The following is a 71,228-nucleotide window of genomic DNA, read 5'->3' as shown; positions in this document are numbered from 1 at the left end:
TTGCTGACTTTTTGGCACCCCTTAAACTTTGCACCAAGGTGAGTGCCTCACTTGCTTCACCCTGGTCCATCCCTGTCAGTCACATTAGTCCAAAAATGTAAATATCCTCTCCCCAGGGGTTAAAATAAATGAACTAAAAATGTTCCCTTTCCTACTGTCTCCATATTGCCAGTGGCTCCCCCTGGAGAAGTAACCGTACTCCAGCTCATGATAAATAGACCCTGAGCTCAGAGAACTACCCTCTCCCTTGCAGATGCCATTACCCAAGGTCAGAGGAATACAGCCAGCTGCTACAATTTTCTGATAGGCCTCTCGAATTAGGCGGCAGCTGTCCTGAAGGTTGTAAAGATTGACATTCACATCGCCTAGGTCTGCAACCATGAGGGACTGGAAGGGGAGGGCTCCTGTGCTAGGGTTGGCTGTCCGAAGCAGCACTGATTCTTCGCGGATCCGTCGGGGTCCAAATCTGGAGGAGAAAGAATCAGCCTGTGAGTCATCCCTAAAGGTTTAGAGGCTCTGCCTAGGCCAGGGCTTCCCAGGCTCTGTGCTGGGGCTGGCTGAATCTTTGCTGCAGGGGGTAGGGGTCATCCTATACATTGCAGGATGTTTAGCAGCAATGCTGGTCTTTACCCACTAGATGCCAGTAGCAGCCCTTCCCCCACGTTGTGATAACCAAAAATGCCTCCAGACTCTGCCAAATGTCCCCTGGGGGGAAAATGTCACACACACGTTGAGGACCACTGATCTAGCCTATATAGTGAAGAGATTAAAGGTACAGACTTAGAAGCCCACCAATCACCAATTTACTAAATGGCATTAGATTATTTCTTAATCTCCCTGAGCCTCAGTTTCCTAAACTGTTGCTGCGGAATCGTAAATAGCTGATGTTCAATAATTAGAAAGATCGATTTTACTTCCTCTAACTTGATCTTAGGAAAACTGCCTTATTCTGGGGACTTCCCTGGCGGTTTAGTTGTTACGACTCCGCATCTCCACTGCAGGGGGCATGCGGTGATCCCTGGCGGGGGGAACTAAGATCCCGCAGGCTGCGCGACCAAAAAAAGAAGAAAAAATTGCCTTATTTGGAGCAAATTCTTGAGTCACGTGACATCTAGAGGTTTGGGGAAGGGCAACCAGCTTCTGTTCTCAAACTTAATGTCCCCTGCTTCTGTAAACCGGGGTACCCACAGCCACCATCCAGCTAGGCCAGGGAACGGGGCAGGGAGAAGGCTCAGTCCTTAAACCCCCTTTCTTTACCAATGGATGACACGGCTGAGCCCTCAGGGTTGCTTGAGGGAAACCAGCTGTCTCTCAAAGGATTGGGGGCACTTTGGAGCCAGGCACTGGCTTCCAACTCAACCCTGGGTGAGGGAAAGCGCCTCTCCATGAGTTTTGTGTGCGCAGTGGCCGCCAGGCTGTCCCAACACGTGTCCCCGAGTCCTTCGGGGCTTACCTCGCCCCGGGCCGGTTGGAGGTCCCAATGTCCAGCGGCACCCCGATGAAGGCGGCATCCAGCCCCTCGGGGGAGGCCTGCACGGGCAGCCGCATCATGGAGCAGATGCCCACCGACCGGGCCACGAACTCGGAGCTGGGAGGTTGGTTCCGGGGGGCGTCGGAGGCCTGGCGGCTCTGGCTGCTGCCGGGATCGCAGAGCCCAGCCGCAGGACGCACGCGACCCCCGAGAACCAGCCCCAGCGCGCCCCCGCCGCCCCCCGGGCCCCGGGCGCAGCCGGACGCCAGCAGCCGCAGCATCCCGCCCGCCCCGCTAGTCCCCGCTGGTCCCCGCAGCGGCCGGGGCGAGTGTGCCAGCGCCCGAGACGCCCCGGGCTCAAAGGGCAGGGGCGCCTGGAGATCACGGGCGGGGGAGGGGCCCAGGGATCGGGCGGCTCTCTCCCTGCACACCTTCCTGGACTTCGGCCTCTAGTTCCTTTCATAACTAGAGCCAGGCCCGGGACTCCCTACCGACGTCCACCGCACTGGCCCAGGTCGGTCCCTCCGCACCGAAATCAGGCCCTTGGCAGCTTCTTCTCCCAGAGTAACACCTAATGCAACTTCCCTGGCAGTCCAGTGGTTAAGACTTTAGGATTCCACTGCAGGGGACACGTGTTCGATCCATGGTTGGGGAACTAAGATCCCACAAAAACCTGAAAGATTTGAAGAGGAAAGACCTTTCTCTAAGCGAGAGAAATTGGAGCATTTTTTAAAAAATAATGTACCAAGAAATATCTGGGTGGGAGTCTCAGGAAGCAGAGTCTTTCTAAATTAACCTTTTTAAAAAAGGACTTAGAAGCGAGCCCACATGTGCAGTCCTCTTTATCCCTAAGGTGGGGGGGGTAAGAAGTGATCTGTAATGCAGTTATGGGAGCCATTTTGTGGTATTATATATTTTTTAATCTCTAGAACTTGAGATTGAATGGGAAAGGCCCGAGTTTGCATTAAATTTGTCCCTTTATATAAAATCACACATTAACTCACACCACCCTGCTGGGTGAGGCAAAGTCTCCTAAAGATCAATAACAGGTATTCAGTGTGGCCATAGGCTGCCGAGCAGGTCCCTGCCATTTTCTGGAGCAAATGCAAGAATCTCTTGGTTATTCCCTTAACACCTTTTTAGTTTTTAGTTAATTTTTATTGGAGTCTAGTTAATGTACAACGTTGTGTTAGTTTCAGGTGTACAGCAAAGTGAATCAGTTATACATATACATAGATCCACTCTTTTTTATCTTCTTTTCCCATATAGATCATTACAGACGAGTGGGTAGAGTTTTCTGTGTTATACAGTAGGTCCTTACTAGTTTAACACCGTTATGCCTAGATTCTACCACTATTTCTTTCATATGGTTTGTCCTGAATGTATCATTTTCTTAGTCTTTTTTTTCTTTCATTCTTCTCACAAGTATCTGCGTGCCTATTATGTGCCAGGCACTATGTGACAGCAACTCCAACCTTCCTCTTCATCATGAGCTACTGCCGACCACGCCCTTCCTTTCCATTTTCCGCAGGTGGCTTCTTTGACCAGGTGTGCCCCTGCTCTCCGATGGCTCCTTCTCTGATGGCAGTCTCTGCCAACATCAAGGTAACCATTTTCACCTAGAGGCAGATAACTCACAATCCATATCCCAGCCCTGGGCTCCAGTCACCCATTTGCTAACTCCCTACCTGGATGTTTTTTTTGTTTTTTTGTTTTTGCGGTAGCAGGCCTCTCACCGCCGCGGCCCCTCCCGTTGCGGAGCACAGGCTCCGGACGCGCAGGCCCAGCGGCCATGGTCCACGGGCCCAGCCACTCCGAGGCACGTGGGATCTTCCCGGACCGGGGCACGAACCTGTGTCCCCTGCGTCGGCAGGCGGACTCGCAACCACTGCGCCACCAGGGAAGCCCTACCTGGATGTTTTGACAACACCTCAGGTGGGCTACAAGTTCAGCCAGCAACTTCCCACGTCCCTCTCTTTGATCCTGCCCCTCTCCCCCACCATCCTTTGGTAAGTCGTGATGGTTTCCCATGTGAAAGCTCTCCACGGCTACTCTGGTTCAAGCCTTCCCACTCTAGCTTTCCAATTGGTCTCACCACAGCTAGTATCACATAGACTTTCCTGCCAGATAAAGCTTCCTGAAGCCAATCCACTTTCTAATCGTATTTCCAGTTAGGCATCTTCACGCCCTTATCTCTCCAGCCATTGTTCACCTTACACAGCCCCACTTTCTTGCCTCCTTTCCTTTGCTGGAATGCTCTCTCCCTAGGTCCCATCTCCACATACCCAATGTTCAGCTGAAACCCGTGCTTACACGACTCTCTCCGTAACTCTCATAAAACCTTAACACTTTTCTACCTGGGATAAATTGGGATCTGGAATCAGAAACAACTTAAATCTTGGGACTTCCCTGGTGGGCCAGTGGGTAAGACTCCACGCTCCCAGTGCAGGAGGCCCGGGCTCGTTCCCTGGTCGGGGAGATAGATCCCACATGCATGACGCAACTAAGAAGTCTGCATGCTGCAGCAAAGATCCCGTGTGTGGCAACTAAGACGCTGAGCAGCCAAAATAAATAAATAATAATTTTTTTTTTTTTAAAGAAACAACTTAAATCTTTGGTCCACTATCAGTGAATCTCAATCATTGTTGGCAGAATTTCCAAATATTTTATATTATTTACCAGTTAAGGGATTCCCTGGTGGTCCAGTGGTTAGGACTCCGAGCTTCCACTACAGGGGGCATGGGTTCAGTCCCTGGTCGGGGAACTGAGATCCCGCATCCCGTGCAACGCCAGCCAAAACAAAACAAAACAAGACAAAAACAAACAAAGAAACACCTATATAATTTACCAGTTAAAATTTCCCTAGGGGGGGTTTCTCTGGTGGCGCAAGTGGTTGAGAGTCTGCCTGCCGATGCAGGGGACACGGGTTCGTGCCCTGGTCCGGGAGGATCCCACATGCCACGGAGCAGCTGGGCCCGTGAGCCATGGCCGCTGAGCCTGCGCATCTGGAGCCTGTGCTCCGCAAAGGGAGAGGCCACAGCAGCGAGAGGCCTGCGTACCGCAAAAAAAAAAAAAAAAATTCCCTAGGGAATTCCCTGGTGGCTTAGTAGTCAGGGAACTGAGATCCTGTAAGCTGCGTGGCACAGCCCCCCAAAAAAAAAAAACAGCTTACCCAAAAACTTTCAAGTAAATCTGTCATTCCAGTAACTCATCATTTAACCTAGCCCACCAATGTGTACATCCTTAAGGCACCCCAGTCAGGGAAGGGTGGACCTAACGTGTCAATCTGAGCAACTCACCCTTTTGAACCTATTTCCTACTCTGTAAAATGGGATGATAATCTTTACTGGTGGTTCTTATGAGAGTTAAATGAGGTCCACTGTGAAAGCACTGTAAACCATCCATTGATAAATAATAGGTAGTGTTATCATTACATGTTTTATTTCCTCTACTGCAGAGTTTCCTCACCATGGTCATAGTACGCTGGTATATTGCAACTGGGTTACATGTTGGATACAACATAAAGATCCCATGGCCCTTGGGGCTGCCAGCTAGACCAAACACCTCTGGGTGCATACAGCCCATGGGGAGCTCCTGCAGATATGATCCAAGCAGAGCAGAGTCTGTCGTCCTGCCTTTCAATCTCTACAAGTAGGCAGAAGGATCAGCAGCATTTGCTGCTTGCCATGTGTTACCGCCTGGCCATCAACTTCAGAGGCCAGCTGCAGAGTGCACTGCTGCACGTTACAGACAAGCGTCCAGGGCCCTGCTAGAGGAAGTGAGCTCCAGGGGCCAAGGGGGAGCAGCAGCAGCCCGAGATGCAGCTGGTCAGGGCTGGAGGGGCGAGGACACTGGTTGGAGGGCTCTGGCCAGAGCAGCCCCAGATGGCTGACCCAAATCTGTCTTCACATAGTATCAGATATTTCTGTCCAGTTTTGGCTGGTGTCCAAGCTAACTTCAGGGTGACTGCTTTAACAATGCTTATGGGCAGGGTGACATTAAAAATATTTAACATCTGAGATGGAACAGATATTGACCAATCAGAACAGATGCCAGGGGCTCTCCTGGTGGCACAGTGGTTAAGAATCTGCCTGCCAGCGAGGGGACACAGGTTCGAGCCCTGGTCCGGGAAGATGCCACATGCCGCAGAGCAACTAAGCCCGTGTGCCACAGCTGCTGAGCCTGCGCTCTAGAGCCCGCGAGCCACAACTACTGAGCCTGCATGCCACAACTACTAAAGCAAAAAAAAATAAAAAATAAAATAAGCCAGCTGGCCATTAACAGTGAATACCAGGTGGATATCACCCCTGAAGGAATGTGCTTTAAATCAGGGCTGTCATTATTTGTGTTGTTGTTGTTATTTATTTATTTATGGCTGCGTTGGGTCTTCGTTGCTGTGCGTGGGCTTCCTCTAGTTGTGGCGAGCGGGGGCTACTCTTCATTGTGGTGCGTGGGCTTCTCACTGCGGTGGCTTCTCTTGTTGTGGAGCACGGGCTCTAGGCGCGCGGGCTTAGTAGTTGTGGTTAGTTGCTCCGGGCTTAGTTGCTCCGCGGCATGTGGGATCTTCCCGGACCAGGGCTCGAACCCATGTCCCCTGCATTGGCAGGTGGACTCATAACCACTGCGCCAACAGGGAAGTCGCGTGTCATTATTTTTAAATGCTTGACACAAAAGAGTTTGATTGGATTCAAGATCCATTAATGTTATCACAAGAAATTTCAATTGTACAATTGTTAATGAAAGAAAATAGACATTTCTTTAATTTTTTTTTTTTTTTTTCGGTACGCGGGCTTCTCACTGTTGTGGCCTCTACCGTTGCGGAGCACAGGCTCCGGATGCGCAGGCCCAGCGGCCATGGCTCACAGGCTTAGCTGCTCCGCGGCATGTGGGATCCTCCCGGACCGGGGCACGAACCTGTGTCCCCTGCATCGGCAGGCGGACTCTCAACCACTGTGCCACCAGGGAAGCCCTCTTTAAATATTTTAACTTTTATGTTTTTTAATGTTAAAATTTTAAATTTGTATTATCTATTTGAGTTTCTAATTGTTCATGGCTATCAAGAACTTGAAGAGAGGGACTTCCCTGGTGGTCCAGTGGTAAAGAATCCACCTGCCAATGCAGGGAACGTGGGTTCGATCCCTGGTCAGGGAACTAAGATCCCACATGCTGCGGGGCAACTAAGCCCACGGGCCACAACTACTGAGCTCTTGCGCCTCAATGAGAGAGCCCGCGTGCCACAAAACTACAGAGCCCATGTTCCCAGGAGCCCACGTGCCACAACTAGAGAGAGAAAACCTGTGCACCACAACTAGAGAGAAGCCCAAGCACCACAACAAAGAGACCCCACGCCTCAACGAAGATCCTGAGTTCCACAACTAAGACCTGACACAGCCAAATAAATAAATAAATAAAATAAAAAACAAAAACAAAAAAAAGAACTTGAAGAGATCCTTCTTGAAAAGTTCTGGTCATTATTGCATGTAACCATTTTAAGCATAACCTGATATTTAAAAGTAACATTCAAAAGAAAATTTTAAAATAAAATTAAAAAAGAGAAAAAATAGTTACATTCAGAAGAAAGTGAAAATTTGGAAAATATTTTATTTGGAAACTTTATATAAGCTCAATATTTAACGCTGTCTCTAATACTTTCATTTTATTTTTCAAATCATAATGATACAATATGTAGAAAATGGAAATTTTTTTTTTTACCAAATCCCACATAGATGCCCCTAAATCCCTCCTCCCCCTTCTTCCCCTTTACCTCAGTGGGACATACAAATTGTGTAATTTTTTTTAATTTTTATTTTATATTGGAATATAGTTGATTAACAATGTTGTGTTAGTTTCAGGTGTACAGCAAACTGCTTCACTTATATATACATGTATCTATCCTTTTTCAAATTCTTTTCCCATTTACGTTCTTAAAATTGTGTAACTTTCTATGTGTGCCGTGACAAGGAAAAAGGTTCCGAAGCTCTGTTCTAGTAAATTTTAAGTTCCAATTATCTGCTTCTTCCTTTTGGCTGACCTCCAAGGGCAGTGCTTTGTTTAAAAAAAACGAATATAATAAATGTTTAGTAGGTGAGTGAATGATGAACAGTTCTTGCAGCCCCTCTGTCTCTCTGTAGTTCAAAACGAGCCTTCGAAGGCAAGAGGAAGGGGAGGGAGAGCATGAATTTACTGAAGAAAAGCCCCACCCAATGAAGTTTAAAGATCACTGTTATGCAGTTTCAAAGTCAAACCAGGAGAGGGCACAGAAAACTTCTGCTTGATCATCTAACAAAGAAAGGAGAATTCAGAAAATGGACAGAGCTCTCATTCAAACGCTCAATCAGGTGACATACAGTTTAGATGGTTTAGTCAATCGGATTTCATCCTGACACCTCAACAATTTGATAATACAATAGGCTATCTTTTTTTTTTTTTTTCAATAGGCTATCTTAATGTAATCTTTGCACCATCTGAGTTTTTCTTGAGGAAAAGGTTTAGATTTTTCAAAGCCCCGGCTAGTCTCCGATGCATTCCTTTTCTTTTCTTTTTTTTAATATTTATCTATTTAGGCTGCCCGGGGTCTTCATTGCGGCACGTGGGAACTTCGTTGGGGCACCCGGACTCTTAGTTGCAGCATGCAAACTCTTAGTTGCAGCATGCATGTGGGATCTAGTTCTCCGACCCGGGATGGAACCCGGGCCCCCTGCATTGGGAGCGCGGAGTCTTACCCACTGGACCACCAGGGAAGACCCAGAACATCTTCATATACGTGTTCGGAGGATAAAGATCAATGCTTGAAGTACAGATAGAGATCTCATACAAATAAAGCATGTGTGATACACTATTTCCTGTAGTATAATAAAATCAGTGGTATGATAAAGTATGTGTTCTGTTTCATGATGACTTGTTTTTACATTCCAATTTCCTTCTGAATTCAACACTTGCTATATTTTATCTCATTTGTCCTTCCAGTTATCCTATAAAATAAATATGACATATTATTTATATTTAACAAGGAAACTGAAGTGCTAAGCCAGTGATGTTACTGCATATTACAAAGCAACTTCCTCCCTAGAATCCCTAATTAGAGATTATTTTACCTGTCAAAGGTTCTGGTCAGAGTGGTTGGGAGGGAGGGAATCTCATAATTTATTGGATAGCTAAGAGGATAAAAGGATTCCTCTGCATTGACATTATTCCCATAGCTACTTTCAAACTCATTTCAGAGCTCCACTTTTGACACTCAAGATCCAGACTCCAAATATGCACTTCATTTCTTAAACCTGGTTTCTGGAACAATAGCCAGCAGCTAAGTAATGTATCCTAGCTTGGAGTTCAAAAACAGAACAAGAATCATTACCAGGCTTTCTGATTTCTAATCTAACAGCCTGTCTACTGCCTTGTGGGTGGGTCAAATACACATTTTTTTTTCTTGCATTTTACTTGATTTTCTCTCTCCTTTAATGAAAAAATACAATCTTCCTTTTAAAATCTTTATTTTTTTTCTGATTACAAAACTAATACATGTGTAGGGTACAAAGTGAAAGTCCACCATAGTCTATCCCTACCTGCTCAAGGTTACATTTCAATGCATATGAGGTTTTTGAAAATATCAAAACTGGGAGTTCCCTGGTAGTCCAGCAGTTAAGACTCTGAGCTCCCAATGCAGGGGGCGTGGGTTCCATCCTTGGTCAGGGAACTAGATCCCGCATGCCACAACTAAAGATCCCACACGCCGCAATGAAGATCCCAAGTGCCACAACTAAGACCCGGTGCAGCCAAATAAATAAATAAATATTTTTTTAAAAGATAATATCAAAACTGGGTTTAGCCTATATAAAATGGTTGGCAACTTCCTTTTTTCACCTTAAAATGCCTTGGGAATCTTCAAGATAAGCGTTTTGTTTTTTTTTTAAACTGTTTTATTTAGGTGTAACTTATATGCCACAAAAATCACCTCTTTTTAAGTGTACAATTCAATGATTTCTTCTATAAACCTGTGCAACCATTCCACCACAACTCAGTTCTAGAACACGTCCATCACCCCCAAAAACTTCCCTCATGCCTGTTGATAAACTTTTTTAAAGGGTACATTTTTGTGGATAATTACAATCATGAATAACAAGTCCCAGAAATTTCCACTTTGCCTAGCTTTCATTTGCTGCTGGCAGGCAAGAAGAAAATTGCAAAAGCCCATCAACAAATGTTGGAAGAATACACAAGCTGATTGACAGCTGTTTGCTCAAAATAGTTTATTCATCCACTCCAGCTTTTACTGAGTGTCAGCCAAGTGCCGGGCTATTGGTTAAGTCTGTAGGAATATAAAAACGAGAATAGCTGTCTTCTCCTGGAATCAACTGGATGTGAGTTCAACAGTATGCAACCTAACTTAAGAGTTTCAATATTCAACGGGTTTGAGTGATAAAAGTGGTAAAATTGGTGTGATATTTGAACTTCCATTTCCAGAAGTCACGATAGAGAAACAGGGACCAGACTTACTGTTCCACCTACAACAACCAAAGGAGGATCAAAAAATTATGAAACAATGGTCTTTATACATTGGACATCAGACCACAAAGGACGGTAATCCTTGAGAAAGAAGCAAATGAGACAAGCCCTGGTACTGTCCAAGAACTACCTGAGTTTCCAGGCTACAGTGCAAGGATGGAAAACTGAGGCAGAGCCCAGTGGAGTCCCTGAGTCCGGCATACAGAGCTGAGTCCAGGGAGACCAAAGCAGCTAGAGTTCATAGGACGGAGTGACAGAGATGGGGGAGCAGTTCAGAGAAAGAAAAAACCCCAGAGATTTCTTCTAGTATTCACCAAGGTACTGCTTAGCACCTGTGCACAAGAAAACTTCCCCAGGCTGGGGAAAGAACCACTTGAAAGGATTGGAGGGAAAGGTTCTTCACTCTTGTACCCGGCTGGGAATAGTGCCTATTCCCACTAGCCAGATTAGAAAAAAATTCATAGTTTGGGAATTCCCCAGCAGTCCAGTGGTTAGGACTTGGCGCTTTCACTGCAGGGTCCCGGGTTCAATCCCTGGTCGGGGAATTAAGATCCCACAAGCTGCGTGGCACGGCCAAAAGAAAAAAAGAAAAACTCATAATTTATGGAGCATTGGGAAGAGTACCCATAGAGGTCTTGCCTCAGGGGGAATAATCAGTCCTAGAGTCAGCACTGCTCTCGTCCTATCTAACAACTCTTTAAAAAAGCAAGACGCAAAAAAATCAAACTAATTCCAAAGTAACTTAACAACACCCCAGAACAAACCTCAAGTTTTATAGGAATACAAACATATACAGCACTGGGAATTCCCTGGCAGTCCAGTGGTTAGGACTCCGAGCTCCCAATGCAGGGGGCCAGGGTTCGATCCCTGATCAGGGAACTAGATCCCTCATGCGGCAACTAGTGGATTGCAGCATGAGGGATCTAGTTAAATCCCAAATAGATAAATAAATATTTTTTTAAATTTCCAAATTTAATGAAAACCGTAGATCTAAGCAGCTCAATAAAGCACAAGAAACATTAAGAAAACCACAGCACCATGCCTGAGTCAAAGAGCCTACTTGGGACATTCAAATCTTTCATTAATGACAACATGATGATTTTCATTAATTTTTATATATATGAAGCACCATCAATTCTATAAGTCATTGTGGGGACTTCCCTGGTGGCACAGTGGTTAAGAATCTGCCTGCCAATGCAGGGGACATGGGTTTGAGCCCTGGTCCAGGAAGATCCCACATGCCGCGGAGCAACTAAGCCTGCGTGCCACAACTACTGAAGCCTGTGAGCCTAGAGCCCATGCTCCGCAACGAGAAGCCACTGCAATGAGAAGCCCGCGCACTGCGACGAAGAGTAGCCCCCGCTCACCGCAACTAGAGAAAGTCCGCACGCAGCAAGGAAGACCCAACACAGCCATAAATAAATAGATTAATTAATTAATTTTAAAAATCATTGTGCTAGGTTCCTGGATATCTAATTTTTCTTATTCCATTTAAAATTTCTTCTCTTTTAACCAGAGGATAAATTGGCTAGTCTTCACTGCTTAGTCTCTGTGTTCAGAACTGCACATGTGTTCTAACTTGATGAAGCTTTTAAAGAAACAAAGGACTGGGAATGCGCGGTGAGTCAGTGGGATTCAACTCCGAATATGGGTCCTCCTAGTTAAATATGTCCTTCAATGCCAGGGGAAATTTCACCTTCTCTATTTAAAAGCCTTTTTAACAACAAAAAGGCTGATAGTTTTAAGCCCTTTCTCTCAAATATTTTAAATCCTCAGAAGATCAAACTAACAAAATAACTGAAATGAGTACTGGATACAAATTCTATGTAGGCTATCTGCTGTTTGTCATTCCCATCCTATGATTTTCCCTTCATATGTACAGAAAGTTCACAGATGTTGAGAAACTGTTGTTTTGGCATAAAATCAGATACAGAAAGGAGGCGTTTGTGCCATTAACTAGGAATAGTAATTACCTAGGACGACTGCTATTCGAGCAATGCATCAGGCCAACAGCTTCTTCTGCACTTGGGAGCTTCCTGGACACACAGAAACTCTCAGGCCCTGCTCCAGACCTGAAGACTCATAATATGCATTTTAACAGGATCCGCAAGTGGTTGCTATACACATTCAACTTCGAGAAGCACTGGTGTCTGGCAAATAGTTTCTCTGATCATGTTTCCTTATGCATGAAAAAAAAAGCGAAACCTGCCCACCTTATTTCACAAGTTGATGATTAGAATGAAATAAGTGAAACCCAATCCAAGCATAAGTTAGGAACACATGAAATACCAAACTTTCTAACAAGCAGTACACACAAGTCCTAGGCACAACACAGTATTTCTGGATTAAAAACGCTGAACAGCGGGCTTCCCTGGTGGCGCAGTGGTTGAGGGTCCGCCTGCCGATGCAGGGGACACGGGTTCGTGCCTCGGTCCAGGAAGATCCCACATGCCGCAGAGCGGCTGGGCCCGTGAGCCATGGCCGCTGAGCCTGCGCGTCCGGAGCCTGTGCTCCGCAACGGGAGAGGCCACAACAGTGAGAGGCCCGCGTACCGCAAAAAACAAACAAAAACAAACAAAAATGCTGAACAGCAAAAAGACTGCCAATGTTACTAGATATCCCAAAGACAAGGCTTTTTTTTAAAAATTGCTAAATATGTAAAAAAAAATTTTTAAGTATTTGACTCTTTTGACTTCTGGGAGTATCTTTTTTTTTTTTTTTTAATCGAAATCTGTTATCCTTCAGTCTACAAGTACTCAAGACACAGTCGTTTCAGGAAAGCACAGCACACAGAGTTCCTATGTCTCTTTTCTGGCCAAAGCAATCAAGCCTAAGTCTTCACATAAGCCACAAGGAAGGAAACTACAGGAAGCCACGCCAGGGACTACTAACAGGCACTTGTCTCTCAGCCAGCCACTGCCTCAGTCACATCCTTGCCGGAACTAGAGTCTGAGCCGGTTCTCTAGGCTGAGGTGGCCAAGGCAGTGTGGACCGGGTCCACCCAGTGCGGCCCTGCGGCACCCCAGCCGCCGGGTTAGTCCCAGAGGAGCCGGAGCCAGCCTGATCGCGGATGCCCGGAAGCCCAGGTTCAAGCCTTGAAGGCGCAAGGGTGTGGGGGCCACCATCGGGGATTCCGCCAGAGAGAAGGCAGCAGCCGCAAAAGACCCTCCACTGGCGTGTCCAAGAGCCTGGGCCGGGTCTGAAGCTTCCACCACTACCTCCCGGGATAAAGCCAAGCAGCGCAAACTAGCGGGAGCTGGGGTCACTTAGCAACCAGGAGCCCAGAGCGCGGACGCAAGGCATTGGTCACGCGCGTCAGGTGATCAGACGCCACTGCCCACTGGGAGATTACAAAGCAGGCACGTGATGCGGCTCAGGCGAGTTTCTGCATGGCTCTGGGACGGCGGGCGTGGTGATGGGGCTGGAGGGGCGTTTCTTGGGGTATCCGCCCTGGAGTCGTAAGAAGTCCTGGCTTTGGCTGGCTTGACCGAAGAGAAACGCAACCGGCAGTTGAGGCATTTCTGCGCCGGCTATAGCGAAGCGATGAAACGGTGCTGAATCGGGCTCAAGAGTCTAGTTTGGTCGTGCAGGAGCATTTCCTGAGAATAAGACTCGTCAGATGCTGAAATTTGCCTTCCGAAACAGAGACAGTTCTGACCAACCGCTTTAACACGAGCAAATGTTAGGATGCCAAGAAGTTTCGCGACAAATAAGGGGTGAAAATTAGGGATATAAAGGATACTGAATTGGGCAGTATATTCAGCGCTGGCTAAAAGATACTGCATCTGGGGCAAGAGGAGTTTTTTTTTGGGCGGAGGCGGGTAGAGGGACTGTCTTGCTGAAGTAGTTGTTGAAAAGGTAGAACCTACATTGTGGATTTAGAGAACTAATTCAGCTTCTCGTGAGTGAGGGGGCGGAGCCTAGTTATCCACACGTCAGTTCATGAAGTCTAGGTCCCAGCGTGCAGACCAGGATGTGTGGGCACCCTGCAACAGGCCTGTGAGGCCTGGCCAAAAAGAAAAAAAAAAAAAAAATCTAATTTGAAAGGGATTTGAAGAGAGAACTTGGGATGGCCCAGCTCTTCTTTTTACAAACTGCCCAGGAGGTTGTTGGCAATCCTTTCATTCTAACAAATTTCCCTCTAGCAAGCAGAGGGGTTTGAAGTACTATTGGCAGGACTTCTTGGTGGTCCAATGGTTAAGACTCCGTGCTTCCACTGCAGGGTTCGATCCCTAGTCGGGGAAGTTCTGCATGACAAAAAAATAAAATAAAGTACTCCTGGCATATGCCTTGCAGCTGTCCTTGGGTCTTCTTTCACACCCCATATCCAATGCATCAACGAGTCCTATTGGCTATACCTTCAAAATGAGTTTACAATCTGACTATCTCCACTTTTCTCTACCTGCACAGCTACCACACTGGTTAGATTCCCCCATGATCTTTCACCTGAGTTATTGTAATAGCCTTCTAGCTAGTCCACTTTTGCCTTCCTCCACAAGTCAGTCAAAGTGATTTTTTTCATGTCACTTCTCTGCACAACATGCTCCAGTGGCTTCTTATTTCAGTCAGTAAAAGCCAAGGTCCTTTCAATTACTTATCACATAATCTGGTCCGATGGGCTCCTATCCACTTCTCCTCATTCATTAATCTCCAGAAGTTCTATTCTTCATGGTGTTTCTTCCACAGGGCCAGTATCCTTGCATATTTAGTTCTTTGCACTTGCTGTTACCTGTGCTGAGTATTCTCCCCAGATGTCCACATGATTCATGCCTTCACGTCATTCATTTGCTCAGGTGTCACCTTGTAATATAGGCTTTCTCTGACCACCATGGGTAAAGTAGCAACCACTGTGTGCCCTAATTCCCCACCCCTCCCGAACACTTGCTGCTGCTTGTTTGTTTTTTTTTCTATATAGCACTTATCACCACCTAACACATTTTATATGTTCTTTGTCTGCCACCCCCTCCTAGAACATAAACTCCATGGGGATAGGCACTTTGCCTTGTTTCCTGCTGTACCATTAGTATCTAGAACAATGTCTGGCATGCAGTAGGCGTTAATAATTGTTTGTTGAAGAAATAAATAAATGGTCTATGCCCCATACGGTTCTACTGCTGATTATGGTGAGTGGACCAAAGTTGCTCCATGTGGCTAAAGGACTTTGAACATATCCACAGTATTGTAATGACTCTGACATTGGCAGTGCCCACTCTCAGAATGCTTTGTATCCACTTTGCATCTTTTTTTTTTTTTCTTTTTTGCGCTACGCGGGCCTCTCACTGCTGTGGCCTCTCCCGTTGCGGAGCACAGGCTCCGGACGCGCAGGCTCAGCGGCCACGGCTCACGGGCCCACCCGCTCCGCGGCATGTGGGATCCTCCCGGACCGGGGCACGAACCCGCGTCCCCTGCGTCGGCAGGCGGACTCTCAACCACTGCGCCACCAGGGAAGCCCAGCTGATGATTTATACCCTGTTAAAATGCAAATACCCTAAGAGAGATCATATTGAGTTTCCGCTGTCACTAGTACCTTAGTGTGAATTAGTCCAAATCCTTTCTTGAGAGCAAGTTTTGAAAAGGCAAGTGAAGAAAGTAGGAGCACATGAGAAGTAAGAGGAACAGGTGGGGAGAAAGTTCAGAAGCCAAGGAAGGAGCTTGCCAAGGACAAACTTTGGCTTACTTTGTAGTTTTGCCCAGGGCTGACTCTAATAATCAAAGTATATAATGATCTCTAGCTCCAAACTTCTGAGTAGGCCATTATGGCGCTTGAAATTACAGCCATATTTACCTGAAATGTTTTGATAGCCCAATGAGTACAAGGTGCATCTGAAATGAGGAAGAGTTGACCTAGAATTTAGTGGGACTGAAACGCTATCAGATTTTAGGAAAGATAAGCAGGAAAGGAAGGAGGCATTGCATTATACATATGCACATGATCCCAGCCTAAGAAATAGGAAACCCAAAGAGTTTTTGTGTTAAGGTAAAATGAGAAAAATGGAGCATGATCTGCTATCAGTTGACATGCCAGGAAAAATGAGGAGAGACAGGCCTCTTTGAGCAACCAGGAGCTGATGAGGAAGTAAAGTTTTTAAGAGCAATATATATCAATACCTGCTTTAAAAAAAAAGAAAGGCAACCTCACCAGACACCAAATTTGTCAGCACCTTGATCTTGGACTTCCCAACCTTCAGAACTATGAGAATTAAATGGTTTACTGTTAAGTGCTGACCCCACCCCCTGCAAAAAAAAAGCAGGCACAAATATCAAACAAATACTTTCAGTATTTGGGAGATTTAATTCCTATTGTGTGGAATTTTTTAAATCAACTAGGGTAGATATCTTTACTGATTTGCTCTTTTTTTTTTTGTGGTATGTGGGCCTCTCACTGTTGTGGCCTCTCCGGTTGCGGAGCACAGGCTCCGGATGCGCAGGCTCAGCGGCCATGGCTTACGGACCCAGCCGCTCCGCAGCATGTGGGATCTTCCCGGACCGGGGCACGAACCCGTGTCCCCTGCATCGGCAGGCAGACTCCCAACCACCGCGCCACCAGGGAAGCCCTGCTCTTTTTAATACAGAAGAATTAGGCAAGAATCTCAAAGTAGACAGCAACTTTGCTGGTGGTGACCAAATGGTGAGGAAAGTCAGGGGTCTGGAGCACAGCAAGATTTCCCCACATTTAAAGTGCAGGCAGAGCATTTGTGCTCTAGTCAAATTGATGTTTTCACTCTTCAAGTTTCTTCCAGTTTGGAGAATCTGCCACTCACTAGCTGAGTGAACTTGGGTAAGTTAATTAAAATCCCCACACCTGTTTCCTTATCCATGAAATGGGAATGAATACTAATCGTTCCTGTCTCTGAGGGCTTTTAGAAGGATAAAATGAGGTCTCACATTCAGCAGTGTAAAATAATGGCTAAGACTGTGGACTTGAGTTTTATTTATTTATTTATCTATTTATTTATTTATTGGCCATGCCCTGCCACTTGCGAGATCTTAGTTCCCCGACCAGGGGTCGAACCCGCCCCCCCCCCCCCCCCCCCCCCCCCCCCCCCCCCACACATCCCGGCAGTAGAAGCATGGAGTCCTAACCACTGGACTGCCAGGGAAATCCCTAGACTCAAGTCAGATTGCCTGACTGGAATTCGAGCTTCCATTTGTGTGTCCTTGGGCAAGTGACTGACCCCTCTCTATGCTTCAGTTTCTTCGTCGGTAAAATGGAGATAATACCTCACAGCATTGTTGTGAGGATTAAATGACTCAACACGCAGAACATTCACGGAGGAGTGCCTGGCAAGAAGTGAGCGTTGCAAATGTTAGCAATCATTTGCAAGGTTCTTGACAAACAGCAATGATCATGGAACTTCTTGGTAGCCCTGCTTGTCTAGGCCTTGTCCAACCCACCCCCATCCTGACTTAGAATTAAGGACCAGAGAGGTCTGAAGCTATTTGTGGTCACAAGTAATAGAGATGCAAAGTCCATCTCATAGAGTGGTGAGAGAGAAGTGGGAGGAGCTACTGTGAGCCAGATCACAGGAGGCAACTGATCAGAGTCCAAAAGGAGTGAGGCCCAAGAGGAAAGGGTCTGATTGGGAAAAAGCTGCGGGCTGTATTAGTTAGGATTCTTTTGGTTGCAAATTTTGAAAACCATAAGTCAAAATGGTTCAAGGAAAAATGTATCCACTCAGATGCCCATCAGCCACAGAATGGATGAATTATGGTGTATTTCCCAAACAAAATACAACGAGAATGTACAGGTTATAATTACATACAACAATATGGACAAAACCCACTTAATGTCGAGTGAAAGAAGGCAAACACAAGACTACATGCTGTGTGAGTCCACTTATATGTGGTAGAAAAACAAAATGTATCTATGCTATTAAATGTCAGGATACTGGTTACACTTGGAGGGGTTTGGGGAGGGAGAGTTAGTGATTAGAAGGAAGGCTATGGGACATCCCTCGTGGTCCAGTGGTTAAGACTTTGCGCTCCCAATGCAGGGGGCCCGGGTTCGATCCCTGGTCATGGAACTAGATCTCGCATGCTGCAACTAAAAGATCCCGCATGCCGCAACTAAAGATCTCACACACGGCATCGAAGATCTCACGTGCCGCAACTAAGACCCAGCACGGTCAAATAAATATATATTTTAAAAGATTACTATTAATTATAGAAAGAAGGATAAGGGGGCTTTTGAGATACTGATAATGTTCTGAACAGGGGTGTTCAGTTTGTGAAAACTCACCGTATACACGTAAAATGCACGCACTTTTTATGTATTATGCTACAATAAAAAGTTCTCTCTTTTTTTTTAGTTTATTGGTTGTGCCTATATTCAGTGTACCAATTATTGTTCTTTGTAACAAACCACCCCAAAGTTAGTCATGTAAAATAACCATTTCATTATGCTCACAGATTCTGTGGCTCAGGAATTCAGAAAGGATACAGTGGAGGCAGCTCCATGATGTCTGGGGCCTCAGATGGGAAGACTCAAAGGCTGGAGATGATTCAACAGCTAGGGTTGAAATCAACTGGAAGTGTCTTCATTCATGTTCTAGGAGGGTTTTCCTGGTAATCGGCTTTGATCTCAGCTAGGTTGTTGCCTGAACCATCTATACATGTTATCTCCATGTAGTCTCACTGCCTGGGGTAGTTTGGGCTTCCTCACAGCATGGCTGCTGGGTTCCAAGAGCAAGTGTTCCAAGAGAATCAGGCAGAAGCTATATTGCCTTTTATGAACTAGCCTCAGAAGTCACACAGTGACACTTATGCCAAAGTCCATCTGCCATAATTCAAATGGAGGGACATATACCCCATGTCTTAATGGGAGGAATGTCATGATTACATTATAGCATGAACATATAAGATGGAAGATATTGCCGTGGCCATCTTTGGAAAACAAAATCATTCACATCTGGGCACCAACAGAAAAAAATGTAACACAAAAATCTGTCAGCTCATGATTCCAACTTCAGCTGAACCCTTGATACCATCTGGCAATTCTACATCATTTCTCTACTCAATTTGCTTCAAGTTACAATGGTTATTTCAAACCTTCTCTGCTGTAGTAGGCGCTAGGTATGTCTCACCTAAAACCTGTTACAACCCCTCCCCTGCCGCACCCACCCCCCCCCCCCCCCCCACCCCCCACCCCATTCATACCTTTTAATGAGGTGAGAAAACCTAAACACTCACTTTTCCTGGCTTTTTTTTTTTTTTTTGCGGTACACGGGCCTCTCACTGCTGTGGCCTCTCCCCTTGCGGAGCACAGGCTCCGGACGCGCAGGCTCAGCGGCCATGGCTCACGGGCCTAGCCGCTCCGCGGCATGTGGGATCTTCCCGGACCGGGGCACGAACCCGTATCCCCTGCATCGACAGGCGGACTCTCAATCACTGCGCCACCAGGGAAGCCCCTTCCTGGCCTTTTCTTGCATCTGTGTGACACAGTTCTGGCCAGATGTAAGCAGAAACCTACTGGGGGACTCCTGGGCAACCTCTTGCTTGAACAAGAAAATGATGCATGGGGTGGAGGCAACCAGCTATATCATGACCTTCAGGGAAAGGCCAAAAGATTTGCCAAAATACTGTCCCTTGTATCACTGAGTCACTGAACCAATGCTGCTGTCTACCTCCAGGCTTCCTATCTCATAAGAAAAATAAACCCTCACTTGCTTAAGCCATTGGTAGGCTTTCTGTACCTGATAACAACCACTCTTCTCCACCCCGCCCCCTCCCTCCACTTTCTGTCTTTATGCTCCACAGAAAACCTTCCCTCTTCCCTTACAGAGATACATCTTCAGCTAGTCTTTCGCTTACTTTCTTGCCACCAAACCTACCTACACTTACCTGCATCCATAGCCATCCTGACCCCTCCTTCCCTCCTGTTATAATAGAAGAGGGTGTCCCTACTCCGTGGATGGGGGAGTGGGGAGTAAATGAGGAGATGCCAATCTTGTATCCATTGTATCCTCCTCTTTCCGTTTCGGTTTTCTGACTCATCCTCATGTTTTGGGCTTCTATTTCTCATCAGCTATGTGGCCTTAAACAGGCCATTAAAGTAACACATATTTTATCGAGTGGATTCTAAGCTGTGCCCAATAAAAAGCACTGCAATAGGTGCTGGGGTTTGCCAGGGCTAGGAAAGAAGCAGTCCAAGTAGAGGGAAAACTATTTACGAGGCAGGGAAATGGAGCTTAGGAGGAACTGAAAGTCACAATGTGGCAGGGAGGGCAGAGTGCAGACAGGGCTCAGGAGGCAGGGCTGAAGAGCAAAGCAGGCGCCAGTGAGCAGGGGTTCGTGATTTTGGTTTTAACCCTAAATCATCAGAACAAGAAGAAAAGTAAGCTGTCTGAGCCTCAATTTCTACTTTGGAAAATATGTCTGAGAACAATCTGCTAGGTTCTCAGTCTCCTGTATCAGTTTGAGAGTTCGTTAAGGGCAAAGACCTGTATTTTTACGCATTTTTGTACCCATGTGGCTATTTGCCAACACGCGCTCAATAAATGCCTGTCGGATGAATAAATGAGATTTTGGAGTCCTCCACCGACGTCACTTACTAAATCAAGCAATTAATACTTATTTCTTTCTCTTCGTTTGCTCCCCTTTCCTCGCCCTTCCACCCTCTCCCGTCCCCAGAGCCCTGCAATCCTCTCCTACTTCCCGCCTCCCCTTCCCAGCTCCGCCCCTCCGCTGCGCCGCGAAGGCGGAGCGGGTCAGGCGGGCTTTACGGCATCGGCGTTGCGGCGGGGCGGGGCGCCGGGCGGCTGGCGCGCTTGGCGGCAGCGGTGGGAGGCAGGCAGGCCGGCAGGCAGGCAGACGAAGTTGCAGGCGGGTGGTGGTGGCTGTACTTGCTGGTGAGGGTGGGAGGGAGTGAGTCACTTAGCGTGTGTGAGGGAGGGAAGGAGCGAACGGGCGGGCGAGCGAGCAGCCCGCGCCGTCCGCCTGCAGCACCAGCCAGGCCCCGCCGCTGCTGCCGCCCCGCGCCGAGGCCGGGCCGAGCCGAGCCGGGTCGGGCCCGGGCCATGCTGCTCACCGTGTACTGTGTGCGGAGGGACCTCTCCGAGGTGACCTTTTCCCTGCAGGTCGACGCCGACTTCGAGCTGCACAACTTCCGCGCGCTGTGTGAGCTCGAGTCCGGCATCCCCGCAGCCGAGAGCCAGGTACGCTGAGCGGCGAGTGGGGCCTCCCTCCGGAGCTAGCCCTCCCGCCTCGGGGCCTCACGCACTCCTTTTGCTGCTGGTGAGGAATTGGGGGGTGGAGGGGAAGCAGGATGGCCATTCCCAGCCCACCCCCGCATCCGGGAGGGAGCTGGAATCGGTGGCTGCCCCCATACGCCCCAAGCGTGGGGTGGGGTGCTGGGGGAGAGAGCGGAGAACCTGACCGCAGACGCACCCACTGCAGCCTGAGGAGCGCGTGCACTGTCGGGCGGCCCGCCCCACCTTGTGGCTCTTTGACCCCTTCTCTAATTTCTTGAGTTTGGGGTGTCGGCGTAGACCTAAGAAGAAGCCGTAGGTTTGCAAGAGTTCATGCATTCTGCTTCCCCAACCAGAAATACCAGTTTGGATCACTGTGGTAGATGGATGTTCATGTGCTTTTTTGGAGAGGGCTCCTGCCTAGGTAAACGTAATTTACCTTTAAGTGTAGAGATTTGCGCTCGAAGTGAAGGGAAAAGTTTGAGACTTGCACCACCTTGTTTTGAAGCCTCTGGAAATGCTCTTTTCCCTACCACATGCGTTTCTGGTTAAATTATTATTTTTTTAAAGTAATTTATTAGTTCAACAGAAACTATTTCTGTGGTTTCTTCCCTGGTAGTAGGCCAAGATTCCTCTTTCTTTCAGGTCACAGTTCAGTTTGGGTGAGTTCAAAGCTCAGTGCTAGATGAGGATATTTGCTTAAATATGGCCTCAGTGTGATTTGGTTGTTTCATTTCCCTTGCCCTGCTGGAAAGAAATTAAGCTGCTCTTACATTTTAAGTAAGCAGAGTAATTTATTCTTAAAATGCTCTGACGCTGCCACCAGACAGATTGGGTGGCAATAACTCTGTGGCCTTCACACTGAAACATCTAAATCCTGACTTGATAAGTGGGCCTCGGAGGGCATAGTCTAAACATTAAGAAAATTATAGAAGTCGTCCAAGGCCCCAGAAGGTAAATCTTGATTTGCTACTGCAGTTATGAAATAGTTCCAAAAACTATTGCCTCACTACAGCTTGTTCTGCGCTGTGCTACGGTAAACAAGTGTGTCAATATTTTGTTCAGAAGTGAGTATGATTTCTTTACACTTTGAACTTTAGGACCTTGGCATAAGCTGAATATCAAGAAAGAATTTATTTGGGGGCACAAGGTGTCACTCAAATAGGCATTCTGGCAAAAGGGATTTCTTGGAACTTCTGTAAAAAAAACAAAAGAATCCACAAAAACTCAGGAACCAGCTCCTGTCAATGAATCCCTCAGGTAGAGAGCTAGAAAAGAGCAGTTTAAGTAGGGAGGAAAAATCAACTCAGATTTTTGAAGGTGGCTTTTTCAATTGTTTCTCTTCCCTCTGGCTGTGCTTTTACCCTGGTTATAATCACCAGCTGGTAGGGGAAATAAAAAATTAAAATGTAAATTGACTTTGTTGGGCTTGGGAGAAGACAAAGATTGTGATTTCTGTGTTCCTGCACTTTTTGAGATGGCTGTAGCCAAAAGAGGGTGTCAGATCGAAAGACAATTAATTGTATGGTAAGGCAGGCACTGTCCTGCCAGTGCGGAAGGTTAGCAGTACCTTACTAATTGAACGGTTAGGCTAACTCCACATTCTTTCTTATTCATTAGGTCAGTGTTTTGGCATTCACTTCCTTCCCAAGCCAAATTAGCATATGGAAACCTGGGCTCCAACTAGTGTTAAGCCTGTATTACATAGCCGGTAAACAGCTCCTGTTTTTCAAGTTTGTTCTGTTGGCTCCATTGTAACCTAACACAGTGTCTATTTTAGGATGTCTGGTGGTCCGTTGTCTTTCAGTTGCTTGCCCATCAAGCAGGAACAGGATCCACCCTAGGCACTTGAGTCATTTCCTTTCACCAAGTCATAATAGTAAATATCATTGTAGTTTTTAATGCACAAATACATCATTTTCACTTACTTGGGGCCTCCCCCCACCCCTCCTTTACCTCCCAGGGTTCTCCCATATTACTCCTCTTCCCCTTCTTGCTCTCCAAGTTCTCCTGGTCTCTTTACCTTTACTCCTCTTACTTCCCTTCTCTGTTCTCGTTCCTTCACCTCCATTTCTGACTCCATTTCTAACGGGAATTTTTTTTTTCTTGTTTTTGGCTATTCTTTTCTGTTACTGTGTGTCCAGACCACTGGTCTGCAAACTTTTTCGGTCACGTATCCCTCTGAGTAAAATGTTTTGGAACATGCATCTGTGTGATGTATATAATAAATAATATATATGAACTAATGGCGTATGCATAATATAAATGCATGTATATTACATGTATATAATAGCTGTAAACATCAATTATATACATGAAGTAATACCTTAGGTCATTATAAACAGGCACAGGATAGAATTTAAGGAAGGATAAACTAAAATGGAAATGCAAATTCTAATTGTTTTCTTCCTACATCCTTAAAGAACTGTGTTGCATGTCTGCCCCACATTAAGGATCACTGGTTTATTATTCAGTCTTTCAACATCAGCATCGACTGTGCATAAGGATATGCTTGGAAAGGGTGTTAATTTTTAACAGCTCTAGTCTGATTACAGTAGTTATAATGCAGTGATAACAAATTTAGAATAGGAACAATCTCCACTTGCACATGTGATTGAAGCTGGGCATGTTCCATCTCTTAACACAAGTGTGGGTTTGGAAGCCGGTCATGGCCCTGTTTGATGCTTTGATGCAGACTTGGCTAGAGGAACTTCAAACAATTATTAAGAACTTAGCTTCACTTGAAATTAATATCTTTGCATTTTTGAAAGATTGTTATAATTTACCCCTGTAGGTGGCATGTGGTTAAAAAAAAAAAAAAAGTGTGCAGAATGTGTAAGAACTCTCAAATGAAGGCATATTTAAATACCAAATAATAACAGTAACTGTATGATCCTGGAAATGCAGCTCTGCACACAGCATGATCTGTTTTGTTTAAAATAAAAACGATTTTGTTTATTTTTATTTATTTATTTGTATATTTATTTTATTTTTGGCTGCGTTGGTCTTCGTTGCTGCACACAGGCCTTCTCTAGTTGGTGGTGAGCGGGGGCTACTCTTTGTTGCGGTGCGCAGGCTTCTCATTGCAGTGGCTTCTCTTGATGAGGAGCATGGGCTCTAGGCGCTCAGGCTTCAGTAGTTGTGGCACGTGGGCTCAGTAGTTTTGGGGCACAGGCTTAGTTGCTCTGCAGCATGTGGGATCTTCCCGGACCAGGGCTCAAACCCGTGTCCTCTGCATTGGCAGGCAGATTCTTAACCACTGCGCCACCAGGAAAGTCCCTGTAAAACACTCTTTTATTTATTGTTACTATTTTTAAATAAATTTATTTATTTATTTTTGATTGTGTTGGGTCTTCGTTGCGGTGTGTGGGCTTCTCATTGCGGTGGCTTCTCTTATTCTGGAGCACGGGCTCTAGGCACGTGGGCTTCAGTAGTTGTGGCACATGGGCTCAGTAGTTGTGGCTCACGGGCTTATTTGCTCCGCGGCATGTGAGATCTTCCCAGACCAGGGCCTGAACCCGTGTCCCCTGCATTGGCAGGCAGATTCTTAACCACTGCGCCAACAGAGAAGCCCAAAACACTATATTAAACCAGTAGAAACAGAATTTCTATTGTAGCTGGTTTTGGCATGTTTATTTTCACAGGTAATTTTCATGTATTTCTTTTCTGATAAATACCACATATTCATTATAGAAAACTTGTAACATATAGAAAAGGAGAAAAGAACACCATTACTTGTTACCTTATAACTCAGAGATAACTGCAGTTTGCTTTTTAATGTATTTTTTTCTTCTTATATAGTTACAATATATCTTTAAAACATATGGCCTGAACTGTAATAAACAATTTCATACCTTTCTTCAGTCAACACTGCATTGTCAGCATTTTCGAATAACATTTCAAATTCTTGCAGTTTATCATTTTAATGGCCACACAATATACCATCATACAGATGTACTGCAATTTATTTAACAGTTTTCATTTTGCTGTGCTTTTTTTTTTTTTTTTTTAAGAAGGAAAGGAGGGCTTCCCTGGTGGCGCAGTGGTTAAGAATCCGCCTGCCAATGCAGGGGACATGGGTTCGAGCCCTGGTCCAGAAAGATCCCACATGCCACGGAGCAGCTAAGCCTGTGCACCCCAACCACTAAGCCTGCACTCTGTAGAGCCCACGAGCCACAACTCCTGAAGCCCAGGCGCCTAGAGCCCATGCTCTGCAACAAGAGAAGCCACCGCAATGAGAAGCCTGTGCACCACAACGAAGAGTAGCCCCCGCTCACTGCAACTAGAGAAAGCCCGCACGCAGCAACAAAGACCCAACACAGCCAAAAATAAATTAATTAATTAATTTTTTAAAAAACCTTTAAAAAAAAGAAGGAAAGGAGGGAGGAGGGAGGGAGACAAGAGAGCTTGTGTTGGTCTATTTATTTATTTAAAATTTGGCTGCATTGGGTCTTCGTTGCTGCAGGTGGGCTTTCTCTAGTTGGGGCGAGTGGGGGCTACTCTTCGTTGCGGTGTGCGGGCTTCTCATTGCGGTGGCTTCTCTTGTTGTGGAGCACGGGCTCTAGGCACGTGGGCTTTAGTAGTTGTGGCACGTGGGCTCAGTAGTTGTGGCTCGGGGGCTTTAGAGCGCAGGCTCAGTAGTTGTGGCGCACGGGCTTAGTTGCTCCGCGGCATGTGGGATCTTCCCGGACCAGGACTTGAACCTATGTCCCCTGCATTGGCAGGTGGATTCTTAACCACTTTGCCTCCAGGGAAGTCCCTTGCTGGGCATTTGAATTGAATTGGGGACATTTGGAAGCAGTTATGAGTAACATGTCCATGGATACCTATATATTAAGGCTTTTTTTTTTTTTTTAAGAGGACTCTAGGATATCCCTCAGGTTTCTGTTTTTTTTGTTTTTAATTTTTATTTATTTATATTTATTTTTGGCTGTTTTGGGTCTTCGTTTCTGTGCGAGGGCTTTCTCTAGTTGCAGCGAGCGGGGGCCACTCTTCATCGCGGTGCGCGGGCCTCTCACTGTCGCGGCCTCTCTTGTTGCGGAGCACAAGCTCCAGATGCGCAGGCTCAGTAGTTGTGGCTCACGGACCTAGTTGCTCCGCAGCATGTGGGATCTTCCCAGACTAGGGCTCGAACCTGTGTCCCCTGCATTGGCAGGCAGATTCTCAACCACTGCGCCACCAGGGAAGCCCTATACTTAAGGCTTTGTCTCCATTTCTGATTATCTCCTCAGGATAAAGTCTTAGATATGGAATTGCCAGGTCTTTTGGGAGGCTTTTAGTAACTTGTCAAGTTATCTTCCAGAAGGGTTGTAAAAGTCAAGCTGACTATTACATGGGATGGTATGTGTAGATCACTTGGCATATAGTGGGCTTTCAGCTAATGGTAGATACTATTATGAAGCCATTCAAATGTGATTCCAAGGGTTTCGTGGCCAGTTTATGATCCTTAATGCTAGAAATGTACTGTTATGATATCTGTTGATTGATTGAAATCTCTCATTCAGAGACCAGGAAACATTTGACATCATGCCTAAAGGCTTTGGAGTTGTATTAATTAGTGTATTGTTAAATATTGGTTAAGATGAGAATTCAGTCTCTAGGGTGCCTCCTCTGGAGAAGTACTAGCAGTTGTGCCAGTTTTGGAGATTAAGACTTGTAGCAGGGCTTCCCTGGTGGCACAGTGGTCGAGAGTCCGCCTGCCGATGCAGGGGACACGAGTTCGAGCCCCGGTCTGGGAAGATCCCACATGCTGCGGAGCGGCTGGGCCCGTGAGCCATGGCCGCTGAGCCTGTGCGTCCGGAGCCTGTGCTCCACAGCGGGAGAGGCCACAACAGTGAGAGGCCCGCGTACCGCAATAAAAAAGACTTGTAGCTGTATAAATTTTTCTGTTGTATGTTCTTATAACTGGCAAAACTTGAATTTTGAGCCTTATAACCTTTGAGCTGGGTATTATGAATGGTAGAAAGTATCACCAATGCCATAAACAAAACTCATTTTGTTTTGACTGGTAGAAATTTGAAACCATTGGTCTACTAGATACTCATATTAAGTTGGAAAATCATTCAGATTTATTCTGGAACTTAAGCTGCAGAATAATTGTCTTAGATTCTTAAGCCTATTTTAACAACAACAAAAAAAAACCCAGTTCTTTGTGGCAGTTATAATTTCAACTAAGCTACTGTTTATCTCATCTATGTCCTTGGACAAGAATGGTATACACCTGCTGCTTTGTCAGTATGAAGAATGTTTGATCCTTACCCACATTCTGCAGTCTAGTATTTTTAGGAGATTGGGGCAGATAGCAGTCTTCCATACTTCATGTTACATGTTGGATGGTACTGACTACCTGGATCTTACATTTTTGTTGTTAGGTCAGGCCGCCTTCTTTTTAAAAAATTATGTTGTCTGCTGAGGAAAAACTGTTTAGCTGAACAGTGATGGAATGATGTATGGCATCTGTAAAATGGGAATCCAAAGAGTGAGGGGTTGGTAGTGAGTGCTCCTTTCTTCATATTCAGGGCAGGGGATACATTGAGCAGTGGACAGTGTTTGATCCCCCTGGTGAGTAGAGGCCCTTAGGAGTGATAGGTGGCTTAATAGCTCTTGTAAAGGTCACCCAGCTAATTCACCATGCCACTTTGGACTTATATTTGGGAAAGTTGTATGTGGTACTAGGCAAGAGTATGGGCTGTAAAGTCAGGCAGATGTGGCTCCAATCCCAGTTCTCTTCTCAATAGCTATGGAGCCTCAGGTCACCTAACAGTAATTTGTTTCCCTGTACATGAAATGAATGGGACAATTAATATCTACTTCATGAATTGATTCTGAGACTTAAACGAGAGGATATGAGGATTAGGTGGAAGACTGCGAGAACCTAGTAAGATGCTGGCTCCCAGTAGGAGCTCACTCAGTGGTAGCCGTCTGCTATTTTAATATGGCTTTCCATGTAGCATTTCCAGCCTGAAGAAAATTCAGTGATCTTGTGGATAGGAGCATTCTGATTCTCCTGAGTTTGATTTCTCGTTGTAGACAAGTAAATGTTCTCTTATAAGTACAATTAGAGTACATTGACTGATCATGTGTCTCTAAATATACTGATAGTTGAATTTCTGACCCTGGAAAATTAAGGAGTAGGCCTTAGGCCACTGGTGCTTTCATTATGGTTGCTTCACAAAGTTGAAGCCCCCTTGTAGGAGCTGCCTGCATGGCATTTCTCATGTCTGCCTCTTTCTTGCTGCACACCTCAACCCATGACACTTGTCACTTCAGATTTGTGGTGGTTTTTAAAGCAATCCCAGAAGTTATAATATGACTCAGGTTGTATTGCAAACCATCTATGTTGATTCTGGTATACTTTTACTATGAGATATATGCCTAAATAAGGGAGAGTGAATGGGTCGATAGAATGACAGTTGCAATCTATTGTAACAAATTTTAACTTTGCAGGTGAGGGTAAGAACTAACAATACTTTTTCTAGTCCTGTATAGAACTTAAAAAATATAATTCAGCCTACAAATTCTGCAGATCATTTTTTTGTTTAACCCCAGAAGTATTTAATTTTGGAAGGAACTAAATTGAGTTTCCTGTTCTATTTCTCATGTCATTGCAAATTCTGAGATCAGATATGACAGATCTTTTTTTTTTTCCAGTTTAAATCCTGTATTTTTCAGGCTCTGTGTCAGGCAATTTTACTATGAGAGCTATGAGGACACTTGAGGAAACATTGTAAAATGGTAGTGTAGCAGAAAGACCTGGAAGGGATAGGTGTAATGATTATCTAGCCCCAGCTGCTTGCTTGACAAATGGGAACTGTGAAGCCTGGACCAGCTGAGTGTCGGGGGCCCTGTCAGAGCCAGGACAGAACTCAAGTTCCTCAGTTTGCCAGTGGCCTCGTGGAAAGTGAATTGTCGGGAAGAAAACCTTTCAAAGCCAGAGTCTGTTCTGAATGCCCCTCTACAGAGTAGGTCATGATGCGGGTTAGGTTTTGTGTTCCTTCATGGTGAAATCATAGTATGCCCTTTGTCCCTTTTCTTTCCACAGCCCGTTGTTTCATCTATTTTTATGCTCTCAGGCTTTCTTCAGTGTTCGATTGCACATCATAAAACTGTTTTCCTTAGTAATACATCCCTGATCCTTTTTTCCATCTGTGTTTAATTGTTCTTTTTTAAATTTCTTCCACTGTTATCTTCCACTCATAAACATAAAAGTGATAAAAGTTTGGGGAAGGTCGAAGAGAAGGAAGAACTCAGGAAGCTTGTGTGTGAGACCATTTAAAAGTGGACACAGTACAGTCATGTACTGCAGGGTGACTGGAGTTAACAACACTGTATCATATATTTGAAAGTTGCTAAGAGTAGATCTTAAAAGTTCTCATCACGGGGGCTTCCCTGGTGGCGCAGTGGTTGAGAGTCCGCCTGCCGACGCAGGGGACACGGGTTTGTGCCCCGGTCCGGGAAGATCCCACATGCCGCGGAGCGGCTGGGTCCGTGAGCCATGGCCGCTGAGCCTGCGCGTCCAGAGCCTGTGCTCCGCAACGGGAGAGGCCACAGCAGTGAGAGACCCGCGTACTGGGAAAAAAAAAAAAAAAAGTTCTCATCACAAGAAGAAAAATTTATAACTATATGGGGTGATGGATGTTAACAAAGCATATCATGGTAATCATTTTACAATATATACATATATCAAATCATTATGTTGTACAACTAAAACTAATACAGCGTTGTATGTCAATTATATCTCACTAAAACTTGTGGGTAGGGAGTGAACATATTATTTAATAGTATTGCAGTTATCATCCCCAGAATAAATCATTCCCATTTCCCTCCCTGCTCAATATTAAATCTAAAATTGTCTACTTCCCATAGATTTATTTGTCCTTTAATTCAGCAGATACTTGGGCATTATTTATCTACCAGGCCCCTGTTCTAGGCATTTGGGATATGGTGAAAAAAGTAAAGTCCTTGTCCTCAGAGTAGCTTACATTTTAGTGGGACAGAGAGACCATAAAGAAAAAATATATAGTATGGGAGGTGAGGGTGCATTTTAAATATTAGGGAGGCAGTGTTTGATCAGAGACCTTAGTCTGAAGAGGCAGTGTTTGATCAGAGACCTTAAAAAAATGACCCGGGAAAGAACATTCCTCAGGTAGAGAGAACAACAAGTGAAACAGCCTTGAGGGGGAAGTTGCTGGTATTATTTGAGGAATAGCAATCATGGTATGAGATGAGGTCGTGGGGGAGCCAGGGAGCTGAATTGTTTGGGCCTAATAGTCGACGAGAAGGATTTTGGCTTTTATTCTAGGTATGATGGGAAATCACTGGAGGGTGTTGAGCAGGGAGTGACATTCTCTAATGAAGAGGAAAACTGTTGTCTTTCTGTTCTGTGCCATGTTACTTCTCGGTGCTTTATACTATTAAATATTTTCTGGTTGCAGATTGTCTACGCTGAAAGACCTCTCACAGACAACCACAGATCACTGGCTTCTTACGGCTTAAAAGATGGCGACGTTGTGATTTTACGACAGAAGGAGAATGCAGACCCTCGCCCTTCGGTGCAGTTCCCAAGTACGGCATCTCATAATGGTTTCACAGCCCTGGCAAGCATTAGTAGATAGCGTAGTTCAGAGTTTTGGATTTGCCTTGGATTCAGACTGCCAGGGTACAGATCCTGACTCTGCCACTTGCTTGCTGGGTAACTTCGGACAAGCTAACACTCTAAGTCCATTTCCTCATCTGTAAGATGTGTGTTATAATTAACCACAACTCCTAGGGTTGATGGGAGAATAATGCATGTAAAACCTTCAGCACATAGCAAGCCGTCAATAAATATTAGCTTCTTTTGTTATCAGTGATCATTTTATCCTTGAGAAGGACTTGAGACGCTGCATATGCCTCTGCTTCCTGGCTGACTTCTGCTGCTTTGTGTCTGGCATTCAGTGGTAGGCCTTTGCTGAACATTTTACAGTCAGCCAGGCACTTGCACCCACATTTCAGGTCATCTCATAACTTTTGTAGGGAAGAGATACCTCTTGACAATTTTTAAATAATATCTTCATAGCTAGTAAGTGAAGGCACAGGATTTAAAACTTGGTGCTTTCCCGTGACACTGAGCCTTATGAACCTTAAGCAGCTGACCACCACATCCTGGTTCTTTCCCACCATCTTTGTTAATCATGTAAAAAGAAACTTATTTATCTTAGATGCTACATCTAGAATCTGTGCATTGGGAGTTAGGAAGTGTCTGTGTCCTTGAAGTAGTGTGCAGAATTGTGTGGGCGTCTGTGCATTTGATGGGGAGAGGGTCCATAGCTTGCTTCTGATACTCAAAGGAGTTTAGGTGTCTGGGTGATGACCGACTCCAGTTTAGAACACAGTGCTTCCATTCAGCCTGAAACTGGAGCTATAAGAGACCATCAAGCCCTGTTACTTTCAGATCCAGATTACATTATTCCCTTGGGGCTACTGTTAAACTTCAGAAAGGGAAGGGGTTCAAATAAGCCAATCAGTAAAGCCCAAATCTTCCTGTAGTTAATTTGGTGAAATTGTTAGTTCTGAGATTCACTGTTTCTTGTTTTTCCTGTGCTGTGCCACAGGGACAAGAGAGCCAGTAGGTGGGGGAGGGGAGGCAATTCTGATCTATAAGGTAAACAAGTTTTTCAAAATTATTCCGAAGTGAGTGGACTCTCAAGATAAGTATAACAAGGTTGAGATAAAAATTTCTCAACCCATAAGGAAGACCCACCCATATATGGTTTGCTGGGTGACCTAGATTAACTACCTCACAAAGATCATCTTATTCACTTCACTTTTTCATTGGTTCGAAGTTCATGTCCATGTACACGTACACACACACACACACACACACACACACACACACACTGCCAGCTGAGGTCTGTTTGAAGAAAAGTGCCTACTTGAACCCATGCTAAGAGGCACAAACCTTACTCCTGAGTTTAAGCGTTTTCTTTTTCTCTTTGAAGTCCAGAAGGCTTCAGGACGGCCCCAGACTTGGAGCAGGTGCAATCATCAGATACATTTTGGGGCTGAAGAAATGTGGATTCACTCAGTCTTAGCCCATCGTTCTGGTTATACCTAGGGTTTTACGTTTTTTGTTTTCTTTTTCCTATTTAAAAACACAGCTCTTTTTTTCAATAACAGCTTTATTGAGATATCATTCACTACCATACAATTCACTCATTTAAAGGGTACAATTCACTGATTTTTAGTATATTCAGAATTGCCTAACCATCACTATGATCAACTTCAGCACATTTTCATCATCTTTACAAGAAACTCCACTCACCAGCAGTCATTCCCCATCTGCCCTCATGCCTCCTCGCCCCAGGCCACCGTCAGTCTACTTTCAGTCTCTGTATTTTCCTATTCTGGACATTCCATAAATGGAATCATATAATATGTGGGTCCTTGAGGTAAGGTTCCCTTTTATTTTCCTTTCACTTTAGTAAGGTCAGCTCACCTTGGATTATGGAACCTGGGAGTGTGGCCTGTGAACCTGTTAAATCTTTTGGTGTACTGAGCACTGAGAACCTGTGCAGGTTTCTTTTCTTGTTTTTTTCTCTCCCGTGAAACGATTACACCTACTCACTTTCCAGGGTATGAGAAGAGTTAGCAGTGATGCACAGATGAAAGTGTAAATTCAAAGAACTAATAAGTGTGGCACATACTTGTAGAAGTTAACATCTAACATTTATGCTGTTCACTTGATATGTATGGTATTCTTTACCCAAGGTGTCAGGGCTCTTTGGAGCATATGTGAAAGCAGACTAGGATTTTTCTTAAGAACCACATCGAGCTTTATGTGGTTATGTTTGAGATTGGCTTTGCTTTTTTAAAGACATAAGTAAGTAAAAACTTATTATCCTGGGATATTTTATAAGCCAAGAATTTGGGATTATTACCATTGTCTTCCTATCCCTACCTCTACTCCCCAACCCTCTGTTTTTCTATTCTTTCCTACCTATTCACTCCCGGACTGCAGTCTTTGTATTCAAGGTCAGCGTGAGAAAGAACCAGGGAAAGGGCATTCGGAATGTCTGTGATTACCATCTACTACTACTGCATACCACATATGTGCAAATCTGCTGTTTCCTTCAAATACTTGTTTTTATGGAGTCATTTGAAGTAAACTTCGAATCGATTTTCCCCAACAGACTTACCCCGAATAGACTTCCGTAGCATAGCTGTGCCTGGCACGTCAAACACCCGGCAGCGCCAGCCAGCAGGAGCACAGCAGTCCCACTCATCTCCTGGAGAGGTAGCTTCATCTCCTCAGGGCCTGGACAATCCAGCCTTGCTCCGAGACATGTTGCTGGCCAACCCCCATGAGCTGTCCTTGTTGAAGGAACGCAATCCACCCTTGGCAGATGCTCTGCTCAGTGGAGATCTTGGTAAGCTTATGAAATTTGAAGGCTGTCAAGCTGACCTGAGGTGAATAGTTGTATCACAGCAAATGTGGAGAAACTCAAGCAACTGGTGTGTTCAGCCCACTGTGTCGCATGTTGCATTGAACATATCAGTTGGTCTGTGAGAGGTAAATTAGTGCTGATGTCAAAGGCTGAGTTAGTTGGCAATAGTGACAGTTTTAGGGCTATGTAGAGTTCTGAAGCAGCTCAACCAGCACCTTCGTTTTCCTTTCCTTCCTTTTTTTTTTCCCTAATCATTTTAGCAGTGTATAACCCAGGTACAGATTTTTTTTTAATTGAAGTATAATTGATTTACCATATTGTGTTAGTTTCAGGTGTACAGCATAGCGATTCAGGGGGTTTTTTGTTTGTTATTTTGTGTGTGTGGTTTTTCTTTTTCTGCAGATAATATCTTGTAATGACCAGGTACTGATATTTTAACCTGTTTAGTTAGAACCTCGGTTAAAGAGAGTACCCGTTAACCAGCTGATGCCAGTTAAAATGATTTCGTTCCAGGAAAACAGGTCCAGTGCCATCAGCCTGTTTGGCAAAGTGCAACCCCTTTATTCTCATTCACCCTAAATTTAACAGTAGTGCAGTTGTCACCAACAGTTTATTTGGGGCTGTATTTTAGCCATTCTTGTATTTAACAGAACATTTGTTTTTAGTCATCTTTATGAATAAATTTTCTCTGTACATTTCTCCAGTTTTACTCCTGGGTTTATGAAACCCTACTGATTAAATTTTAAAACATAACAGACACTTAATAACTTATTCCTCAATAACCATTTTTAAAATTTAGGTAATATTTACCTACAGAGAAATACTTAGATTTTAGGTATACAGTTCGTTGAGTTTTGACAAACTAATGTAACCAGCACCCCAGTCACAATATAGAACATTTCTTTCACTCCAGAAAGCTCCCTTATGTTCTCTTCTAGTCGGTTTCCTCCCATTATAGGCTCCAGTATTCTGATCCTTAGAGGTTAGTTTTGCCTAATTTTCATCTTCATGTAAATGGAATCATATAGTATGTCCTCCCTTGTGTCAGGCGTCTTTCACTCAGTGTTTTTTAGATTCATCCCTGTTGTGTCTATTAGTTCATATGACCATTGTTTTGGTTTCTTTAATGTCTTATGCAGCATATCTTGCCAAAGACCATGATGATGGCACTTGTACATTTATACATTTGAATGCACTCACATTTACGAAATAGCAAATAAAGGTGGTTCTTGTAACATACATCCATCTTATAGCAAGCAATGTTTTCTCTTTGCTAATTTTCCTGCTTCGTATCCATCGGGTAATATAGACAAACAGTAGTTTGCTTATAATTTATCTGCTTTAAGGCAGAGTGTGTTGTAAAGGAAACAAAAGTAGAAGAGGAAAAGAGGGATAGTAGTGCTCTCTTTTATTTCTAGGTAATAGGATAATAAGGGCAGTGGGGAGGGGAGGGGTAGCATCATTTATCTGCCACACTGATTTAAATTGAAAAGTCATCGTCTCTGAGATGATGTCTACAAATACATTATTTCTTTTTTTATATATATAAATTTATTTATTTGTTTGTTTCTATTTTTGGCTATGTTGGGCCTTTGTTGCTGTGCGTGGGCTTTCTCTAGTTGGCGGCGAGCGGGCTCTGCTTTTGTGGTGCACGGGCTTCTTATTGCGGTGGCTTCTCTTGTTGCAGAGAACGGACTCTTAGGCGCGCGGGCATCATTAGCTGTGGCACGTGGACTCAGTAGTTGTGGTTCTTGGGCTCTAGAGCACAGGCTCAACAGTTGTGGTGCACGGGCTTAGCTGCTCCACGGCATGTGGGATCTTCCTGGACCAGGGCTCGAACCTGTGTCCCTTGAATTGGCAGGCAGACTCTTAACCACTGCGCCACCAGGGAAGCCCCAGCAAATACATTATTTCTTTACACTAAATTTAGGTGAAGAAGTAATCTTTTCTGCAGAGAATAGAAAGTAAACGTAATTGCTCATTTTAAGTGATTTCTAGCCATCCTTTCTGCATCTCTTATAGTTGTATTTTGAGAAATTGTTCAGTGTGGAAAAATACTAATAAAGAATGAAAATATAATGGTTTTTAAGATTTTGCCCACTGTTCTTGCAGAGAAATTTTCTAGGGTCCTGGTGGAGCAGCAGCAGGACCGAGCCCGGAGAGAGCAAGAAAGGATTCGTCTCTTTTCTGCGGACCCTTTTGATCTTGAAGCTCAGGCAAAGATAGAAGAAGATATAAGGTAATGACTCCTTTGCCCAAAGAGCAAGATTTAGAGAATCTAGGGTTCCCAAACTCCAGGTGATCTTGTATTTTTTGGGCATCTGCTTTGAGGTAGATTCCTTATTTTGCATCTGAGGTAGTAGCTTCAGTCTTCTAGTTTATTCTCTCCTCTTCCATTTTCCTTGCATTTTGATTCAACATTACAAAAATACAGCTACCTAATTTAATGACTTTCTAAAATTTTGATAAAGACTCCCTGACTAGCCCACAGCACATTATTAAGGCAACTCCAGGTAGATGACCCCAGGACTGAGCAGAAGCCCCCAGTTTGGTGAGACTACTAGGCTGGCTACTCAAACTGATTGGACTCTCTTTCCTTAGACATAATGCATGAGCCCTGATTAAATCCAGGGCTTGGACATGACTGAATTAGAGAAAACTGTACAAAGAGGAACCTTATAGTCCTAAGTCCGGTTTCCTTCCACAGTTCTTGTACTGGGCTCAGCAGATAAACTGACTGCAGGACTGGTTTCCAGCTCCAGATTCTCTAGTGCTATGGTTCTCACCTGGGACAGCATTAAAGTCATATGAGAAGCTTTTAAAAATGCAGGTGCTCAGGCTTTACTCCCAAATCTGATGAATCAGAATCTTAAGGGGTGGGACTTCCCTGGTGGCGCAGTGTTTAAGAATCTGCCTGCCAATGCAAGGGACACGGGTTCAAGCCCTGGTCCGCGAAGATCCCACATGCCGCAGAGCAAATAAGCCCATGTGCCACAACTACTGAAACCCGCACACCTAGAACCTGTGCTCCACAACAAGGGAAGCCACCGCGATGAGAAGCCCTCGCACCGCAACGGAGAGTATTCCCCGCTCGCCGCATCTAGAGAAAGCCTGCACACAGCAACGAAGACCCAACACAGCCATAAATAAATAGAGAGATAGAATCTTAAGGGGTGGGGCCTAAGCACGTACAAGGATACTAGTGCCAACCTTGGTCCCCTTACTAGTCACAAGCAAGAAGCTGTTCAGTCAGTCCCTTTGAATAAAAGAACAGTTGCTTTCCCCCATTCCAGATTCGGTTTATTGCTAATTATGAAGGGCTTAGTATAACTAAGAACAATAACTGTAAGGCCACTCCTTTTAGGGGCCTGATCATCATCTTTGGTTACTTAAATGAAGCCTAACTTGGTCATTATATTACACTGTTAACTTGGAAGTCAAATAAAGGGTTTCTTATTTCTCTGAGTACATTTGAAATCAGAGAAATGTAAATACACCAGAATCAATTGATAGCCCTAAGCCGTTCACTTGTGTTCTTGTCTGTATAGTGTTCCCATTAATTGTATTGGATACTAATAACTATCTTTGAGAAACATCCCGCTAGGTAAATCTATGCAGAGAAATGAGAAGATATTTGTGTTTTCTGAACTAGACCGCATTGCAGCTATAAGTGAGCCTGACATAACTCTCAAGAACAGTTGCATTCAAGCCAGGAAGCAGGAGGGGTGGGCGGGGCAGTGGGGAGGCATCATAGCCAAACCATGACACCGAGCTATTGGAAGAGAGGTGAAACGAGGCACATCCATAGGCTCATGTTTCTTCCCAGGGGTGAGGTAGGGGAACTGGGACAATGCATGTGTTCTTTTAGAGGAGAAAACCTTGTGCCTGTAAAGTGACATAGAGCCCAGGATAGCCAAAGTAACTGGTATTATTTCAGATGATTTTTTGCTGAAATGTATCTTGGTTGGAATCAATGTAAGGTCAGGAGTGCACAACTAATTTTAGGTTATTTTTAAATTTAATAATGTGACCTAGGAGAAAAGCTGTGTAATTGTATAGAATGCCTATAGCAGTTTTATTTGATATGCTACACCAGTGATTACACAGGGTACATGTACACTGAGGTATATAGTAGCTCGCATATTTCCCGGGCTAAATTAAACAAGTTTACCTTTGACTTTCTGAAAAATTTAATATTTTATTATAGACTGGCTGATAAAGCCATCAATACAATTGGGCTAGAGTATTATTACAGAAGGGACCGGCGCTACAGTTTAGAATAGAGGTCAGCAAACTTTTTCCATAAGGAGCCAGGTAGTGAATATTTTAGGCTTTGCCGGCCATGCAGTCTGTCGGTAGCACTCAGTTCTGCCAGTGCAGTGTGAAAGCAGCTATGTGAACGGTGTGGATGTGTTCCCGTAAACAAACAGTGGGCTATAGTTTGCCACCCTCTGGCTTACAGCTGTAATTGATCCCACCTTGGACCCTGTTCTGTAATTGTCTCAGTCTTCAGCAAAGTTGCCTGGCCCCAGCCGTAGTTTAAATTAATGTTTGTAGTGTTTTGATGATGTTTCTAGAAGAGTTGGGGAGGAAGACATGAGATGCTGGAGTAAGCTGGAACTCCATTTTATGTGCTTTTCTCACGTAAGAATTAGAATATATTCAATTTTGAAGAAATATTTTGATGGACCAGGTGAACTATGATGCATATGTGTGTGTATAGTTTTCTAAGTGACAGCCAGGTAGTTAGATATTTTTGAGCATCTGCTCTTACCTTAGCATTGTGTACTAGGTGCTTTATACCTCTCAGCGATCCTATGATAGAAATTATTGTTCTCGTTTTACAGATTAGAAACGAATTTTTTACAGATTTGGAAATTAAGCAGCAGATGTAACACAAGCAGTCGAAACATCTGTGTATTATATTTGCAAACTATTTTTAATGCAGTGGACATAGAAAATGTACCCAGATAACCAGTAAATCCTCAGTTTAAATGGAAGCATTGATGAAATTCTAATATTCTACAGGATAAAAAGGGTTGTGACCCTTACTCTCCAGAATTTTGTTTTCCTGTTTCTGAGCTTGTAAAGGGAACATAATTGTTTTTACATGAAGGTGATTTGTATGCCTTTAGATTTTCTGCCAATTATATATCTCACTTCCTCCTGCTAAATCACATATTTCAGGATAGAGCACCAATTTCCATTTCCATGACTCAGCCGCTATAGTTGGAGGAAAAGATATGTACAGGTCTGTTTTTAATATTGTGACTTTGAAACAGATTGCTCTTCATGGAAATAATGCTTTTAGCGTGCCTGGTTTTGGTTTGTTACAGGCAACAGAACATTGAGGAAAACATGACAATAGCTATGGAAGAGGCTCCGGAAAGTTTTGGCCAAGTAGTGATGCTTTATATTAACTGCAAAGTGAATGGACATCCTGTGAAAGCCTTTGTTGACTCAGGTGATGTCTCCATCTTTTGTGTCTTTGTCTCTACATCCAACGTTCTGACCTGACACAGGGAGAAGGGGAGACTGGTGTCCGTTAAAGATGGCAGTAGTCCTTTGGACAGCTAACTAACAAGCCCAAGGGTTATTGTTTCACTTGCCAATCTTTTCTTTGTAATAGGTTTTTCTTTAATTATTTCTTAACCAGTTTTGTATTTTGCAGTGTCTTCCTTTATCTTCCTACCTCCCCTTATTTGGCATCCTAATTTCTAGGATACCTCTATAAGAAACGGGAGTAAATGGGTTTAGAATAAGGAGCTATAAGAAGGAGGTGTGTAGGGCTTCCCTGGTGGCGCAGTGGTTGAGAGTCCGCCTGCCGATGCAGGGGACACAGGTTTGTGCCCCGGTCCGGGAAGATCCCACATGCCGCGGAGCGGCTGGGCCCGTGAGCCATGGCCGCTGAGCCTGCGCGTCCGGAGCCTGTGCTCCGCAACGGGAGAGGCCACAGCAGTGAGAGGCCCGCGTACCACAAAAATATATATATATATAGAAGGAAGTGTGTAGAGTAGAGGTCAAACAGATATTTCAGCTTGGTCTGTGTGCCAGCACTCTACCAGGAGCTGTGAGGAGTATAAGGGTGTATGGGGCATGGTTCTTGCCATTAAAGAACTTACCAGCCAGGTCAGGAGACGAGAGTTCCCCACTTGAGCATTCAGATAATGCCTGTACTAACTGGCACCTTTTCTCTTAGTAACAACACTTTGCTGTTTAGTAAGACCACACAGGGCAGCACCATGTGAGTGTAATCGAGTGGTCTTGTGCCTTCATTCTAGGTATCTCTCTTGAGGCCGTGAGATAACGAGTGTGTTCCTAGAGAAGTAAAAACCCCTGCTCAAGTAGGTTTTCTTCCACTCGTTCATCCACAAATACCTGAGCACATGCTAGGTTTCAACTGTTAAGAGTTTGTGTCCTGAGATGCATATATTCCTGGGAGGAGTAAATCTGCTGATTATTTACTGTTGAGTGCTATGTGCAGGACCTTGTGCTGAGTGCTTGGGGGTAAGACTGGAGCTTCATAGGGCTCCTATGAGTGAGAGATAAATTCATAAGAGACCCTGATATAACACTCAGCATTTATTGAGCCCTTACTATGTGCCAAGCACCATGCTAGGTGCTTAGTATATCATCTTCAATTTTATTTAATCCTCAGACTATCCCTATGAGCTATGTTCTGTTATCCCTGTTTTATAGATGAGGAAACGTAGATATAAAGGGGGGAAGTCACTCTTCCAGGTATTCAAAGTTCATGAGCAGTAGGCTTTGGATTCAGCCCCAGATCTACCAGAACTCTTAACCACTGTGCAAAAATCAGATGCGCGTTGGATGAACATTAAGACCACATTCTCACTCTGACTGGGTTGCTCAGGCGTGGCTTCTGCAGAGAGAGGGCATTTGAACTGAGCTGTCTCCATGGGTAGAGGATTGGGGCTTTGACCTGAGTCTTAAGAAAAGGCAGGAGAGCAGTGAAAGGGACCCTTCTCATCCTGGGTTTGCAGACTTTACACCAATAACTAGCTTATGAGGAGTAGAGTGAGGAAGGGGGGAAGAAAAGAATTGCCTTCCCAAATTCCTTTTCCTTCATTATTTCTGGGCCTTCTTGACTCTAACCTTCCTCAAATGCCAAGAGGTTTAAGTGCCCATAAAGTGTAAGTTATCTGTGAGTAATATGAACAGGAAGTGTTGAAATTGAATGAGAGGAGAGATCACTGGGAGAGGACAGTCAGCTGGGGAGGAGGTGGGTCTTGAGCTGGGCCTTAAAGCATAAGTAGAGTTCAGAGAAAGCGAAAGTAGAGGAAGGGGCACTCTACAGGAGGGTCAGAGTGAGTAAGAGACAAAGGAGACACCTTCCTCTGCGTAAAGTGGAAGGTTTACAGCAGTCAGGCTATAAGGCTGGTATCTGAGGCCGTTTGGGCTGCCATAACAACACCGTAAACTGGGTGGCTTATAAACAACACAGATTTATTTCCCGGTTGTGGAGGCTGAGAAGTCCAAGATCAAGATGCTGGCGGAGGGACTTCCCTGGCAGTCCAGCGGTTAAGACCCCGTGCTTCCGGTGCAGGTGCGGGTTTGATCCCTGGTGGGGGAGCTAAGATCCCACATGCTGTGCAGCGCAGCCCAAAAAAAAAAAGGTGCTGGCAAATTGGGTACCTGATTCCTAGTTCATAGATGAACATCTTCTCCCTGTGTCCTCACATGGTGGAAGGGGAGAGGGAGCTCTCTGGGGTCTCCTTTATAAAGGCACTAAATCCCATTCATGAGGGTTCCACACTCATGACCTAATTAATCACCTTCCAAAGGCCCCACTTCCTAATATCATCACATTGGGAATTAGGTTTCAACCTGAATTTTGGAGGGACACAAACATTCAGTCTGTAGCAGCTGGAAATAGTTGGACCAGGGTGAGGTGGGATCTGAGGCTGTGGTGATGTGGGTTTGAAGATCTTATAAAGAGTAAGAACCTTTGAGGACCTTTGAGCAGATGAATAAGGGATCTGAAGAAGGTGGTATTTTAAGAAGATTGAAGGCAGTGGCAGTTCTGGAGTATTCTGTACCCCTAAAGATCAGAACTATTTCCTTGCTTTAAACTGTATATCCACAGAAAGGATTGGAAACCAGAGAAGTTGTCCACTAGCTAGAGGGATAGAGTGTGAGCCAGGTTGACTGCTATGGTTAGAAGAAGAAAGGTCAGAAATTGCCCAGAATTTATTAACAGGATTGGAACTGAGTTTGAGAGTTGGGAGAAGGCTATAAGAAGAGGGGTCGAAAGTGAACAGTTGCCTCTGTTTTATGGTTGTAAGAAAAAGGATTCCATTGGCAAAGAGAGAAATCCAAAGTGAGAATTATTTGGGGAGAAAGAATATTTATACCTATTGGCTTTGAGATAGACTTGGCAAAGAGAGAAATCCAAAGTGAGAATTATTTGGGGAGAAAGAATATTTGTACCTATTGGCTTTGAGATAGACATGTCCAAACACACAGGAATGTGGAACTAGATTCTGTGGGAGAGATTAGGACCCTAGGTAAAGATTAGAGAAGTGTCTGTCTTCTGCACAGGCTGACTCCAGCTCTGTGGGTGAGTGTATGTAACCAGGAGAGAAAAGACCTTAGTGCCCTCTTCCTGATAGGAAAGAGGGTCTAATTGTTGGAGCAGAGAATGGAGAGTTCAGTTATAGTTTTTTGAAAGACTGCATGATGTATTTTTTAACTGGTAAATTAGAGTGTCCCAGAGTTTGAAATAAAAATAACTTGGTAGATGTTTAGAGATACTCAGTGGAAACTGATCTGAGGGTGCAGTAGTGCTTAATCGAGTGTTTCCATCTGTAGACAGAGTTTGACTTTTTGGAGATCCTTTCCACGTAGTTTTGCTTTCTGTGTTTAAAGTTTTAAAATAGCATTTAATTATTACATTTAAATAATGTTATTTCCCTCAATGTGAAGTTTCTACACTGTGTTTCAGATTGCAGTGTAAAACTGAAAGTTGAACTAAGTGTAGCAGGAAGCCCGCTAGGTAGGAATAATCGTACACAGACAGAAGCTTGGGAGTATACTTGCTTTCTGCCCTGTTCTTAGTGCTGCATTTTTTTAGCTTCCCACACATGTGGATTTTGTCTTTGTTATCTGATGTTTCCCTCCACCTCCAGGTGCCCAGATGACCATTATGAGCCAAGCTTGTGCAGAAAGGTGTAATATAATGAGGCTGGTGGACCGTCGGTGGGCAGGGATCGCCAAAGGAGTGGGCACCCAGAAGATTATTGGAAGGGTACATCTAGGTGAGTGCAGGGCACTGGGAGTCTTTGTAGGGTAGTGGACTTTAAAAATTCCTTTTGGATAAGGGCATCTGATCCAGCACGCCCAGTCCCTAGCAGTTTTAAATCCTATAGTCTATCAGAGTTATAATGTAACATCGTTTAGCTGGTTACAAAAAAACACCAGTCCCCTATGTACTTCTGTTTCCTGCTCTTTAGAGATAACCCCTTTTCCACTATTATAGCTGATTTCTTTTGGTGCTTACGTCCATATTTCTAAGTAACACGTTTATAGTGCTATTTACTGACAGGACTATGTAAATACTGTTGAGAGCTGAGCCATCTAATTGAAAAAGATTATTTTTCCTTTCATGTCTAGTATTTTTTGTCGAAATTTTTGTCTTTTGTATGTGTGTGTCATTCGGTTTTTTTGGTTGTTACTCATCCCTAAACACGTACCTAGTGTGTAAATCTCCCTTATACATGTCATCCTATTGAAGATGCTGCTTCTAGCCGGGACTGGTGGTTCAAGGCTGCTTCATAGCTGCTGTTTTGGAATCTGGGTCCTGAAGGGTGCCTTTCACTTCCGTCTTACGTTGGGTGATATGGATCCCATACTTTTTTCTTTTTTTTTTGCACTCCTTGGTTTATTAGAGTATATCTTCCAGTAACTTTCTGAGGAGGAGTGCACAGGAGTGAATTGAGTCCTTAAATATCAGAACACATCTTTTTTTCCAACATTCTACCCGTCTGAGTATGTTGGAAATCACTTTCCGTCATGATTTTTGTCAGTGTGGCTTTGGAGGAGCTGGCCGCTATTCTCACTCTTGATCTTCTATGTGTCCGATTTCTTTTCCCTTTCTGAAGCTTATAGTTCTTCTCTTTGACCTCAGTGTTTTAAAATTTCACAATGATGTACGTGGGTGTAGTAGATCTCTTTTCGTCTACTGGGCTAGATACCTTTCAGTCTGGAAAAATGGTTCTGATAATGATTTCCTCCCCTCTGCGATGTCTGTTAGTCAGGTAGGATAATCTACTGTCATGGACTTGTCCTCTAGTTTATTTTCTTTCTCTTTCTTGCATTGTGTTTTGGGAGGTTTTTAACGAGATTTCCTCAACTTTGTCTTCTAACCTTTCTTTTCTGTTTGGTACAGTTTTCTTTCATGTTAGATGGTTTTTCTCAAGTGTCTGGTGATCCTTGGTGTCTGCTCATATTTGAAGAGTGGGACACCAGAAGGCTATTTGGAAGGTTAGTTGGGTGGGTAGCCATGCTGATGGTGGGTGATCTGGAAGTTGGGACGGAGAAAAAGGCTAGAGTCTCAGTAAGCTTCCACTTAACCCCTCTAGTTTTCAGTTTGGTGCTTGTTGTTGTATCTCTGTCTTCCTTCATGCCCACCTCTCTTACTAGAGCCTCTGTTTCACCCTCTTGAGAAAACAAACCTCTAGTCTGCTGTCGGGGTGAGGCGGTGGTCACCTGGCTGAGCAGAGTGCAGGAGAAGGAGCCCCGAGGTGCAGTTGTGCCTCCATAGCCCTTCACCACTGCTCCTGCTTTGGGCTCCCTCCACCCCGGTTTGCAGAGGTACTTGTTTCAACCAACTCATCAGCCTCTTGGGATAAAAAGGGTTACTGCTTAGTTTTCCTTAGTGTCATCTGCTTTCTAGTTCCAAAATTGTGTTTCAGTTATCTCTTCCATTATTTTTGGCCTTAGTAATCTGTACATTTTAAAAGAAAAACAACTTTTTATTGTGGTTTTTTTTTAGGAGTAAGTTAAGTTAAATACATGTGTTCAGTCCTTCGTCTTTAATCAGAATTGTTCTTCTCTTTGTTTTTTTCTTTCATTATCCATTTAACTAGTTGCTCATTGTAGAGAATTTTGAAAGTATAGAAATGTGAAAAGAAGCAAAATTAATTCTTTTAGGTGAGAATCAATCAGTAGTAGCATTTGGACATATCTCTTTCTGGCATTGTTTTCTTGTAAAAGGTGATCATATAATACTATATAGAATTTTTATACTTTGCTTTAAGAAAAAGTAAGAGCATTTTCCAAATGCCATTATAAATTTTATAAGCATCACTTAAGTAAATGCATAGCATTCTGTTGTATGGGTTTAATGGTCAACCCTTGGGATATATTTTTCCCCTAATATTTTGTCATTGTAACATGGAAGTGCATTTTTGTGCAAACTGATTTCTTTTCCCCTTAGTTAAAATTCCCATAAGTGAACCTACTAAATCCAAGATTATGAATACCCTTTAAGGCTCTTGATATTGTTAACTGGTACCAATCTAGTTTCTCCAGCACTGATTGAACATTCACGTTAATTTCCTTATACAATCAAGTATTTTTAGTTTTATCCCTTTAATTTGCAGATAAAAAAGTGGGTTTTTTTTTTTTTTTTTTACTGTAAATGACTTTTCTTTCGTTGCAAGTGGTAGTTTTTCTACCTGTTTTCCTCTTCATATCTGTTTCATTTTTCCTGGTTTAATACATTTGTCTATTATTACAAGTCTCCGTGTTTTCTATTATTGATTTTCTATAGAATAAGGATAGTTTAAATACCTTACCTCTTATGTACTTTCTTACACACAATAGGACTGAAATTGGGTAAGAATACCACAAACCAGTTGCTTCAGAGTCTGAGTTCTTAGATTTCTCATGGTTTTTAGTGAGAAGATAATAGGAGACAAAGAATACCAGTCCCTTGTGTCCTTCTTTTGGTTTTACAAGTTGTACCATTTTGCAACTTTGGCTATGACGGGTATCAAGAAAACCTTATAACAGTAAGGGTAGTCTAAGTAAAGGAGAGCTACACCATGGATAGGAAGTTTCAATATGTTGGAGGTGGTAGTTCTCCCACGTTCGTCAACAGAGTCGTCGTAATACATTTAAAACCGCAATAAATTGTTTTGTTTTGTTTGTGAGACTTGATGTGTTAATTTTAAATTTTATGTAGGCCCTTTATGGCAGGAGTAGTCAAGATACTCTGGAATAACTTCCCCTTCTAGATAATACCAAGACCAAAGGACTAGAACAGAAACAGACCCATGCTTAACATGAACCTTGATAAATGAGAGGGGAAGTCTTATGGAGCAGTGGGAAAGTTTTAGGAAATGTGCTAGGACGATTGGGTATCCATGGGGAAAAAATGAATTGGAAATGGGACCCTGTCTCACATCACACACAAAAGTCAATTCAAGGTTGATTAAAGGCCTGAATGTGCAAGGCAAAGTCAGGCTTTTAGAAGAAAATATAGGAGAATGTCTTGTGTAGGGAAGGGGTTCTTTAAAAGTTATGAAGGAAATTATTTGATAAATACAGCCGATTAAGATTAAGAACTTTTCATCAAGCACATCTTAAAGAAAGTGAACAAACACAAACTAGGAAAGAACTTAGTAACATGTATAACTAATAAAGGATTCATATTTAGAATATATATGTATTCTATATGTTTGTGTATCCTCCAACTCAGTAAGAAAAACTGGTATATAAAAAATGGCAGAAACATTTGAACAAGCACTTTAAGAGGGAACTCAAATGGTTAATAAGTGTGAAAAATTGCTCTATCTCATTAATCAGGGAAATAGAGAATTACTTGCCAGATTTTAAATCTAATAATATTGAGTGTTGGGAGAATGTGGAACAATGGGAACTTTCCAAAAACCCCTGGAAACATTTTGGAAAATAATTCAGCATCAAGTAGAGCTGAGCTAATATCCCCTAGAGCCCTGTATGTTTTTAGAGTATACCTTAGAGACACTCATGGCACACCAGGAGACAAGTGCAAGAATGCTCACGTTAGCATTGCTTACAACGGCAGAAACTGGAAGCAACCCAAATGGCCCGTAGCAGCAGAATGGATAAATAAATCAGTGGTGGTGTCTTAAACATTACGGTACTCACTCTTAGGGGTGGTATAAACGAAAGAAATACAGTCACGTGCACCCACAGGAATAAAATATCTCAAAGTATCTTTTGGGTAAAAGAAGCAAGTCGTAGTTCAAAACCACAAAACTAACCAAAATGTTGCTTAGAAATCAGAAAAATGGTAAGAAAAGATGGGAATGGTTAACATAAAAACCAAGATAGTTGGGAGGGTTGGAGGAGGCAAAGAATAAGCTATGATCAGTAGGACATACAGGAAACTTCTTAGTCTTCTGTTTCTTAACCTGGGAAATAGATGCATGGGTGTTTGTTTTATTATGCTTTATACTATATATATACAGTATATATATATATATATATATTTCATATACTTTTCTGCTCGTAAGACATAGTTAATGACAAAGTCATTTTTTTAAAAAAAAACATCTTACATATGAAATAAGAGGAGTAATTGAGGAAAGAGGCAAGGCAGGAGACTTCAAGCAAAGAAACTTGGTTATAACAGGCAGTAATAAACAGTTTACTTCTTGGAGCTTAATTTAAAAGGTTTAAAGTGTACTGATTTTATTTTCCTTTTAGAAAGCCTTTTGTAAGTGTACAGGAAGCAGGTGGTTAATATTGAAGGAATTGGTCTTGGTTTTTTTTTTTCTTTTTTTTTTTTTTTTTTAATTCTTAATGCCAGCTTTCCTCACCATCTGAGCGTGTATCATATATCAAGCCAGGTCTTGTGGGCAGTAGTTCTACCCAATCCACTTTAGGAGCTGGTGCCTTCATTGGCTTTTAACCTGATTATTGGTCTTACTGGATTTTCATCCTTAACTCACTTGTTTGCATGCTTTGGCTTGACTTTGACTGATTGCAGGAAGAAAGACACAGAATAATAGCTACATTTCCAGACCTTCGCTGGAAAAATCAGTAACCTCTTCCTTTCTTCATGTGCTTTAGCTCAGGTTCAAATTGAAGGAGATTTCCTGGCGTGTTCCTTCTCTATACTTGAGGAACAGCCCATGGACATGCTTTTGGGACTGGACATGCTGAAACGGCATCAGGTAATTAAGAGCTTCACTTTCTTTTTGCGTTGGCTTTTTTTGTGTTAAATGGTTATTCCATCATGGTTGTATATACTGGAAAATTAAGAAGCATGACTTCAAACCTGGAAAGGTCCTTAATTGGTGATGTTGTCATACAAGGTTTGAAATTCTGTATCAGTAGAAATAGAACCTTTTTGTGAAATCTTTCTGAATCTGTTGAATCTTGCCATCTGTTTTGAGACTATACTGGACAATTTGGTTCCCTTGTGTAATTTTTAGTTTCTGATTAGAACTCAAGTCATTTTTTTAAAACATTTTTTAAAAAATATTTATTTATTTGGCTGCTCTGGGTCTTAGCTGTGGCATGCGGGATCTTCGCTGCCAAGTGCGGGATCTTTTGATTGTGGCATGTGGGATCTGGTTCCCAGATCAGGGCTTGAACCCAGGCCCCCTGCATTGGGAGTGCAGAGTCTTAACCACTGGACCACCAGGGAAGTGCCTCAAGTAATTTTTTGATGGGTTTGTAGGGAGATGTACATAATACACAATGGTGATTTTACTGCGAGCCTAAGTTTAGTAAATCCTTAGTAGCTGGTCAGACAATACTTGGGGAGAAGAGCTTCGAGATTAAGGAAAAAGGTGTACATAAGATGTTGGGAATGGAAATGTTTATTTAGTACAGGGAGAATGATTTATAAATATTTTCATCTGCAGTGATTTTTATATTTCCATTCCGAAGGCTAATAATTTGTTTAAAGATAAAATTCACTCATTGAAGAAGCAATTGTGCTCTTGGGTAGTAAAAATTTTCCCAACAAGGTTTCATATCTAGTCAACATTTTTATGTCACTAATATACTTTTTTTTCTTTTTTAAATTGGAGTATAGTTGATTTACAATGTTGTGTTAGTTTCAGCTGTCTACTCTTTTTTAGATTCTCTTCCCATATAGGTCATTACAGAGTATTGAATAGAAATCCCTGTGCTATACAGTAGGTTCTTATTAGTTATCTATCTTATCGATATATATAGGTCATTACAGAGTATTGAATAGAATTTCCTGTGCTATACAGTAGGTTCTTATTAGTTACCTATCTTATCGATATATATATAGTAGTGTGTATATGTCAATCCCAATCTCCCAATTTATCCCTCCCACCCTTTTCCCCTTGGAAACCATGAGTTTGTTTTCTACATCTGTGACTCAGTTTCTGTTTTATAAATAGGTTCATTTGTACCATTTTTTTTTAGATTCCACATATACGCAGTATCATATATTTGTTTTTCTCTGTCTGACTTACTTCACTCAGTATGACAATGACAATCCCTAGGTCCATCCACATCACTGAAAATGGCAGCATTGCGTTCTTTTTTATGGCTGAGTAATATAAAAATATGGAACACTTCACGAATTTGCGTTTCATCCTTGCGCAGGGGCCATGCTAATCTCTGCGTCGTCCCAGTTTTAGTATATGTGCTGCCTAAGCAAGCACACTAATACTCTTTCTTAAATGTTTAGTGTTAAATTCCCATTGAAATATATTGATACTCAAATCAAGGTGCATAGTTTTAAGTAGAAGGAATGAGCGAATGCACATATAAATGAAACCTGATTTATTAACTTGTTGCTAATCTTTCCCTATGTATTTATTTATTTATTGCTATTTTTAAGTCATGGTATAGACTAGCAGTCTCCAGCTTTACGGATTCAAAATATATGTGTGTAACTGTCCTATATTAAGTAATTATAAAAATATACTGATGGGCTTCCCTGGTGGCGCAGTGGTTGAGAGTCCGCCTGCCGATGCAGGGGACGCGGGTTCGTGCCCCGGTCCGGGAGGATCCCACATGCCGCGGAGCGGCTGGGCCCGTGAGCCATGGCCGCTGAGCCTGCGCGTCCGGAGCCTGTGCTCCGCAAGGGGAGAGGCCACAGCAGTGAGAGGCCCGTGTACCGCAAAAAAAATAAAAAATAAATTAAAATAAATTAAAAAAAAAAAAATATATATATATATATATACTGAAAAAGGGGATAGCATAAGTATGAAATACATAATACTTTTGTAGAGCTCGTCTTGTCCATATATCACTTTTGAGACCATTGGCATAGAATTTAAATATAAGCTGTACTTTATACACTAAGCAAGAAGCAAAAATGTAGACCTATATAAATGGTATGTCTCAGTTTTAGTTTTTAAAAAGTCACTGATACGTTTCTAAAAGGTGTGGCTGCTGATTATGGCGTGCAGTTTTCCAAATTTTGTACAATGAATATGTATCACATTTGAATTCAGACATGAACAATTGCTGTGTTTGACAAAGAAGTGTAAACTGTATCCCATAAAGATCATTCTGCTGTACAATTTAAATATTAAAAAAGATTCTAGGGCTTCCCTGGTGGCACAGTGGTTAAGAATCCGCCTGCCAATTCAGGGGACACGGGTTTGAGCCCTGATCTGGGAAGATCCCACATGCCGTGCAGTAACTAAGCCCATGCGCCACAGCTACTGAGCCTGCTCTCTAGAGCCCTCGCACCACAACTACTGAGCGCACGTGCGACAACTACTGGAGCCCGTGCTCCGCAACAAGAGAAGCCACTGCAATGAGAAGCCCACACACCACAGCGAAGAGTAGCCCCTGCTTGCCGCAACTAGAGAAAGTCAGTGCGCAGCAACGAAGACCCAACGCAGCCAAAAACAAATAAATAAATTGAATAGATATTTTAAATATATATATAGATATAGATTCTAAACTAACAATGTTACATAGCTTAAAGTTTAAATACTTTAGATAAAATTGGTTTTTTGAGCCATCTCTGTCAGTGTTGCTCTTTGTGAATGGAGTTTTAAATTCAAGATCATAATTTTCCTGCATCGTGTTCTATCTGCTATCATCAGTGTTTGGTTTCTTTTTCTAAGTGTTCCATTGACCTCAAGAAAAATGTACTCGTGATCGGCACCACAGGCTCAAAGACCACCTTCCTTCCTGAGGGGGAGTTACCAGAGTGTGCCCGGTTGGCATATGGGGCCGGGCGAGAGGAAGTACGGCCAGAGGAGATTGCAGACCAAGAATTAGCAGAAGCCCTTCAAAAATCTGTAGAGGATGCAGGTATTTGGAGTGGCCAGGCTCTTAAATAATACTCCTTATTGGTGGGTCAGCCAGGGAAGTTGGAGCTTCAGAGGGGAATAGGGACCTTTCCAATCGTAATCAGTCTCATCGTCCTGTTGTAGGTATGTTCCTTGTCTTCTTACTGCCTCTTCCCATCTCTAAATACAGTACAGAAAACCTCCCATGTTTCAATAGATCCAGAAATAGCAGTCCATTGCTGTGTGCAAGATAGAGTGGGGAGTTCTTTGCTTAGGCACATTTTGGTGGGATTCCTAAAGAATCTTGTCTTTTTTTTTTTTTTTTTTTCTTGAAGAAAATTATAACTGTAAGCAGAAACTTCCTTTTGAGTTCAACATTTCCTGGACATTTTCTTCTTCTTTTCTTAGGCCCATTTATTTTGGAGGATGACATTGTGTCTGTGACTAAGCAACACTAAGCTTTTTAATATCTACTGAAAGTGCTGCCACCGACATGAAGCTACGTAATACTTTTTCTTCCCAAGTCTCAGTTGTTGTAGCTTCTTTAATTCTAAAGATCAAACCAAGTTTTCTGGGTAAAATGGAGGGACACAGTTATGCCGAAATCCCACTTCTGTGGATAAATTTTCCCCATCTGTTACAAAACAGTGACTCTGGAATCTATTTTCTAGAAGCTAAAGAGAATTAACTTTTAAGTTTGAGTTATTTTAAAGTCTTGAGCTGTAATTCCTCATTAGTGACTAATATCACACATTGCATTTGCTGATATAGTAAAATGTATTAGAGCTACAAGTTCAGGGAATAGCTTTCTCCTAAGGACAAAAAAGATAAGAGCTTTAACAGTAAGCAGCCAGATTTTGCCAGTGTGTAACCCCAGAGAACACCCGGCGGTCTAGCCTTGAGATGCTTTAGAATGAGCGTGAGTAGCAGATGGAGTTTCCAAGCTGGCTTTGTTCAGAATCTGCGCCACCACCACCTTTTGGCTCAGTTTTACATATGAAGTACAGTTTGGGTTGTGATTTAAGTATTTGGTAGGAAGGGGAGAATTTTGAACAACCAGACAGAGAAAGACTAAATTAATAGTTTTAACCTTACCCGCAAGGCAAACTTGAATGAGTTTGACATATCTACTTAGAAGGTTTTACTTTTTGTTTTGTTTTGTTTTGTTTTGTTTGGTAACTTGTCAGCTTAGTCATAATACTATACATTAATAAAATGAGGGTATGTTATCATTTTGTGAAACCTCTGTTGTTCCCCCCACAGTTTTGGTGCTTTTACTTGAGAAACACTAGCTGATGGTAGCAGTGCTTTATAACCTACTGACAGTTACCCTCTTTGAGTAATTACTTTCTTTTAATAAAAAGTTGAAGAGATTAAAATAGAAACCACAGATGTTTTCAGCCATAGTGAAGGAGGTGTACCAGCTTTAAAGGATTAAAAGGAAGTGGCTCTTTACCCATGTGACCTTTTGTTACTGACAGTGTATGTATGGCTTGCGCTAATTTTTGTAATGTTTAGTGAGGTAATTCTTCAACATCAGATTCTATTTGTTTGGAACATCAGCTTCCCACTATTATAAAAATCACCTACCCCTAGACATAGTAGGTGAACATATTTTTGCTAAAAACTGTCTCTTTGGTGGATACTCTATAGCAGAATATCTTTATCTTTTCTGTTGATTAAAAAATAATTCAAAAAAGTAATAATTCAGAATATTTAAAAAAATAAGGTAAGCCAGGATAAGTAATCAGGTTTGTTTTGTTTTTCTTCTAAAAATAAATCTCAACTGAAAAAGAAACTTTGAAAGTTTCTATAATATGTGTTTGCTCACCTTTACTCCATAAGATTTCCATATCATGTAATTCTGTCTATGGATCTACTTTTTTTTCACCTATTTCACATGTTTGCCCATGAATTCTCTGTGTAGGTGTGTAAAGTTAATTTCTTTCCAAGTTCTGTTGAAAATCTGTTGAAGTTGACACATTGCTTTATGTATTGTGAGAGAATTAAAGCAACCAGCAAATCTTTTTGATGTCCAAACTACAGGAACGTTCCCCCACTTTGACTCTACCAGTTCCTGCTCTTAAAGATGGCAAAGGAGTGGAGACTATAACCCTGCATGCTGTGTGGTTTGCATTGTTAACCCAAGGTTTGCTTGTCTGTTTCCTAATTCAAACAGAGCGTCAGAAGCCATGATGCATGTAGTGTGTGTGTACTGCAGCTGGAGTGGGCCCCAGACCAGGTATTTATAGACACCACGTTAAGCCTTCCACCCAGTCATCGTCTGTGGTCTGAAAGACTTCGTATCCTCAGCAGTTCTAGAATTTAGCTTCTGTCATTCACCATTTCACCTTGTTTAATCTGGTTACAACTAGCCTGTATGTGTATTTGTATGTTGGCATACATACATATCTAAGCATGGTTTCCTATTTAAAATTTTATCAGTCATTAGAACAGTTCGAGGGGGAAAAAATCCCAGCGAAAACAAATGACCACTGTGAATATCAAATCAAGAATATTAGCATCACAGCACTTTGTTGTGGAGATGACTGTGTTATTAGGGATTTTGTAAGTCCCTTTCTTCTGAAAAACTGAAAGTGTATTTTTCACATTACTGCACACAACTACCAGCATTATAGAGGGGCTGAAATTTTCATTCTGTTGAAGAAGAAATGGAAACAGGCCAGGTGACTTGGCCAGTGTCACAGAGTCAATAACGTAGGCAGGGCTGAAGTTTAATCTTCCAACAAGAGCTGAAACTTTGCTTTTCCCTCTCTCCCTAGCCTGACAGTTTTCCACAGGAGGCTCTCTGCTTCCATCTCCCTGTATGCAGATATGATAAATGTCAGCCTGAGTGCACTGACTGGTCTGTTAAAAGAAGGAAAAGTGGTCTTTTTAGACTCTACCAACCTAGGACTTTATAGGGGTTTGCAGGCTGGTTGTAATTAGATATATAGCATTTAATTGCTTCTTTCTTTCATTTTCCTTGTAAGGATGGGTTAAAAGCAGCCATCTTTAATTATTAATGTCCGTTGACCTCATCCTCTTCTCCTGTCCTATAGTACTGACCCAGTCCTCCCCTACATGTAGGACTTAGGCCAGTGAAACTGAGCATCTCAGCTACAGGAGGACTATATTGCTGCTTTCATAGTGAGTACGGAGTACTTTGAGGTCACGTTCACCTTCACCTCCCCCAGCTGTTATAACTGACATACCGTTGCCAGAAGGCCATTACCTTTGCCCACCTCTGTGCTGCTAATAACATGGATATTTGACTACAGTGCATCTTTGTGTTCTCATTAACTCAAAATTGAACCTCTTTCAGAGTCAGCCTTAGAGATTGATAAATAAAACTGAAAACTGTGTTTCTAGACTCTAATGAATTATAGTTTGCACTGAGATATATGCTGTTTTCCTGTTTATCCCTAAACTATAAGATTATTTCACAAGAAGTCAGTAACTTCCTGACATAGTGCTTTATCTTTTCAAGTTGTTAACCTGTGTTGGATTAGAATGATTTAGAGCCTTTTGAATCATAACTGCATTGCTTCATGACTTCTTAAGGTACAGTCAACATGAAGCATTTGAGTTGCATCTGTCCTAATAGTTTGTATTGTGATGTCATTTTTGTTACCAGCCTTTGACTTTCAATTAAAGATCTTGTAATAATTGCATAGAGGTCAATTTTTAATTGGATTAGTGGCAAAAGGAGAGTTGGAACTGATGTTTAATGACATCATGATGTTTACATTGAGGTGTGGCATTTAATCCTTCCATGTTTTATGAGTGGTCAGTAAGTTGCAGTGGATCTAAATTGTTATTGCTTATTGGAAAATTTATGAACTATATCCCTCCACTGCCCTCCCCTGCCCACATTTCCCTGCCCTTAAAGTACTTAAATATTCTCACTTAGTTGTTGCTGTGATAAAGTAACTGATAATCCTTTTTAAAGTTGCATTATTTGGTAAGATAATAATTGGGATTTAATCTGTTTGATCTTTAGCGCTTTTTTTTGTTCTGAGTCAAGCTCATATAGTTTTTGGAATGTTTGGATAGAAATAAATAGAATGTTTGCTTCTCTGTCTTCTGAAGGTCCCTGAGTAGTATCACATTCTTATTTCTCTTTATAATTCCTGCTCTGTCTCAGATATACCTGGTTTAGACTTCTCAGTGTTCACATTTGACACTCTGAAAGAGAATTGGCACGAGAATCATTCTAGTACTGAAATCCTCAAGATTGTATTGTGCTTTTAAGAATCACCTGAGGAACTTACTGAAAATAACAAATTCCTGGGTTTATCCCAAGGATGGTATCCAGAATCTGCATGCTTAGGAAACATCCCAGGTGATTTTAGGGCAAGTGATAGAGAAAACACACTTGGAGAAACTATTCTAGAGTTCTGAACCCACTGAGAATAAAGATACATAAATGTCCTTCAGTCTTGAGCACTAACTCAGCCCTTATGTGGTACTTAAATAAAAATATTGAATTACAGTACACATATTTTGTTAAGAACATGCCTACCTCTTATTCTGATGCTATGATGTTAAATTGTCCACCACGATGAGAGTGGTTCTTGTATAAAGTCTATAAATATAAGACAAACCCCAGTTTAAGGACCTGATTTTGTTCTGTCCTGTTTAGATTTGTGTTCTCTGATAATTTAGTGGACTTTGTAACCTGCTAATTAATCTTTTTTCCTTTGACTGTTGTTCTGTGTAGAGAAAAGCGGTAAAGAAACTACCTCACTGGGAATGTCATCATTACCAACTTCAGATGGATTTAACCATCAAGCCCATCCTTCAGGACAGAGTCCTGAGATTGGTAATCCTTCACGTCTTGCTCACTCTGTCTCTGCTTCAGTCTGCCCTGTTGAGCCCAGCGACCCAGACAGCATTGAACCTAAAGCTCTGAAGGCTTTGAAGGCTTCAGCTGAATTCCAGGTAACCTGTGAAAAGAAAGAACATCTTCCTCTACAGGATCTTTCTGATTGTGTTTCTTCAGCAGACAGTGCTCCAGCAGACCAGAGGCCAGCTATGCCTTTGCAGAATTCACTCGAAGAAGCCATTGTTGCAGGTAATCTAGAGAAATCTGCTGAAAGAAGCACCCAGGGCCTCACATCTCATCTCCACACCAGACAGGAAGTTAGTTTATCTGTCACTGGGATGGAAGAACCACAGAGGCTTAAAGATGAAAAGGGTTGGCATCCAGAATATCAGGACCTGAGTCAAGCGAGTGGCCTTCAGCAGCATGAAGAACCGAGGACTGGACAGCATGAGGTTATACAGCAGAATGCTCCCCATGACCGAGCACGTCTCTGTAACACAGGGGACCTTGAACTTCTTGGAGAAAGGCAACAGGATCAACAAAGAAGTATTGGTTCGGAAGCTACAATGGAAGGAGACAGGCTAGAGCAGACTGTGGACCTTTCGGGTACAGAGAAAAATATTCTACCTTCAGGGTGCTTTGGCTGCTCAAGTTCAGAAACACTTATGGAAGTAGATATAGTTGAACAGTCCCTAGCTGCTGTGCTTAATTCAGCAGGTGGTCAGAATACCAGTGTCAAGAACATCGGTGCATCTGATCTCACCTTAGATAATCCCTTGATGGAAGTAGAAACATCAAAATGTAACCCTTCCTCTGAAATTTTGAGTAATTCCATTTCCACTCAGGATTTACAGCTTCCAGAAAGTAATGTTGAAATGTCTGGAACAAGTAAAGAATACGGGAGTTGCCCCTCCTCTTTAGTAAGCCTCTGTGGCAGTTGTCAGCCATCCATAGAGTCCACAGAGGAATCTTGCTCATCTGTAACGGCAGCCTTGAAGGAACTTCATGAACTTTTGGTCATTAGTAGTAAACCAGCTTCAGAAAACACATCAGAAGAAGTTATCTGTCGATCAGAGACGGTAACTGAGGGCCAAACAGGTATTAAGGACCTTTCTGAGAGATGGACCCAAAATGAGCATCTTACAGCTACCCAGAGTGAACACTGTTCACAGGTCTCCTTTCATCAGGCCACATCTGTAACAATGAAGACAGAAGAATTAACATACACTTCAACTGACGCTGGAGTAGAAGATGAAGAAAATATTAACTTCAGGGGTCCAGGTGATGGCGTATTAACTGATAGGGAAGGTGTCCCCAAGTCTAAGGAGTCAGTAAATGAGAGCAGTTCTGTCACTGTAGCCTCAGCTGAAACGTCCAGTCAACTACATTGCACCTTTGGTGCAGAAATTTCACCCAGACTTTTAGCAGGTGAGGAGGATGCACTCAATCAGACTTCTGAGCACACTGAGTCCTTGTCATCCAGTTTCATATTGGTTAAAGATTTGGGCCAGGGCACACAGAATCCAGTGACAGACAGGCCTGAGACTAGAGAAAATGTCTGTTCTGAAGCTGCAGGGCCACTTCTAGAATTTGTACCACCTACCAGCCAGCCATCATCAAGTCCCTCCTTTCTTGCACCATTAATTTTTCCTGCTGCGGACATTGACCGGATTCTCCGTGCCGGCTTTACTTTGCAGGAAGCTCTTGGGGCTTTGCATCGAGTTGGTGGAAATGCAGACCTTGCACTTCTTGTTTTGCTAGCAAAGAACATTGTAGTTCCTACATAACCATGGAAAAGTGGGCTAGACCATACTCCATTCCCTTACAAAAAGCTATATATCTACACATACACACTCACCACATATACAGTATATGTAGAAACCTGCAAGCAGAATGTTGAGCCAGATTTTTTTTAAAGATTTTTTTCGGCCAAAGTAATTTATGATGTCTTGTCTGATGAATTTGTCTATTCTATTTGTTGAAATTTGGGCCTTTTTAAATGTATTGGCAGTATGTGCATACAGGAGCTTTTTATTAACATTAAGATGATGTATTCTGGAATGAAATTGGTGGTTCTGTGTATAGCATACCATTTTAGAATGAGAGTGAATGCTTTAAAAAGCAGAAGCCGTGAGAAATCCCACCACCCATGCAGCTAAAAACAGATCAACTTCATAATTTGGCTGTGTCTGTGCTGTAGGCAAGGTGTGGCTTGTTGACTCAATTTTTGGTTTACAAACTTGATTACATGGTTTGGTGTTTGGAATCATACTCAGTGCTTTATGTATTATGACTCATCAGTTGTCACAGGAAATTGAAGAATATCTCCTAGAGTGGTGTGTTTCTATTCGTGTGGTTAGGACTTGACATTTTAATGGGATGAGTTGGGAGGGTTTAAAACTTGGGCTGCTTTGTACATCACAGGCTGCTGCATGGATTGCCAGATACCTTGGGTGGGATACTGTGAGGGAATTAACATTAGCGCGAACCATGGTGCTACCCAGATTAAAAAAAAAGAAAGAAGAAACTGTAATTCCATTTGCAAATGTCATGGTGATGTTTCAAGAACTGTGTGAGTGAAAAATAATGGCCTAAACACTGGAGTTAACTAGTGACTGGGTTTGGTAGCATCTCACTGATCACAGCTCAACCCTTAACGACTAATGATGAGCTTATGTTCAGCTAGTGGGTTGGTTGCCAGCAGTTTACTTCCTTTCCAAACTCATCTTCTTCTAGGAAGTTCTTCTAAAGCTCAGTTTGAGCTGTGATCTGAGTGAAATATTCAAGTGTGATAAATAACCTTGTCACTGGTTTATCTTGGTGCTTGGAATGGTCAGTGTATTTGGTGAGTGTCTTTCATGGCAGTGGAAATAGTAATTGGAGTTTCTGACTCAAGTGGCCTTGGTAGAGTTTTCCATCCTTTTCTTTCCTCAGGAGTTTCTTTTTTTAAGCAAGGTTTCGTCATATTTGTGTTTACACATGTCAAGTTAGAGTGGGGCATAGTATATAGATGTATTTATTGTGGCCTTTTTTTATATGAGGACTAGCCCTTGGAAATCACTGTCCTGTGGGCCCCACTGTGCAATAATTCTACTGGGTAGATTTTAGATACTTTTTTTCGTGGAAAATAAACCCTCTTAAGTACCTAGCAGGAATCTGAAATCTTGGTTTTATTGAAGAGAATTTTGAGAATGATAATTCCCTATTCCAGGTTATAATTTGCAATGTGTTTGAAACAGAAGCTTCAAAAGGGTGATTTGTGAACTTTAACTTTAAGTGATTTTTGTCTAAAGTCTTACTCTCTTTAAAAGCTTATTCTTTCTGTCAAAATTCACGTCATTGAGCACAATCAAAATGGAGGCTCATATCTCAGGAGTTTTAAAATTTTTGATTTGGGGGCACTTAGACATTTCTTTTACCTTATTCCATGTTCTTTCTTTTAGCTGTGAGGTTCGTATGTGTGTTAGGAGCCTGAGTGATATGATGGAAAGTTGCATAGATTCCTCATGACCCTCTGAAGTTAGGGAATGGTTGACAGAAAGAGTTGTAGTTTACTGTGTTCAGAAGGGCGCTCAGAACAGGTTAGCCAGATTGTCTTTAAAGTGTTCTTTTAGACAATCATGTGCTGTAGATCCTTTTGCCTGCCCTACACCAAAGATGTAAGATGCACTAGGAACCTGCTTATAGGATTTCTGTCAACCGACTCTCAGAGCTGTGACTGTAATTAAGTAGTGGTGCTATGATTGAAGCAAAATTTAGTAGCAATGCAATGGGCCCCTGATTTGCGTTATGGGTATGCTTGGGAATTTATTCTAAGCTTATAAATCTTTAGGGTCACAAAGTGGGGTGAGTATAGGGTTACAAAGTGGGGTGAGTCTATGACAGTAGACTCCTCCAAAAAGGCCTTCTGTATGAAGATGGGCCTCAGAGGTTTTTTGTACCAGCAGTTCCTCTGACTACTGTTCAGAGGCTTGGCCACTGAATTTTCACAGTGTGGAGATTTGGGAGTCAATCCCAGGTGGGATATAGAATATCAGTCTGGAAAAGGTTTCATTACGATAGCTTTTATTGTATGTATATGTATATTTATTTCTAGGAGAAAATTGGATAGGCCTATCGTTGTACATGTATTCTTATTAGGAATACTTTGAGCTTAACCCACTTGCCAAATATGCTTGTCCTTTTTCATCATTTATCTTTCAACTTATAATTGCTTTTGCTTTTTTTTTTTTTTTTTTTTTTTTTGCGGTATGTGGGCCTCTCACTGTTGTGGCCTCTCCCGTTGTGGAGCACAGGCTCCGGACGCGCAGGCTCAGCGGCCACGGCTCACGGGCCCAGCCGCTCCGCGGCATGTGGGATCTTCCCGGACCCGGGCACAAACCTGCGTCCCCTGCAGGGGCAGGCGGACTCTCAACCACTGCGCCACCAGGGAAGCCCTGCTTTTGATTTTTTAAATCTTCCTGTCCATCGTTTGTATGAAAGTAAAGTTGTTGACATTGTCAAGATTTTAAATCATTTTTAAATTTAGCAGTTGTAAAACACAAAAGGAATTCAGGAACATGACACTAGTGAACCTTCATTTTCAATTTTTATTCAAAGTGCAGAAATTAGAGATTAACTTCTCCAAGGATAGGATAAAATCATTGTGAACTCCTCTGGTTGCCAACAGAACTGATAATGGCCAGCCATAACCAGTAATGGGCTGCTTTACTGGATAGCTCCTTTGCCATAACCGGTAATGGACAGCCTTGTGGTCAGCACGTACCTCCAAGGGTGGTATCTGTTTATTCACCAAAGAGAGGAGAAGATTTACCTATATGACTTCTGCAGTTTCCCTTTAGTTGGTTCCTGTGTATAAGAATGTGCTTGGTAACCAGACAGCTATACCTAGGCTATAGATTTTGCCGTCGCAGCTGGTAAGAATTATTTCCACTCGTACCTCTTTAGGCATCCAGACATCAGCCAGTAGCCTTCATCCCACAGTTTGGGCTTTAGCCGTTAACATATAAAGATTACCAGTTGCAAAGGGAACTACATAGATGGTGAGTGTGTATGAAAACTGTCCTGCCTTGCAGCCTACAGAACTTTCCAGAGCTCCTTGTCTCCATATATACTGAAGGGAGACACACACCTTGTATTTTTTCCCAGAGCATTTCTCCAGTAAGAGAGTTACATGGAAAGATATATGAGACTTTGTGTCACTGATTCTATGATAACCAGCTAAGGTGGAATCTGCCTGTTTTTCCCTTAGCACAGCTTACTTTCCCTAGTAAAAGCCATAAAAATTTAGTTGGTTTAACCATCAGTTCATGTGTATATATACATGTGTGATAGATATCCTACAGTTAATTTTACATAGATTAAAAAGCAAACAATTTTTATATCTACAGATGTAGTCTTCAGTTACGGTGGTTTTTATGTATATAAAAAACAGCCTTGCAAGTAACTGACCAGAAGAGTTGCAGTACATTCTGATTTCCTTTTCCTATCTCTTTGCCACCTGCAGAGAGTATAAGCAGGATAATTGAACTGCTGCATATTTCAAACTAGTTATCAGTGGTAACATATCATACGAGAAGCTAACTGGATTATGCATTCTCTAGCACAGATACCAAAAAGCCAAATATCTCCTTTGAATTTGGTGACTTAGTGTAGTCCACGGCTGAACTAGAAAGAGACAGAGTTCTCAAGAGTTCCCTTCCGAGAAGATGAATGTTAACTTAGTTCTGTAAAATAAAAATAGCTTTCTTTTTGAAAGATTTAAAAATGCCAGTTCCTGTTAACAACAAAGTAAATTCAAAGCATGTCCTTGAGAACCAGAAACGTAAAATCATGGCTCAAATTCTCTACCTTTGTGGTCCCTTGGTAGATGTTACTAGGAGTTCTTTGAGTAAATCAAAGAACTTAGGGGAGGAACCTTTGATATGCTTGATTTTCTCTTGTGCCTTAGTTTCTCCAAATAGCAGAGGCATCAAATTTGGGTGGGGAATAAAAGTGGAAGGAGGGGGACAGCAGGGAAGTCTGAAAACGTCTCTCCTGGAGATAGGCATGTGTGGAGTGGTCCTAAGACTCACCTTTATTGTTGGTTGAGAATTATCCTGCACCAAATCGTTAGATTTCCCCAGGTAGAAGGATTATGACACGGCTTTTTTGTATCAGGTATGCCCCCAAAAATGGTTTCTAAGCGTTTATTATGTTCTTTGTTGCACTGTCAGTATTGTGGTGAAGGCAGAGCAAAAGTTCAAGGAAGTCTTATATTACAGGGAACGTTCACTCTCTTGAAGGCTATGCAGTTTGAATCTTAGAATAAGAGTTCATTATTCATTCAAACATTTAAGTGCCTGTGTGCCAGGTACTGGGGAGCACTGGGGATACAGGAGTGACTAAAACAGACTGGAAGCTGCTCTTGTGAAGCCTTCAGTCTAGTAAAGAGACATGAAACAAATTTTAGCTTCAAGTGCAAGATCTATGTTTGCCTATTAGCATCATTTATTTTAAAAGTCATATTAGGATGATGTGGTTCAAATTCAGAGAAAACTGGGAAAATCAGGCTCAAAATGGAATTAGATGCTGTGAACCTAAAACTGCTCTAAAAAAATATTTTTTAAAAAATGGAATCGGAGAAACCAACAAAAAATGTTCTAACATTTGGTAGAAACACTTGAAGAGATCAAGGATTCAGAAATCAACGTATACTGTTGGTGGAGGGGGAATTGGGCAGGATAGAAGTGCAAGTGCAAGTAAATGGAAGATGACCTAATATGCACCAGTGACAGTCAACTTTTCCTTCCATCAGGACCTCCTTCCATGCAGGATAGAAATACGGAGTGTGCTGCGGCATCCTTCCCACTCCCCCTCTGAGCACGGCTGCTCTGGGATACTAACCATCTGGGCCAACAGGACTTAGCAGAGGATTCTGGGGGATTTGCTGTTTTAAAGCAGCTGAGTGCAAGATGTGAAAATAGGAATCGAGCAGAAAATGTAGCAAGCAGTGGTTCGGGGACTGGATGGTGGGCAAAATTTATTTACAAGAAGATTCAAGGCTCTACCAAATGCTTCTACAGGACAGCTCCATCAAAAGGACATTCTTTAACCCATTATTTAAAACATCACCGTGTATGTAGTAATCCTGAAGGATACAGGTAGAATTTCTGGACCTTAACTGCTAGTGACTTCTGAGGCTTACAGTTAGAAAACTCTCACAGGTTTATCTGTTATGTATCGGTGATTGGTAATCTAGACCCTCTGGGGGCTGTGAAAGGTGAGAGGATATAGCAGATAAGATTCAGAGCACAATCTTAGGGAATGAAAGCTACAGAGAAAATGGTGCAAGGGCATAGGAGTTAGAGGATATTTCTTTTACCTAAAAAAAGTTAAGCAAACTACAGAAGACTTGGGGTGGGGGTGTGGAATACAAAATTAGAATAATTTTTACAGAATTATATTTCTTTGAATACGTACCATAGGAAGGTTTTCATTAGCTGACTTGGGGAAGGGGCATGCTGGTATATTTTTTTCCTGGGAAGATGCATGACTAATAAGAAATTATTTTGTTTACCATGAGTTTGTTTTACGTACACCTCTGAATGATGCATCAGTGACTTAAAGAAAGGTAGACCTCTGTAATTTCCTATCAGAGGCAGTCACATCAGTTTGTGTCTAGATTCCTTTGGTCTGAGATTACCTGATGCTAACCAGACTTCCTTTTCTTTCCCTGAAGGCCCCACAGCTTTGAGTTTGTGCTTCCCATCTGAGACCTTTCCCTCTGAATGATAATATTTCCATTCTCTATTCTCCTGATCATCCTTTTGAAATAGTTCTGGTGATATCGTCAGATCAATGTATTTGCTTTTTTTTTTTACTGTGCGCTTACAGTGAACATTGACTTGCCCATTTTTATTCAAAATTTTATTTCCATGGCAAGTTGGGCTAATGGGCTTTGCACTCAAGTAAGGTTTGTTTACCAGTTTTGTAGCCATATTTGGCAAATTTTAGCAAATAGAAAAAATCCCTCTTTTCCCCTTTGTTCTTGGCAGTCGTACTTTTATTGCTTTCCTGATTTTTCTTTAAGCTTTGAGGCTACTGCATCTTACAAGAACAACTAGGCTGATTGGCAAAATAGGCTTGCCAATCAGTAGCTCTTTTACTCCCATAATGCTTTGGTTTTGAGAGTTGGGAAAACTCTGAGAACTTAAGGGAACCAAACTCAGGAATCCCACAGTTGGTTGCATTGTGCCATTGGTTTAGGGGCTAGACATAGGACCTATCTGCAGCTGAGTGAACTAGATGAATTTGGGTTTGAGTTTTTGTCAGATACTGAAATGTAAGTCAGCCCTAAGTAATCAAAACACTTTATTTTCTTTTTCTTTTTTTTTAATAGGAACTTTCTGAAGAAAAAGTGATGTGTAAAACATTTGATATTTAAGACAATAAAGTTTTTATCATAAACTCTTGTTTGATCGGTTTCTTTTAAATTGAGATGGTTGGTTACTTTTGTCCTTGTCTCTGTCTCCCTGCCCTTTAAATAACTTATACCCAGGCACTGTGACTTGTGGCCATGAACCTAAACGCCAGAAGAAGTGGGCATCTCCAAGCCATTAGTCACCTCCAGATAAACACTGCAGGAGGCCGTGGCCATCTGCTGATGTGAAATGTCTGCACTTGGTGACTGCACAAACAGTGGATGCACAGCAATAGAAACAACACTGGTGACAGGGTATTGTTGTTCAGACTAGTCTCTAGAGCTAGGCTGCTCGGGTTTGAATTCCAGCTTTGCCACTTGCTAGCTGTGTGACTTTGGGTAACTTGCCTAAACTTTCTGTACCTCAGTTTCCCTGTCTATAAAATGGGGGACTTTTGGGGTGGTCATAGGGGTTTGTGAGTAAGTTGGAAACACCCTGGGATGTTAACTAGTGTGGAGTTACTGCTTTGTGCATGAGTTTGTGCTGTGGGGCCTTTATTTGAAAGGATTTCCAGTGTACATGGATCAGCTTGTATATACAGGGAGTAGTTTGAACAAATCCCCCCGTGTTCTGTTATCTTTCCTTGCCTTTATAAAAAGAATGCTGAGAGTAAAGCCTACTTCTAGTTGGAGGTAAGAAGTACTAATTATTTTGCCATTGTTCAGATCTCAGTCTTTTGATAATCAGTTCACTTGAAATGAGATTTCTAGTACTTGATAGAGTGGTAGGAAATTGTGAGACATTAGTTATCGGTGGAAAGAATTCCGGGTCCTTGGCACAGAGAAAGGGGAATTCACTGCATCTTTATTTAAAGAAAAAAAAAAAGGTTTAAAAAGTATCAGGGAAATAAATGCATTGGGGGATTTATGGCAGGAATCTATGTATCTACAGCTTGGAGGAGGAAAATTTAAGAAAAGGGTAGGATATACATTTAAAAATAGAAATACAGAGAAATGGGAAAAAAGAGTTCAAAAAAGAACATAGTTCTAAATTTCAGAATGTGAATTAGGCAAAACATTGCCATGTTACATAAAAGCGCTAAGCTGTCACCAGATACTGCTTCCCTGTTCAGAACTATTAGTGTTCTAATGGGATTAACCAACTAACTATACCAGTCCTTATCTATGGATTTTTGTCCTTAAAAAAAAAAAAAAAAAATTAGGGCTAGGGTGGCTTGGTTCCTCCTAGACAATTACTAAAAGCCAACATTTTCCCTGTTCGACTGCAGATACCTGAAGTTGAAGTTCCCTGAGCCAGAAATACTTCCCTGCCCCAACCTGCTCCTCTGTGTCTTTCCCTAAGAAGTAAATGGCAACCTCACCCTTCCAGTTGTTCACTCAAATGTTGACTCCTTTCTTTCACGACTACGTCAACCCATCCTAAATCCTGCTGGCTCCACTTCAAAATATATTCGAAATCTGATCCTTTCTAGAACCGTGGTCAAGGCACCATCACCTCTTACCTGGGTTATCGCATTAAGTCTCCTGCCCTTGTCTACATGATGTTCTAAGCACAACAGCCAGCATGATTCTGTTAAATCCGATCACACCTCTCCTTAAAACCCCTCAATGGGCCCCCATCTCACTCAGGGTGAAAGCCAAAGCCCTTATAATGCCTCCAAGGCCCCTGTGTACCTCTCTGCCTTCACCTGCCTGCCTCCCCCTCACTCGCTCAGCCACCCGAAACTCCATATTCCTCGAGTTCGCCGTGCTCTCTCTCTTCAGGGCCTTTGTATTTGCTCTTTCCTTGGTCTGGAATGTTCTTTTCCCCCGAACAGCTTCATGGGTTTTTCTTTCACTTCCTTTAGGTCTTTACTCAAATACCACCTCAGTAAGGCCTTCTCTGTCTACTTTATCTTGTCACTTTCCTTCATTTTTCTGCTTAACACCTACACTACCTACCATACTCTGCATTTCAGTTCTGTCTCATTATCTTTCTCCCCCATTAAAATGTAAGCTCCATGAGAGCAGGGATTTGTCTCCTTTTCACTGCTATCTCCCAGTGCTTAGAACTTTGCCTTGTGCATAGTAGGCCCTCAGATATGTATTGAAGTAATAAATCTGTAAACAGCGTCATGCTTCCACAGTTTATCATCTCAAAGGCCCATAAGTAGAGTGACAAACTGCCTGAAACCCAGCCAGGTCACTGAGGTCAGTTTTCAGGTTTAGGGATTCTAGCCCAGGATGACTGTTGACCTTGAGTTTAACGTGGATTTTAAAAGACAGATGACAAAGAATTCCCTGGCTATCCAGTGGTTAAGACTCGGCACTACTGCCGTGGGCCTGGGTTCAGTCACTGGTCGGAGAATTAAGATCCCACAAGCTGTGTGGTGCGGCCAAAAAATAATTTTTTTTTAATAAAAAATTTGTAAAAGGTGGATGACATTCTGAGGTTAGTAAGTTTGCAGGCTTCCATGTGAGCTAGTACTTTTTATCAGACCCACATCTAAGACTAATCTGGACATTGGCAAACAGCACCTCTCTGCTAACGGTTATACAGACTTGGGCCGTAATTCCTCATCCATTGTCTTCCTAGAATAGAAAAGGCCCAAATCAGATGTAAAGAGAAGCAGCCTTATATTTGGCTCTAGTTCTCTTTCTGTGCTTTTACTTCTAAGCCCTGCTAAAAATTTTCCTGCATCCCTATTGAATTAAAAATTAAATCAAGGACTTCCCTGGTGGCACAGTGGTTAAGAATCCGCCTGCCAATGCAGGGGACACGGGTTCGAGCCCTGGTCCAGGAAGATCCTACATGCAGTGGAGCAACTAAGCCCGTGTGCCACAACTACTAAGCCTGTGCTCTGGAGACTGTGAGCCACAACTACTGAGCCCACACACCGCAACTACTGAAGCCCGCGCGCCTAGAGCCCGTACTCCGCAGTAAGAGAAGCCATCGCGATGAGAAGCCCACGCACCGCAAAGTAGCCCCCGCTCGTCACAACTAGAGAAAGCCCGCTGCAGCAACAAAGACCCAACACAACCAATAAATAAATAAATAAATTTATAAGAAAAAACTTAAGCTACTACTCAGTAAACACTGAGTATCATGTGCCGGACACTGAGTTGGTGCTGTGAATGCAGCATTGCATGAACTAAGCAAAGGTGCATATTCCCATGAAGCTTATGTTCTAGCAGTCTCTTTGAAGACTGACAACAGACAAGAAAATGCAGATAGCAATACATTCTACAATGAAAATGTAGTAGGTCGGTGTGCTGTAAGGGATTAGAGGCTACTTAAATATGGAGTAATGAAGGAGAAAGGTCTTCTGAGAAGCTAACATTTAAACTGAGACCTGGCTGGGTAGGCTCCTGCCAGGTAAGGATTTGGGGTGCACTGTGTTAGGCTAGGCTGAGGGAACAAAGAGGCCAAAAATTTCAATAATTTTTTACAGAGCTTTTATCTTGCCTATGCTATGTAGTCCAAGACAGGTGTTGCACTGGTTTAACAGTCCAGCCTGGAAGTGCATCACTTTATGTCTGTTCACATGCCATTGGCGAGAACGTGATAAGGTAGCCAGGCCTGCTGCAAAGAAGGCTGGGAAATACAGTCTAGCACTGCCTGGCTACAGTGCTGTCACTGTGGAGCGAGCAGATTTTGGTGAACGGCTAGAGGCTTCTGCCGCCCTGGGGAAGAGCTTTCCCAGCAGAGGCCCTCAGATGTGAACACACAACCTTGTTTAAGAAACAGAAGGTTGGTGGGAGCTGGCACACACCAGCGGACAGATTAGGAGATGAGTCAGGCGGAGAGGCTGAACCAGATCAGCTCTGGCCTCGGAGGCCAGAGAAGAGTTTGAATGTCATTCCAAATGCTCTGACAGGAAGCTGTTGGAACCTTTGAAGCAGGGAGGTTGAATGATATCCCAATTTTCACCAACCCATCTTGCTGGCTGGACAATAAGGAGGAAGGAACTGGATGTTCAACATTTTTTTTTTTTTGGCCGTGCCTCATGTCTTGAGGGATCTTTGTTCCCCGACCAGGGATAAAAGCCAGGCCCATGGCAGTGAAAGCACTGAGTCCTAACCACTGGCCCACCAGGGAGTTCCCAGATGTTCAACATTTTAAAATAAAATCCCCTAGATTAAAGCTGCCTTGTTTTGGTTTCCACAGTCCTGGAGTTACAGATTGTTGGCACTTGCAGGTGCCGGAGTTAAGGTGTGGGAACCTGGACCATTGCTGTTTTGTACAATCAGCCCCTCCTCCCTCCCCTTCTCAGATGGAGAGCAGCTTCACAAGGCTGACGGCCAAGGAAATATTTACTCCCTCCTCTGGAACTATAAATATATTTGCCTTGAGTTGGGGAGAGGGGAGGAATTAGTCTCTTAAACCATCCTCCACTTCCAATTATCTTTTTCTTTTTTTCTTTTTTTCTTTTGGCTGCGTTGGGTCTTTGTTGCTGCGCGTGGGCTTTTTCTAGTTGTGGCTAGTGGGGGCTAGTCTTCATTGCGGTGCACGGGCTTCTCATTGTGGTGGCTTGTCTGTTGCAGAGCACGGGCTCTAGGCACGTGGGCTTCAGTAGTGGCAGCACTAGGGTTCAGTAGTTGTGGCTCGCGGGCTCTAGAGCACAAGTTCAGTAGTTAGGGTGCATGGCCTTAGTTGCTCCGCGGCATGTGGGATCTTCCCGGACCACGGATCGAACCTGTGTCCCCTACATTGGCAGGTGGATTCTTAACCACCGCGCCACCAGGGAAGTCCTCCAATTATCTTTTAAGAGGAAGTTGTCGGAATTTTTTCTTATTTTTTTCCTCTCTGTGGCAGTACACACCTTTGGAAAGAAGAGTAGAGGCGACCTGGTGGGCCAGGTCTGTGGTAGTTTTACGACCTCACCTGCCTTCCCTACTTCTTCCTTCATCTGACGGTGTTCAGCCGTAGGAGACTTAGGTGTGGACAATATTTTTTTAAAAAAAGAAAGATCATTTTTCCTGTGTCACTGGTTTGGAAACTAAGACAGATTTGTCCGAGACCCTAGAGTGACTCAGTCGAGGCTCTTGATGCCTCAGAGTCTCATGCACTTTCCACATGTTCAGCAAAGTCTTGTGCAATAAATGAATAGGTTTCAATTTTGAACTTAATGACTCGCAATACCCAGACTGATGGGCACTCTGTTTTTTTCTCTTTCTTTTTCTTGTTTATTTATTTATTTATTTAATTTTTGTCTGTGTTGGTTCTTTGGTGCTGCACGCAGGCTTTCTCTAGTTGCGGTGAGTGGGGGCTACTCTTTGTTGCGGTGCTCGGGCTTCTCACTGCGGTGGCTTCTCTTGTTTCAGAGCACGGGCTCTAGGTTCGCGGGCTTCAGTAGTTGCAGCATGCAGGCTCAGTAGTTGTGGCTCGCGGGCTCTAGAGTGCAGGCTCAGTAGTTGCGGTGCACAGGCTTCGTTGCTCCACGGCATGTGAGATCTTCCCGGACCAGGGCTCGAACCCGTGTCCCCTGCATTGGCAGGCGGATTCTTAACCACTGCACCACCAGGGAAGCCCCGTCCTTTTCTTATTTTTGATAGGTGGGGATGGATTCCATATTTGAGCTCTGGGCCTGGGGCAATTATCTGCACATGAAAACACACACTGGGCCCCCTCCCCTTCCCTGCAAGAAGTCTCGTGAGACTAAAATATACCTCACTTCTCCCACCCACTCACATACCTATGCAAACCTTAGGAATTTGCTAGGTAGTGAGACCATAAGTTCCTCCTGAATGTTGTAAAAAGTTGAATCTGACCATCCCCCAATGCATGAAGATAGAAACAACATGGCAGAAATGCCACCATCTTGCATCACACCTGTTAATCACAAGTGATAATAACACCTGTTGAAGCTGTCTTGTGCGCAAGCCATTTATAGGACGGTGGTGACCAGCAGAAGATGCTGCCCAGAAGATGGCTTGCTATTAACAGCAGGGAGGAACTGCGAAGCTAGTTTGTTCCACTTTGGGTTGAATGGATTCTCAGAAGCTGGAGTTGCATCAGATAAGTTGGGGCCTGTAGGCACCCTGTCTGGGTGGAGTGGGAAGGGAGTGCATCAAAGCTGTTAGACCAACCGGTCATTCAAGCTGGCTTTCCTCCTGCTTGCCACAAACACCTTTGGACACCAGGCTATTTCTTTCCGAATTCAAAGTAACGTGTCCTTTGCCTTCAGCCTTTTCTCTACCTGTCCAGTGACTGCAGCCTCAATCCCCACCTGTCCTTCTGCCCTCTGCCTGGCTCCACAGAGGCTGTTATCTCCTATTTTCCTGAACTCAGTAATATTATTATTTTTTTAATTATTTATTTTGGCTGCGCCGGGTCTTATTTGTGGCATGCGGGCTTCTTAGTCGTGGTATGCAGGCTTCTTAGTTGCGGCATGCGGACTTTTAGTTGCAGCATGTGGACTCTTAGTTGTGGCATGCGTGTGGGATCTAGTTCCCTGACCAGGGATTGAACCCGGGCCCCCTGCATTGGGAGCATGGAGTCTTACCCACTGGACCACTAGGGAAGTCCCCTGAACTCAGTATTATTAAGAAAATACCCTGGGGACCTCCCTGGTGGCAAAGTGAATAAGACTCTGCACTCCCAGTGCAGGGGGCCCGGGTTCAATCCCTCATCAGGGAACTAGATCCCACATGCATTCCGCAACTAAGGAGCCCGCCTGCCACAACTAAGACCTGGTGCAACCAAATAAATAAATAATTAATTAAAAAAAAAAAAGAAAGAAAATACCCTGGGTTTAGGGATTTTACTTCTTTCCCTAAAGAGTTAGACCAAGTCCCTATAGGGTTACCTCTTAGAATAGTACGAAGAAATGTAAAGGGATCCTTGGCTCAGAAAAGGGTACATATTGTTTCTGGGCTCCACAATTTGCTGTATGATTTTAGGCAAATTACCCTCACCCCTCAGTTTATCCATGGGTACAAGAATTGTTATTTGAGTGTTTTTTTTAAATATTTATTTATCTATTTATTTATTTGACTGAGCCAGCTCTTTAGTTATGGCATGTGGGCTCTTAGTTGCAGCATGTGGGATCTAGTTCCCTGACCAGGGATTGAACCCAGGGCCCCTGCATTGGGAGCATGGAGTCTTAACCAATGGACCAGCAGGGAAGTCCCAAGAATTGTTATTTGAGGATACATGAGACAAA

At 43.0% G+C, this 71,228-nt stretch overlaps 2 protein-coding genes and 1 non-coding gene across 9 annotated transcripts in view; 1 reads left to right on the top strand and 2 right to left on the bottom strand.

The window, feature by feature from the left end:
• Positions 1-1,800, bottom strand: part of AGMAT (agmatinase) — an 8,216-nt gene extending 6,416 nt beyond the window's left edge. The window contains exons 1-2 of one of the 2 annotated variants that reach the window (XM_029227970.1): positions 1,454-1,800; positions 264-466 (exon numbers count right to left, since the gene is read on the bottom strand). In XM_029227970.1, the coding sequence (XP_029083803.1) occupies positions 264-466; positions 1,454-1,752 (502 nt within the window). In that variant the 5' untranslated portion in view covers positions 1,753-1,800. The remainder of the gene's footprint in view (positions 1-263; positions 467-1,453) is intronic. The other variant, XM_029227971.1, reaches the window with a different exon arrangement.
• An 18,986-nt stretch (positions 1,801-20,786) lies between these two features.
• On the top strand, positions 20,787-57,745 carry LOC114898454 (protein DDI1 homolog 2). 6 transcript variants are annotated; one of them, XM_029227960.1, is made up of 10 exons: positions 20,787-21,126; positions 30,594-30,723; positions 33,330-33,566; positions 35,697-35,823; positions 38,921-39,048; positions 42,734-42,862; positions 47,667-47,770; positions 50,666-50,855; positions 53,013-53,075; positions 55,557-55,841. In XM_029227960.1, the coding sequence occupies exons 1-9, from the start codon at positions 20,989-20,991 to the stop codon at positions 53,027-53,029; spliced, it is 1,200 nt and encodes a 399-aa protein (XP_029083793.1). In that variant the 5' UTR covers positions 20,787-20,988; the 3' UTR covers positions 53,030-53,075; positions 55,557-55,841. The 6 variants fall into 6 exon arrangements, with proteins under 6 accessions (XP_029083793.1, XP_029083797.1, XP_029083792.1 ...); XM_029227964.1 differs by lacking the exon at positions 53,013-53,075 and having other exon boundaries at positions 20,879-21,126; positions 55,557-57,745; XM_029227959.1 differs by having other exon boundaries at positions 20,879-21,126; positions 50,666-55,579.
• LOC114900077 lies at positions 49,140-49,243 on the bottom strand. The gene has a single exon (XR_003794704.1). It is a non-coding gene; the product is annotated as a U6 spliceosomal RNA (small nuclear RNA).
• Positions 57,746-71,228: the final 13,483 nt, after the last annotated feature.

The sequence above is a fragment of the Monodon monoceros genome, unplaced genomic scaffold, assembly GCF_005190385.1.
Source record: "Monodon monoceros isolate NGI ecotype Baffin Bay Population unplaced genomic scaffold, NGI_Narwhal_1 Super_Scaffold_18, whole genome shotgun sequence".
Lineage (NCBI taxonomy): Eukaryota > Metazoa > Chordata > Mammalia > Artiodactyla > Monodontidae > Monodon > Monodon monoceros.
Note: the sequence above shows the minus strand (reverse complement) of the source record. Positions and strands in the feature narration are given on the sequence as shown.

Excerpts from the sequence above, each read along its gene's own strand:
- LOC114898454 (XM_029227964.1), top strand. The coding sequence starts at position 20,989 with ATGCTGCTCACCGTGTACTGTGTGCGGAGGGACCTCTCCGAGGTGACC. Across the intron at positions 30,724-33,329 it reads CCCTTCGGTGCAGTTCCCAA|ACTTACCCCGAATAGACTTC; the intron begins GTACGGCATCTC and ends TTTCCCCAACAG. Across the intron at positions 33,567-35,696 it reads TCTGCTCAGTGGAGATCTTG|AGAAATTTTCTAGGGTCCTG; the intron begins GTAAGCTTATGA and ends CTGTTCTTGCAG.